General features: G+C 47.3%; 2 protein-coding genes across 2 annotated transcripts; both read left to right on the top strand.

Annotated features, from left to right (window-relative positions):
- Nucleotides 1–2,135: 2,135 nt before the first annotated feature.
- Nucleotides 2,136–7,544, top strand: LOC115126897 (L-selectin-like). Its single transcript, XM_029656529.2, has 7 exons — nucleotides 2,136–2,219; nucleotides 2,354–2,816; nucleotides 2,933–3,040; nucleotides 3,240–3,449; nucleotides 3,921–4,007; nucleotides 6,130–6,151; nucleotides 7,311–7,544. The coding sequence occupies exons 1-7, from the start codon at nucleotides 2,217–2,219 to the stop codon at nucleotides 7,357–7,359; spliced, it is 942 nt and encodes a 313-aa protein (XP_029512389.1). The 5' UTR covers nucleotides 2,136–2,216; the 3' UTR covers nucleotides 7,360–7,544.
- A 533-nt stretch (nucleotides 7,545–8,077) lies between these two features.
- Nucleotides 8,078–34,010, top strand: selp (selectin P). The gene is made up of 20 exons (XM_065014980.1): nucleotides 8,078–8,183; nucleotides 8,313–8,391; nucleotides 8,680–8,879; nucleotides 9,105–9,297; nucleotides 9,460–9,567; nucleotides 9,755–9,940; nucleotides 10,388–10,576; nucleotides 16,442–16,627; nucleotides 17,367–17,552; nucleotides 18,651–18,836; nucleotides 19,579–19,764; nucleotides 20,905–21,090; nucleotides 21,827–22,012; nucleotides 23,235–23,420; nucleotides 24,159–24,344; nucleotides 24,812–24,997; nucleotides 26,589–26,774; nucleotides 27,502–27,753; nucleotides 29,181–29,288; nucleotides 29,578–34,010. The coding sequence occupies exons 2-20, from the start codon at nucleotides 8,313–8,315 to the stop codon at nucleotides 29,640–29,642; spliced, it is 3,240 nt and encodes a 1,079-aa protein (XP_064871052.1). The 5' UTR covers nucleotides 8,078–8,183; the 3' UTR covers nucleotides 29,643–34,010.
- Nucleotides 34,011–62,144: the final 28,134 nt, after the last annotated feature.

Raw genomic sequence — 62,144 nt, 5'->3', positions numbered from 1 at the left:
TGCCCATCCAAGAAGGCTCAAGGTCATTGGCGACAGATAAAATTAGGTCAAATCACATTATATGTACAGTAGCTTTGATTGGACTGATCATGTCAAGATCATACTTTCAAAATCTTAGCTAGCAGTCATCATGAATCAAGTTGACAATCAACTCGCAAATAATTTTTAACCTTTGTCATATGAAGAGAAATAATGAAGAGACATTATAGATCAAACGTATCGGTGCTCATCGGCCATTGGACATTGGACATTGCACAACAAGTTGGAAATCGCAAATTTAACAATGAATGGTTTGAACGGAATGACTGACAGTGGCTAACTGCAAGCATGGCAAAGCCATCACTAGCCTGCTATTCATTGGAGTCTAGGATGAAGAGGCTCTTTTCCATGTTTAAAATCATAAACATTCAACATTGTCCATGCTGTCAAGGAAGCATGATTTGTGCTGCGCTCAAAACAACTGTTAACTCGGAACTGCGAAAACTTTGACTTCAGTGAGTTCAAGACAACTGGGAAGTCGGGAATAAACGAGCTCCAACTGGGAAAATACGACTCGGAATTGTAAATCCGGCCTCTTTCTCGAGCTACGACTTGAAGATCAATGACGTTATCATATCTCGACCTTGTTTTTTTCCCCCGAGTTCCCAGTTGTTTTGAAAGCAACATAAATCCAGAGAATGCCAGACATTGATGACAAAATTTGCCCATAAAGGACCGCTGCGTCACCTTCCTGTTCAAGTGAGCACAGCACAACAAGGTGAGTCCAACAATGTATTGTATGCTGCTGCATGAATGATGTAATATGCCAGGGAGATATGTATACGGTAGCTAAGAAAGTAGCCCATGTGTAGCCCATGTGTCTCACCCTAATAATTTATTTACCCCTATATTTGCTGTTCTGACTTGGTGGTGACCATGCAGCCTATAACCTGTTTTAGAGAAATGAAAACATTGAATATTGTAAGAGCTTTCATTGTCTGTGTCACGTTCTGACCTTAGTTCCTTTCGTTTGTCTTTGTTTATATGGTCAGGGCATGAGTTGGGGTGGGCAGTCTATGTTTGTTTTTCTATGTTTGGTTTCTGTGTTCGGCCTAGTATGGTTCTCAATCAGAGGCAGGTGTCGTTAGTTGTCTCTGATTGAGAATCATACTTAGGTAGCCTTTTTCCACCTGTGTTTTCGTGGGTGTTTGTCTTCCGTGTCAGTGTTTGTCGCCACACGGGACTGTTTCTTTGATGCACGTTTATTATTTTGTTCCGGTGTTCAGTTGTGTTTTTTAATAAATCAATATGGACAGTTACCACGCTGAGTTTTGGTCCGATCCTTGCTACTCCTCCTCAGACGAAGAGGAGTCTGCTTATATACCCCTTATATACCCCTTTATTTATCCTACGGTTCTGACTTGGTGTGCATGGAGAATACTTTAAGAACGGTCCATGTTCTGAATTCTGTCGTTGTACATTTCAAAAGTGCTAAACAAATAGCTATAATGACTACTTACTTCCTAACTCGCTCATTAATGTCTTAAAGAGATTGCCTCTTATCCGCTTGTCGTCCCCTTATGCCATAGTTTGTACATCTCAATTGTCATTAGAAACCACATTTGTTTAAGCAAGTCAGCCATAAAAGCTGTTTCTTTAAAAAGCAGTAAATGAGGCTGAATGAACTGTTTCGCTGCCAGACAAGGCTCACTGGTAGCCAGGTGTAGCAGGTGTAAGATTTTGGGACTGCAGTTGGGACAGTTTTATATAGGCCCTAACAGTTTGTGGGCACCATTTGTCACCGTTATAGTGCAAGAAATGTTTTGTTTTGAAACAGATCTCATCTTTAGCTAACCTCTCTGTCAGCATCGTGAGGGGACAGAAACAGATCTCATCTTTCATTTCCTGAAACTGGGGCAAGTAAAACAAAACTCTACCTGGAATGCCTTGCACTTCCCAGAACTTTTTACTGTTACTAACAGTCATTATTCAGTCAGTCATGAATCATACCCCATTCACTGTAACGTAGAATAAACATTTAGTGAATGATCAAGCATCCGGGTATTCTATGTTAATTTGGGAATCAATGGTAAAAGGACTCCATGTGATACATTGAATGCAGATAGGAATCCATATAGGAGGCTTTGCCAAATTGTTCTGAAAGCCAAACTGAGCTCCATTCCAAACCCAGGTTAGCCCAACACCACAGTCTGAGTGCCAGAGAAGGAGACCGACACATGGTAAGTATGAGATGGGAGCTCTCCTTTGGTCTCTCTTATAATTGGCCGTCCTTACCATTCACTGTTGTATTGTAGATAGAATTATGTCTCGATAACCACAGTGTGGGATTTTTACTGTTTATGGACAAACACAGGCAGTCCATGGACCCTTCTTCAGACAGCCACAGGTAGTAACAATGATGTGGATGCTTATCATAGTCCTGGGTATGTGTGGAGGACATGCCACGGGCTGGACATATCATGCCTCCACAAATACCATGAACTGGACCATGGCAAGAGAGTGGTGTTGGATTAACAACCACACAGACATGGTAGTCATCCAAAACCAGGAAGAGAATAATTACCTCCTCAACATCTTGCCTGATAGAAATGGGTCTCCGTATTACTGGATCGGAATCAAGAAGATCAATGGAAACTGGACATGGGTCGGAACCAACGGAACGTGGGTTGGGAATTCTTCCTGGGCACCCAACGAACCCAATAACAAACTGGGTGAGGAGTGTGTTGAGATGTACGTCAACAAAGGGAACAGCGAGAATAATGGGAAGTGGAACGATGATATGTGCTCAAATCTCAAATACTCGCTATGCTACAGAGGTGAGGGACTCAACCATTGTTTTAGTTGTTTTTTTTAAAAGGCCACCAGTAAATCATTTGATGAAAGCTGTGTTGAGATTGTGACATATATTACATGATGTATATTTATATCACAGACCAATGCAACCAAACATCATGCATGGGACAAGGGAGATGCTTGGAGACCATCAACAATTTTACCTGTGTGTGTGAACCTGGGTTTGAGGGACACTTTTGCCAAACAGGTGAGGGGGGATCTGGAAGCTGCTGTTCACACCATGTCACACCTCTCCTTTAACCTATGACCTTTTCTAATGAGGGTCACTATGGCTACAACATCTGCTTCCTAAATTTCCTGAGTGGTACTTCATTTACACATCAGGCATTATGACAGGTCCCTACTGTACCCCACTGTGGTGCTGAAACCTTTCTTTGCCCCTAAAGCTAAGGGATGTGACCCCTTATGTCTACCTGATGGGTTTGTGAACTGCTCTGCTGTCAACTCTACATGCCGGTTGAGCTGTGAGAAGGGGAACCTACTGCTGGGATCCCCAGAAGTCAGCTGTGGCACGGACAGGGTCTGGACTGCAGTCTGGGGCGATGACATCTGGAGCAGGATCTGGGTCTGGAGCGGACAACGGCCAGTTTGTGCAAGTAATTAAATCCCCTGATACCATCTCTCATCCTGTACTAAGGGTTACAGAACAACGTTATGGGGCTAGGCTAGGCTAGGCTAGGCTAGCTAGCTACACCCCTGGTGTCTCAGAGGAAGTGAGGCTGCTGATGGAAATGAGCTAAATCTTGTGCAACTCATCACTTCTCAGAATACTGAGACTTTTTTTTTGCTGTACATTGGACCCTGTCTAAATAACTCAATAACTCAATAATACAAGTCAAGGCAGGCTGTTTGGAGTTTGATATTACTGTATATACTGCATATATACTGTAGCAAAAGGTGGGAGGGGGGGGCATCTATCAACACTGCAACACAATGGTACGCTCCATGCTGTCAGCACAGACGCTTGTTCCTGTCGGGTGGGAGACTGACTCATGTCTTTAGAGGGGTTGTGTCTGGGTCATTTCCATGTTGGACTGTAGCTGCTGGTTGACTGTGTGTTTCCTCAGGTTATCAGCATGTCCTAATGGCTGTAGCTGCTGGTTGGATGCTCTCAATGTCCTGCTGCATCTGCTGTTGTTTCAATCACAGAAAAAGTAAGTTCCAGTTGTTTATAAAAAAAATGTTTTTTTAGAAGATAACAAGTTTTTTTTTTTACCCGCTTTTTCTCCCCAATTGTTAGTCTTGTCTCATCGCTACAACTCCCGTACGGGCTCGGGAGAGACAAAGGTCAAAGGCCATGCGTCCTCCAAAACACAACCCAACCCAAGCTCTGCTTCTTAACACAGCGTGCATACCACCCGGAAGCCAGCCACACCAATGTGTCAGAGGAAACACTGTGCACCTGGAAGCCAGCCACACCAATGTGTCAGAGGAAACACCGTGCACCTGGAAGCCAGCCACACCAATGTGTCAGAGGAAACACCGTGCACCCGGAAGCCAGCCACACCAATGTGTCAGAGGAAACACCGTGCACCCGGAAGCCAGCCACACCAATGTGTCAGAGGAAACACCGTGCACCTGGAAGCCAGCCACACCAATGTGTCAGAGGAAACACCGTGCACCCGGAAGCCAGCCACACCAATGTGTCAGAGGAAACACTGTGCACCTGGAAGCCAGCCACACCAATGTGTCAGAGGAAACACCGTGCACCTGGAAGCCAGCCACACCAATGTGTCAGAGGAAACACCGTGCACCCGGAAGCCAGCCACACCAATGTGTCAGAGGAAACACCGTGCACCGGAAGCCAGCCACACCAATGTGTCAGAGGAAACACCGTGCACCTGGAAGCCAGCCACACCAATGTGTCAGAGGAAACACCGTGCACCTGGAAGCCAGCCACACCAATGTGTCAGAGGAAACACCGTGCACCTGGAAGCCAGCCACACCAATGTGTCAGAGGAAACACCGTGCACCTGGAAGCCAGCCACACCAATGTGTCAGAGGAAACACTGTGCACCTGGAAGCCAGCCACACCAATGTGTCAGAGGAAACACTGTGCACCTGGAAGCCAGCCACACCAATGTGTCAGAGGAAACACCGTGCACCTAGCGACCTGGTCAGCGTGCATCGCAACACAACGCCACAGGGGTCGCTAGTGCACAATGAGACAAGGATATCCCTACAGGCTAAACCCTCCTTATCCCGGACTTAATGACTATATATATTTAGGAGTAGTAACACCAATGATGATAACACCAATGAGACATTTTTAGATAAATGAGGATTTTCTGAGATGGCCATCAATTATTTTCTTTATTCTTTACAATTCTTTACTAAAGTGATATCATTAATCACAATGCTATTTCCCTTCATCTAAGTTGACTAACACCTTTAGTTTAGACACACCTAATTGTCATCTTACATTTGGTTTGTCCTTTAACAGACACTCACAGTAGTGCATATATTTGCATATAATGCATATATTTTCATACGGGTCCCTCTTGGGAATCAAACCCACAACCCTGGTGTTGTAAGCACCCTACTCTACCAACTGTGTCACACAGAATCAACGGAACTTTCAAATCGATGACATACTTAAAAGGGTGTGATTAGATAATAATGTTGCTTAATATAGACCCCCCTCTCCCCACAGTTTGCCACTGGAGAGAAAGCTCAGTGTCCTTGTATATCTTTGTAAATCAGTGATTTTTCAAGGTGGACACACCAGTGACACAAACCAGAGGAACACACATTATAATAGTTTTAAAAATATATAATATTTAAATAGCCTTTTTTGTTTTTATTGATCTATGAAATATATTAGATAGACATAGATATATATTAGATAGACATAGATATATATTAGATGGACATAGATCTAAACCCCCAGAACAGGTTTCGTTGTCTCATCGCGCTGTAGCAACTCCTTGTGGTGGGCCGGGCGCCTGCAAGTTGACTTCGGCCACCAGCTGGACTGTGTTTCCTCCGACACATTGGTGTAGCTAGATTCTGGGTTAAGTGAGCAGTGTGTCAAGAAGCAGTGCGGCTTGGGTTGTGTTTCGGAGGAGGCGTGGCCCCTGACCTTTGCCTCTCCCGAGTTCGTAGGGGAGTTGCAGCGATGGGACAAGACTGTAATTAGCAATTGGATATCATGAAATTGGGTAGAAAAAGGGTAAGAGTATTTTTTTTAAACTGTTTTTACATGGTGCTAAAGCCAAGGGACAAAATTTCAAGCAATTCAAGATGTTTTTTCTTCTCTTTTGATCTTTTTGTTAGAAAAGAAGCATGCTCAACTAAGGTAAGAGATGCTGGCTTCTCACCCAGGCCATGTGCTAGCTTCTCACCCAGGTCATGTGCTGGCTTCTCACCCAGGCCATGTGCTATCTTCTCACCCAGGCCATGTGCTGGCTTCTCACCCAGACCATGTGCTGGCTTCTCACCCAGGTCATGTGCTGGCTTCTCACCCAGGCCATGTGCTATCTTCTCACCCAGGCCATGTGCTGGCTTCTCACCCAGGTCATGTGCTGGCTTCTCACCCAGGTCATGTGCTGGCTTCTCACCCAGGCCATGTGCTGGCTTCTCACCCAGGTCATGTGCTGGCTTCTCACCCAGGTCATGTGCTGGCTTCTCACCCAAGCCATGTGCTGGCTTCTCACGCAGACCATGTGCTGGCTTCTCACCCAGGCCATGTGCTGGCTTCTCACCCAGGCCATGTGCTGGCTTCTCACCCAGACCATGTGCTGGCTTCTCACCCAGGCCATGTGCTGGCTTCTCACCCATGCCATGTGCTGGCTTCTCACCCAGACCATGTGCTGGTTTCTCACTCAGACTATGTGCTGGTTTCTCACTCAGACCATGTGCTGGCTTCTCACTCAGACCATGTGCTGGCTTCTCACTTAGACCATGTGCTGGCTTCTCACTTAGACCATGTGCTGGCTTCTCACTCAGACCATGTGCTGGCTTCTCACTCAGACAATGTGCTGGCTTCTCACTCAGACCATGTGCTGGTTTCTCACTCAGACTATGTGCTGGCTTCTCACTCAGACCATGTGCTGGCTTCTCACTCAGACCATGTGATGGCTTCTCACTCAGACCATGTGCTGGTTTCTCACTCAGACCATGTGCTGGCTTCTCACTCAGACCATGTGCTGGCTTCTCACTTAGACCATGTGCTGGCTTCTCACTCAGACCATGTGCTGGCTTCTCACTCAGACCATGTGCTGGCTTCTCACTTAGACCATGTGCTGGCTTCTCACTCAGACCATGTGCTGGCGTCTCACTCAGACCATGTGCTGGCTTCTCACTTAGACCATGTGCTGGCTTCTCACTCAGACCATGTGCTGGCTTCTCACTCAGACCATGTGTTGGCTTCTCACTCAGACCATGTGCTGGCTAAGTGCAGTAATAGTATGTTGTTGTTTTTGATTGATATCTTGACTTTTACTCTTATCCTGAAGGGAACCAGATGAGGGTGTGACGTCATCCAACGAGACAGGGGACAACTGATGGACCTCTGAGACTTCATACATTATGTCAATCTACCTATTATTTCAACATACTGTGTGGATTAGTCCACATCAAACATAGGATGTTGTAAATTATTAGAATTATGTTACTGTATGTTATGTGAATTCTACAAGTTCAACAGCTTTGTGTAAGAAAAGTAAATAAAACTATTTTAGCTCACTTGATTTTGGGATTCAGAGTATATATATGGGGTAAATCAGTGTGCGTGGGGACAACAGCTTTTTCTTCACGCTTCGAGCACCCAGGCGAACAGTGAGTGTGTATGCGTTCCTATAAATTGCAAAGGAAGTCACAATTAAAAAATATATTTTCTTCACCTTTCACTGCAGTGGGCTAAATCAGGGTCACACAGAGTGTTTCTTGGTAGTCATAAACAAATCTACTTTGAAATTAAAGTATACACCTCACACACAGGTATGTTATGGACTTAACCAAAATAAGACACCTGTACCATGTTTAAATGTATTCAATGTTGAGTTTGCATCCCAATATTACACTTTATATACATTACAGAATACTGAAATATAACAAAAACTTTTGTTTTGTTTATTAATGATGAAATAATGAAGAATATGTTCCACCTATGAGGCCACTAGAGGGCGCTTTGGTCATTCGACTGCAGGAAAGGGCTACTTTTTCACAGTAGACAGTTTGATGATCAGATTAGTAAATGCAGCATATTGCAAAGTCTGGTGTTGACTCATTCTGAAAGGAAATTGCACCTCTTACACAGTTCATTTGGATGGGTGTGATGACATGGAAAACAGCACATTTTATTAGTCTCCCCAAATCTTGAGGAAGAGGTCGGTTATTTTATGATTATTCCTGTACAATTGCAAATTACTATGCATTATTGTATCGTAACATTCAGTCAAATTGTACAATCCCGTTTGATTATTGTTTAGTGTTGATATATTGGTTACGTTTTCCAGATGCTTCCGTGGTCCAACTATCTCAGACAGAGCCTATATAATAGGTTGCTGGTGATTCTATTGATGACAATCTACCAAGGTAAGACAGAGCAACCTGATGTTTACAACTACCTGACTATCAGACAGAAATGTTCTCTTACTTTTAATAACCAAAACCATTCAAATCAAATCAAGGAATTACTAAATAGCAAATGTTACTAATTAGAAGAGCAACATAAACAGTGAACTAAAGCTCATGAGGTGTTCATGGATTATATTCTTCAGGAATCAATGAGTACATATCAGTAATTTAAAAGTACCGAAATAAATATAGCAACTGTAGATTGCCCTTTCAAAAAGGAAAGTATTGCCTCTGTTTTCACCTCAGACTTAACAGGTGAGACAGGAGGTGTCCAGGCCTGGACATATAACTACAGCGTCAACCAGAATCTGGACTGGGATTCGGCCCGCCAGTGGTGCAGGCAGGACTACACGGACATGGTGGCCATCCAGAACCAGGAGGAGATTGTCTATCTCAACACCATGCTCCCTAAGAACTCACAATACTACTGGATCGGCCTCCGCAAGGTTGGTCTCCGTCCTCTGTTACTTTATCAACAGGAGTGTACTGTGGACTGACAGATGAGTCTGTCTTACTACAAGAGGTTCGTCTAGCAGAAAATGTGTCGCTGGTTTATTAAATGTACCAATCTCAATTGTTTTTAAATGCATTGCTATTTCATTTATATTGTGGCTGCATATCTTTTCTATTTCTATTTTGTATTATTGAAATAAATTATGTCAATCAATCAGGTGAATGAGATGTGGACCTGGACGGGGACTAACAAGACACTGACCAAAGAGGCGGAGAACTGGGCCATCGGGGAGCCCAACAACATAGGGGACGGACAGGACTGTGTGGAGATCTACATCAAAAGAGGAAAGGACGAAGCCAAGTGGAACGATGAGAGATGCACAAAAAAGAAGGGAGCCCTCTGCTACACAGGTAGAAGAGTGTGTGTGTGTGTGTGTGTGTGTGTGTGTGTGTGTGTGTGTGTGTGTGTGTGTGTGTATTTTCTTTAAGTCCTCTATTTGTCCACTCCCCTGTGTGTGTGTGTGTGTGTGTGTGTGTGTGTGTGTGTGTGTGTGTGTGTGTGTGTGTGTGTAGCTTCTTGCTCAGAGCATTGCTGCAGCGCCCATGCAGAGTGTTTAGAGAACATAGGGAACTACACCTGTCAGTGTGACCCTGGCTTCAAGGGCCCCCGGTGCCAAGAAGGTGAGTTAACCTGTACAATACATTCAAAAGGTCTTAACCATTCTTATCCATCTATAACGCCATGGTTTTCTGTATAGAGGTGAACCAAAATAGGTACCTGAGTTCAACTTCAATGACATGTTAGTATTCAGTATGTTTGTTTGTTGTCATTGATAATCTAGTCTCTCTGCCTCTCTCTCTCTGTCAGCCGTAGAGTGTGACACTGTGTCGGACCCAGAGCAGGGTTCAGTGAACTGTGACCATCCTCATGGGCTGTTTGCCTTCAACTCCTCTTGCCAGTTCCACTGTGCCCGGGGATACCAGCTGCAGGGGGCATCACAACTGCTCTGCCAGGCCACAGGGTTCTGGGACCACCCTGCCGCTCAGTGCCAAGGTATGGGAGAGCAGGAGGGTATAGCACAATGTACTGGGGCGGCATGTAGCCTAGTGGTTAGAGTGACTGAAAGGTTTCTGGATCAAATCCCAGAGCTGACAAGGTAAAAATCTGTCGTTCTGCCCCTGAACAAGGCAGTTAATCCACTGTTCCTAGGCCGTCATTGTAAATAAGAATTTGCTCTTAACTGACTTGCCTAGTTAAATAAAGGATAAAATACAACAGTACCCATAATGCTCTGCAACAATAAACAGTTTAATCAAACTAAAGACATTCCTAAAGCTGACATTATTGGGGCATGCATCTTTATTTAAGAGGGCTACCTGACTAATCCAAATTCACATAACATTGTGTAACGAGGCTCATAAACCAGCATTTTTTAGGCTTGAAACATAGATGTCCTGCCCTATTGATTTTAAACAACCTTTCTCTTATTGCCCCCTTCAGTCAAACAGTGTCCAGCGCTGGACAGTGGTCCTCATAGAGGGACTATGAACTGCAGTAACCCCATCGCCCTGCACAGTTATAACTCCACCTGTGAATTCAGCTGTGATTTGGGGTTTGACCTAATAGGACCAGACAGGATTCAGTGTGACCACACAGGACAGTGGACAGGCAACGTCTCCACCTGCACAGGTATTTATCACTGTCACCATGGGATAGTAGCTACTATCACACCTGTTGAATCTCAGGTCGAAGATGTAGAAAATAAAATGTCAAGAATTGCAACAGAAGTACTATGTCTCCTCCCAGTCCTTCACTTGACCGCACCCACTGTTAATCTCCACTATTTAAAATGTTCAACTGTTGTGAAATAGTTGTGTTCTTTGGGAAATATGACCTGATGAAATACTTTCAAACTGTCACTTTTTCTGTGACATCCTGTTCTGCCACTGAACACAACACCCTGGCTGTTAATGTGTTGTCCAAAATCCTTTTTTCTGATTGAGCCTCACTCTATCTGAACCATGTTGTCAGCCATGTTGTCAACCATACCGTATGTAACCCATGCTATTTATGACAGTCCCTAACTTCTTTACATTACATTGTATGGATTGTGAGTTGGTTGGCGACTCCTAGAGTCTGAATGTTTTTTTGCTGTCGCTCCAATCTCACTCTTTACCCTAATCTCACTCTTTACCCTAATCTCACTCTTTACCCTAATCTCACTCTTTACCCTAATCTCGCTCTTTACCCTAATCTCACTCTTTACCCAAATCTCACTCTTTACCCCAATCTCACTCTTTACACCAATCTCACTCTTTACCCTAATCTCGCTCTTTACCCTAATCTCACTCTTTACCCCAATCTCACTCTTTACCCCAATCTCACTCTTTACCCTAATCTCATTCTTTACCCCAATCTCACTCTTTACCCGAATCTCACTCTTTACCCTAATCTCACTCTTTACCCTAATCTCGCTCTTTACCCTAATCTCACTCTTTACCCTAATCTCACTCTTTACCCTAATCTCACCCTTTACCCTAATCTCGCTCTTTACCCTAATCTCACTCTTTACCCTAATCTCACTCTTTACCCTAATCTCACTCTTTACCCTAATCTCACTCTTTACCCTAATCTCACTCTTTACCCTAATCTCGCTCTTTACCCTAATCTCGCTCTTTACCCTAATCTCACTCTTTACCCTAATCTCGCTCTTTACCCCAATCTCACTCTTTACCCTAATCTCACCCTTTACCCTAATCTCGCTCTTTACCCTAATCTCGCTCTTTACCCTAATCTCACTCTTTACCCTAATCTCACTCTTTACCCTAATCTCACTCTTTACCCTATTGCCTTTGGAGAGTGCCAACGAACTGTGAAGTACAGGTCTTCATGGGTCCAAAACGTTCCGAAATTGATCCGTGGCTTTCCCACCCGACCAGATATGCATAAATAAAACAATTAAAAACAGAGACCCGTTCCAAAAAGAACCGTGGAAAAACAGGCCCAAACAGACCAGTACCGGTTTGGAAACCCGAGAGACCCATTCAGATCCGAGAATAGAAAGAGAGAGAGAACGAAACAACCAACTGGGCACTGCCAGCGATATTGGAGAAATTATCCACAGTTATCCTTAAAATTATCCTTAAAAACTGCCTATAGCAAATTACAAACAAAAACACTATTTGTTCTGTTTCGATGTGTAGACTAGCATATGCAAAACTTTATAGTCTATTGTTTTATTGTCTACCTCGCGGTTCAGCTGTCAGAGAGTTGAGCACGAAGTTGCATCAAGTTGCATCCACATGACATTCGTACAAAAACCTATATATTAAAGGCAGACAAGCATAGTGCTAGCCCTAGAGAGACCGGAAGAAAGATAGAGACATGCTAACAGCAACAACACAGATTTATTTTCAAATCAAATTTTATTTGTCACATACACATGGTTAGCAGATGTTAATGCGAGTGTAGCGAAATGCTTGTGCTTCTAGTTCCGACAATGCAGTAATAACCAACAAGTAATCTAGCTAACAATTCCAAAACTACTACCTTATAGACACAAGTGTAAGGGGATAAAGAATATGTACATAAAGATATATGAATGAGTGATGGTACAGAGCTGCATAGGCAAGATACAGTAGATGGTATTGAGTGCAGTATATACATATGAGATGAGTATGTAAACAAAGTGGCATAGTTAAAGTGGCTAGTGATACATGTATTACATAAGGATGCAGTAGATGATATAGAGTACAGTATATACATATACATATGAGATGAATAATGTAGGGCATGTAAACATTATATTAGATAGCATTGCTTGGCTATCAGAATATAACTCTAGTAGGCCTAAAACATTCCTCCTCACCTCAAGTTCAACTGCCTTCATTGGCCTGCAGTAGCTAAACCTAATAATTAACATACTAGTAGCATCCCGTGTTATCGGCATATTCATCGGCGTTTCAGAAATATATTACCTTCAACAGTGTCATCAAACCCATCAAAGTTTTGTGATTAATGGTGTCATAAAAAAAACAGTTTTTGCATAGGCTTTTTAAAGAACTGGTTTAGATGATTAAATAGGCCTACAATAATATTAATTTACAATAATTGCTAATAAATATGAAAATTAAATTAAATTAAAGGTAGAAAATTGCATCAAACCTGCATAGCAAGGTGCACACTGTCCAGTTGGCCATGCTAATGTTCTGCTCATCTTTGTCCACTACAATATTAAAACTTGTCCTTCGAGGACATTCCCCTTGTCACCTTCTTTTCACTATACTCTTTCTCCTCTAACTTTTGTTTTACTTAATAAAGTGTGTGCTATGTAGAAATCTCTCTGCCATTTCCTGGTTGCTAAAATTGTAATAGTTTGCCTCATTTCAGTTTATGTGAAAAAACAAACAAGAACAAACTCCCTCACGACGCCAGGACAGCGGAGTCAATCACCACCTTCCGGAGACACCTGAAACCCCACCTCTTTAAGGAATACCTAGGATAGGATAAAGTAATCCTTCTCACCCCCCTTAAAAGATTTAGATGCACTATTGTAAAGTGGCTGCTCCACTGGATGTCATAAGGTGAATGCACCAATTTGTAAGTCGCTCTGGATAAGAGCGTCTGCTAAATGACTTAAATGATAATCATTGAAATATATTTATATATTAATATATATAAGAAATATATTTATATATTATTATATATAAGAAATATATTTATATATTAATATATATAAGAAATATATTTATATATTAATATATATAAGAAATATATTTTCTTTAACCACATATTTTTTTTTACATTTTAATCCGTTTGAAGTCGGTGTACAAAACGAAAGTAGACCAGGTGTGTCGAGCGTAAGCAATCACTGAACTGACGAATGAACTAAGTAGCTCATTGTGGTGCAGTATCAGCGGCACTCCAGGAACCAACCCTCATCTACAGCTTCTACAATCATCATCGTTGCCTCATCTCTATAGAGCAGGGATGGGCAACTAGGGGGGCACAAAAAAACGGAACTCATTAAGAGGGGCCGCAGTGGCTTGTGAGTCTACGGTTTTTCCTCGCCCTTATTAGATGACATTGCTTTAGATATCAGTCTCCTTTTGAACATAAATAGACTGTACGCACAGCGTACATATTAACTCTAAAGTAGTTCCCCGCAGTGTGTAACTCATACTGTAAACTGAGTGCACAAAACATTAGGCACAAGAAGGATTGATTGAGACATGGCCAAATGAGACATGGCTTGTGTATGAGTGCCATTCAGAGGGTGAATGGGGCAAGACAAAAGATTGAAGTGCTTTTCAACGGGTTATGGTAGTAGGTGCCAGGCGCACAGGTTTGTGTCAAGAACTGCAAAGCTGCTGGGCTTTTCATGCTCAGCAGTTTCCCGTGTGTATCAAGAATGGTCCACCCCCCAAAGGACATCCAGCCAACGGCAAGACAGTGGTCGAAAGCAGGTCATTGATGAAAGGGGACAAAGGAGGCTGACACGAATCTAGAGTATGTAATACCCCATTACGACACAGTACCTCATTATGACACAATACCCCATAACGACACAGTACCTCATTATGACACAATACCCCATAACGACACAGTACCTCATTATGACACAATACCCCATTACGACACAGTACCTCATTATGACACAATACCCCATAACGACACAGTACCTCATTATGACACAATACCCCATTACGAGACAGTACCTCATTATGACACAATACCCCATAACGACACAGTACCTCACTCCACCAATCAGGCCTTTATGGTAGAGTGGCCAGACGGAAGCCACTCCTCAGTAAAAGGCACATGACAGCCCACTTGGAGTTTGCCAAAAGGCACCTAAAGACTCTCAAACCAATAGAAAAATATTCTCTGGTCTGATAAAACCAAGATTGAACTATTTTGCCTGAATGCCAAGCGTAACGTCTGGAAGAAACTTGGCACCATCCCTACGGTGAAGCATGGTGGTGGCAGCATCATGCTGTGGGGATGTTTCTCAGCGGCAAGGACTTGGAGACAAGTCAGGATCGAAGGAAAGATTAATGAAGCAAAGTACAGAGAGATCCTTGATGAAAACCTGCTCCAGATTGCTCAGGACCTCAGACTGGGGTGAAGGTTCACCTTCCAACAGGACAACGACCCTAAGCACACAGCCAAGACAAAGCAGGAGTGGCTTCAGGACAAGTCTCTGAATGTCCTTGAGTGGCCCAGCCAGAGCCCGGACTTGAGCCCGATCGAACATCTCTGGAGAGACCTGAAAATAGCTGTGCAGCAATACTCCCCATCCAACCGGACAGAGCTTGAGAGGATCTGCAAAGAATGAGAGAAACTCCCCAAATACAGGTGTGCCAAGCTTGTAGCGTCATACCCAAGAAGCCTCAATGCTGTAATCGCTGCCAAAGGTGCTTCAACAAAGTATTGAGTAAAGGGTCTGAATACTTTTGTAAATGTGATATTTCAGTTTTTCAATTTTTTATAAATCAGCAAAAATGTCTAAACCTGTTTTTTCTTTGTCATGATGGGGTATTGTGTGTAGATTGGGGCGGCAGGGTAGCCTAGTGGTTAGAGCGTTGGACTAGTAACCGAAAGTTCGAATCCCCGAGCTGACAAGGTACAAATCTGTCGTTCTGCCCCTGAACAGGCAGTTAACCCACTGTTCCTAGACCGTCATTGAAAATAAGAATTTGTTCTTAACTGACTTGCCTGGTTAAATAAAGGTTAAATAAAAAAATAAAGATTGACGAATGAAAAAAACAAAAAACATTTAGAATAAGACTGTAACGTAACAAAATGTGGAAAAGTCAAGGGGTCTGAATCATTTCTGAAGGCACTGTATATCTATGGTTATGAATACTTATGACATACTTTGATCAATGCTTGTATCAACCTATGGTACATTGTCAGCTTATGGAAGACTGCTGGCCTTGATAAGCTCAGTGACTTCTGTGGATGTTCTGTGAATGTTCTGTGGAAACAGACCATAAATCTTATCTTACCTTGGTCGTGTGCCCCTGCTCAGACATGCATCAACCAATGGTTGTGTGCCCCTGCTCAGACATGCATCAACCAATGGTTGTGTGCCCCTGCTCAGACATGCATCAACCAATGGTTGTGTGCCCCTGCTCAGACATGCATCAACCAATGGTTGTGTGCCACGTCATCGACTGTGCCGTCAGGTACCAGATTGCTATAACATATGTGATTAGCTAAGTGGTTCCTTGTTGTCCCGTGGATCAACAAGCCCATGGCAGCTTAAGGCTTTTAGCTAGGTATTTTAATCGTGTTTATATTTTGCTGTAACGTTTGATACATAAGACATGGCATAATGTGTAGAACTGAAGGGAATCACCTTTAAAACGTAAAAATCTTTCTCTCTACCACATGGTGCGTTATGTTCCCCAATGATGAAAAGGGGACATGAATGAAAAAGGTTTGGGAAGCACTGGGTTAGCTGTTACGTTGTAAGATCTGGCGTCAACAACGTCTGAATAGGGGAACACAATCATAATCTTTTATTATCTTACCTGTATCCTACTACAGTGGTGAGGTGTGGTCCCCTGTCCCCTCCTGCCATGGGGAACATGTCCTGTGTGGACCCCCTGGGGGCTTCCTCCTTCACCTCCTCCTGTGGGTTCTCCTGTGAGGAGGGCTACCTGCTGAGAGGAGACACCAACCTCACCTGTTTATCTACTGGACAATGGACCAACCACACACCTGCATGTGAACGTGAGCTATACCAAGACAACTAGAGGGAGTTTCAATGTGATAAGAACCATTATTTATTCAAAAAGAATACATTATGAATGAGTTCAGCTATGAGCTTCACCTGTACCCTGGAGTGTGAGAAGGGTTTTGTTCTGGTAGGAACTAACTCCACCCATTGCTCCTCACTGGGTTACTGGAGCCACGCCCTTCCTGTCTGTCAGGGTAAGACCAGGGGTGTTTAGGTAGAAATGTGTGGTGTAGAACAGATGTGATTGTCATGTATGATTTGGAACTATGTCAGATCTATTCACTTCATTTCTATCTAGAACATTCTGAATTGTTTCACCTCACTGAATAAATCCAGGGTTGGAACGGAGAACCTAAACTATTGTGGTGAGCTGAAGGATTAGAAACAGTTTATCTGGCATGAGGGGCTCCCGAGTGGTGCAGCGGTCTAAGGCACTGCATCTCAGTGCTAGAGGCATCACTACAGACCCTGGTTTGATTCCAGGCTGTATCACAACCAGCTGTAATTTGGAGTCGCATAATTGGCCCAGCATCGTTAGGGTTGGACTGGGTTTGACCGGGGTAGACCGTCATTGTAAATTAAATGAAACTACTTTTAACTGACTTTCCTAGTTAAATAAAGGTAAATAAAATATCATATTATAATAGGAATAGATCAATATAAATGGGCAATTACAATAGGATTATCTTGGGCCTGTGTGTCACAACCTGTGTCCTCTTTATATCCCTCCAGCTCTGCAGTGCGACACCTTAACCTCTCCCCCGCATGGCTCCCTGAACTGCTCTGGCCTCCATGGTCAGTTCCACTACGGGTCCCAGTGTCTGTTCTCCTGTGAGGAGGGGTTCCTGCTGAACGGGTTGGCTGATACAGAGTGCACCTCCCTGGGCACATGGAGCAGGAGAGCCCCCCTCTGTCTGGGTAACTCACCACATCTTCAAACCATGCTGGATACATACCCCCATCTACTGGGCCGAGAATTAAGCTTTTTAAATAAGTAATAGGGGCAGATTATTCTCATAATGCACATTTAGTCAAAATATATATTGTTGCAGAGGTACGTTACTTACAGCATTACTATTCATTTAGCTTTCTATGGATCAGGATGTGAATGTAGTGTGTTTCTCTGCATCTTCTCTTATCTGTATCCTGTTACCAGGGTTTTGTAGGTTACTTTGTAAATGCAATCTGTTAGTTACTAGTTACCTGGACAAAATTGTAATCAGTAACGTATTGATTACCCAACCTCAGTAACATAATCAGATTTATTTCGGTTACATTTGGATGACTTTCCCCTTAAGAGGCATTAGAAGAGGTCAAAAAGTATCCATCAAACACATTAGGTGTGTCATCATAGAGGTCTCTGATTGGTGGTCATCGTTTGGTGTGTCATCATAGAGGTCTCTGATTGGTGGTCATCGTTTGGTGTGTCATCATAGAGGTCTCTGATTGGTGGTCATCATTTGGTGTGTCATCATAGAGGTCTCTGATTGGTGGTCATCGTTTGGTGTGTCATCATAGAGGTCTCTGATTGGTGGTCATCATTTGGTGTGTCATCATAGAGGTCTCTGATTGGTGGTCATCGTTTGGTGTGTCATCATAGAGGTCTCTGATTGGTGGTCATCATTTGGTGTGTCATCATAGAGATCTCTGATGGTGCTCATCGTTTGGTGTGTCATCATAGAGGTCTCTGATTGGTTGTCATCATTTGGTGTGTCATCATAGAGGTCTCTGATTGGTTGTCAGACTCCCTCAGGAAGAACAAACAAACTTAAACTTGCGCCTTTTTTCAATGCTGAATTGAATGTCACTGAGAAAACAGAAAGGTGTTTTAATGTATTTTTTGGCAAATATTCTTTATGACTTTTAAAGTTTTCCAAGAAGTAATCATCTAGTTTTTCAAAAGTACAGTGTCTGTAATCTGATTATAATATTTTTGCTGGTAACGTAACTGAGTAGTTAGTGTTTTTCTAATCCGATTTCATGTCATTTCTTATTCCCCCATCCTGCCTACTACAGTGGTGAGGTGTGGTCCCCTGTCCCCTCCTGCCATGGGGAACATGTCCTGTGTGGATCCCCTGGGGGCTTCCTCCTTCACCTCCTCCTGTGGGTTCTCCTGTGAGGAGGGCTACCTGCTGAGAGGAGACACCAACCTCACCTGTTTATCTACTGGACAATGGACCAACCACACACCTGCATGTGAACGTGAGCTATACCAAGACAACTAGAGGGAGTTTCAATGTGATAAGAACCATTATTTATTCAAAAAGAATACATTATGAATGAGTTCAGCTATGAGCTCCACCTGTACCCTGGAGTGTGAGAAGGGTTTTGTTCTGGTAGGAACTTACTCCACCCATTGCTCCTCACTGGGTTACTGGAGCCACGCCCTTCCTGTCTGTCAGGGTAATACCAGGGGTGTTTAGGTAGAAATGTGTGGTGTAGAACAGATGTGATTGTCATGTATGATTTGGAACTGTGTCAGATCTATTCACTTCATTTCTATCTAGAACATTCTGAATTGTTTCACCTCACTGAATAAATCCAGGGTTGGAACGGAGAACCTAAACTATTGTGGTGAGCTGAAGGATTAGAAACAGTTTATCTGGCATGAGGGGCTCCCGAGTGGTGCAGCGGTCTAAGGCACTGCATCTCAGTGCTAGAGGCATCACTACAGACCCTGGTTCGATTCCAGGCTGTATCACAACTAGCCGTAGTTTGGAGTCCCATTGGGCGGCGCATAATTGGCCCAGCATCGTTAGGGTTTGACCGGGGTAGACCGTCATTGTAAATCAAATAAAACTGATTTTTAACTGACTTTCCTAGTTAAATAAAGGTAAATAAAATATCATTTTATAATAGGAATAGATCAATATAAATGGGTAATTACAATAGGATTATCTTGGGCCTGTGTGTCACAACCTGTGTCCTCTTTATATCCCTCCAGCTCTGCAGTGCGACATCTTAACCTCTCCCCCGCATGGCTCCCTGAACTGCTCTGGCCTCCATGGTCAGTTCCACTACGGGTCCCAGTGTCTGTTCTCCTGTGAGGAGGGGTTCCTGCTGAACGGGTTGGCTGATACAGAGTGCACCTCCCTGGGCACATGGAGCAGGAGAGCCCCCCTCTGTCTGGGTAACTCACCACATCTTCAAACCATGCTGGATACATACCCCCATCTACTGGGCTGAGAATGAAGCTTTTTAAATAAGTAATAGGGGCAGATTATTCTCATAATGCACATTTAGTCTAAATATATATTGTTACAGAGGTACGTTTCTTACAGCATTACTATTCATTTAGCTTTCTATGGATCAGGATGTGAATGTGGTGAGTTTCTCTGCATCTTCTCTTATCTGTATCCTGTTACCAGGGTTTTGTAGGTTACTTTGTAAATGCAATCTGTTAGTTACTAGTTACCTGGACAAAATTGTAATCAGTAACGTGTTGATTATCCAACCTCAGTAACATAATCAGATTTATTTCGGTTACTTTTGGATGACTTTCCCCTTAAGAGGCATTAGAAGAGGTCAAAAAATATCCATCAAACACATTAGGTGTGTCATCATAGAGGTCTCTGATTGGTGGTCATCGTTTGGTGTGTCATCATAGAGGTCTCTGATTGGTGGTCATCGTTTGGTGTGTCATCATAGAGGTCTCTGATTGGTTGCCATCGTTTGGTGTGTCATCATAGAGGTCTCTGATTGGTGGTCATCGTTTGGTGTGTCATCATAGAGGTCTCTGATTGGTTGCCATCATTTGGTGTGTCATCATAGAGGTCTCTGATTGGTGGTCATCATTTGGTGTGTCATCATAGAGGTCTCTGATTGGTGGTCATCATTTGGTGTGTCATCATAGAGGTCTCTGATTGGTGGTCATCATTTGGTGTGTCATCATAGAGGTCTCTGATTGGTGGTCATCATTTGGTGTGTCATCATAGAGGTCTCTGAATGGTGGTCATCGTTTGGTGTGCTATCATAGAGGTCTCTGACTTGTGGTCAGACTCGCTCAGGAAGAACAAACAAACTTAAACTTGCGCCTTTTTTCAATGCTGAATTGAATGTGACTGAGAAAATAGAAAGGTGTTTAAATGTATTTTTTGGCAAATATTCTTTATGATTTTTAAAGTTTTCCAAGAAGTAATCATCTAGTTTTTCAAAAGTACAGTGTCTGTAATCTGATTATAATATTTTTGCTGGTAACGTAACTGAGTAGTTAGTGTTTTTCTAATCCGATTTCATGTCATTTCTTATTCCCCCATCCTGCCTACTACAGTGGTGAGGTGTGGTCCCCTGTCCCCTCCTGCCATGGGGAACATGTCCTGTGTGGACCCCCTGGGGGCTTCCTCCTTCACCTCCTCCTGTGGGTTCTCCTGTGAGGAGGGCTACCTGCTGAGAGGAGACACCAACCTCACCTGTTTATCTACTGGACAATGGACCAACCACACACCTGCATGTGAACGTGAGCTAAACCAAGACAACTAGAGGGAGTTTCAATGTGATAAGAACCATTATTTATTAAAAAAGAATACATTATGAATGTGTTCAGCTATGAGCTCCACCTGTACCCTGGAGTGTGAGAAGGGTTTTGTTCTGGTAGGAACTAACTCCACCCATTGCTCCTCACTGGGTTACTGGAGCCACGCCCTTCCTGTCTGTCAGGGTAAGACCAGGGGTGTTCAGGTAGAAATGTGTGGTGTAGAACAGATGTGATTGTCATGTATGATTTGGAACTGTGTCAGATCTATTCACTTCATTTCTATCTAGAACATTCTGAATTGTTTCACCTCACTGAATAAATCCAGGGTTGGAACGGAGAACCTAAACTATTGTGGTGAGCTGAAGGATTAGAAACAGTTTATCTGGCATGAGGGGCTCCCGAGTGGCGCAGCGGTCTAAGGCACTGCATCTCAGTGCTAGAGGTGTCACTACAGGCCCTGGTTCGATTCCAGGCTGTATCACAACCAGCCGTAGTTTGGAGTCCCATTGGGCGGCGTATAATTGGCCCAGCATCATTAGGGTTTGGCCGGGGTAGACCGTCATTGAAAATAAAACTGCTTTTAACTGACTTTCCTAGTTAAATAAAGGTAAATAAAATATCATATTATAATAGGAATAGATCAATATAAATGGGTAATTACAATAGGATTATCTTGGGCCTGTGTGTCACAACCTGTGTCCTCTTTATATCCCTCCAGCTCTGCAGTGCGACACCTTAACCTCTCCCCCGCATGGCTCCCTGAACTGCTCTGGCCTCCATGGTCAGTTCCACTACGGGTCCCAGTGTCTGTTCTCCTGTGAGGAGGGGTTCCTGCTGAACGGGTTGGCTGATACAGAGTGCACCTCCCTGGGCACATGGAGCAGGAGAGCCCCCCTCTGTCTGGGTAACTCACCACATCTTCAAACCATGCTGGATACATACCCCCATCTACTGGGCCGAGAATTAAGCTTTTTAAATAAGTAATAGGGACAGATTATTCTCATAATGCACATTTAGTCAAAATATATATTGTTACAGAGGTACGTTACTTACAGCATTACTATTCATTTAGCTTTCTATGGATCAGGATGTGAATGTGGTGAGTTTCTCTGCATCTTCTCTTATCTGTATCCTGTTACCAGGGTTTTGTAGGTTACTTTGTAAATGCAATCTGTTAGTTACTAGTTACCTGGACAAAATTGTAATCAGTAACGTGTTGATTATCCAACCTCAGTAACATAATCAGATTTATTTCGGTTACATTTGGATGACTTTCCCCTTAAGAGGCATTAGAAGAGGTCAAAAAGTATACATCAAACACATTAGGTGTGTCATCATAGAGGTCTCTGATTGGTGGTCATCGTTTGGTGTGTCATCATAGAGGTCTCTGATTGGTGGTCATCGTTTGGTGTGTCATCATAGAGGTCTCTGATTGGTTGCCATCGTTTGGTGTGTCATCATAGAGGTCTCTGATTGGTGGTCATCGTTTGGTGTGTCATCATAGAGGTCTCTGATTGGTGGTCATCGTTTGGTGTGTCATCATAGAGGTCTATGATTGGTGGTCATCGTTTGGTGTGTCATCATAGAGGTCTCTGATTGGTGGTCATCGTTTGGTGTGTCATCATAGAGGTCTCTGATTGGTGGTCATTGTTTGGTGTGTCATCATAGAGGTCTCTGATTGGTGTTCATCGTTTGGTGTGTCATCATAGAGGTCTCTGATTGGTGGTCATCATTTGGTGTGTCATCATAGAGGTCTCTGATTGGTTGTCATCATTTGGTGTGTCATCATAGAGGTCTCTGATTGGTGGTCATCATTTGGTGTGCTATCATAGAGGTCTCTGACTTGTGGTCAGACTCGCTCAGGAAGAACAAACAAACTTAAACTTGCGCCTTTTTTCAATGCTGAATTGAATGTGACTGAGAAAATAGAAAGGTGTTTAAATGTATTTTTTGGCAAATATTCTTTATGACTTTTAAAGTTTTCCAAGAAGTAATCATCTAGTTTTTCAAAAGTACAGTGTCTGTAATCTGATTATAATATTTTTGCTGGTAACGTAACTGAGTAGTTAGTGTTTTTCTAATCCGATTTCATGTCATTTCTTATTCCCCCATCCTGCCTACTACAGTGGTGAGGTGTGTTCGCCTGTCCCCTCCTGCCATGGGGAACATGTCCTGTGTGGACCCCCTGGGGGATTCCTCCTTCACCTCCTCCTGTGGGTTCTCCTGTGAGGAGGGCTACCTGCTGAGAGGAGACACCAACCTCACCTGTTTATCTACTGGACAATGGACCAACCACACACCTGCATGTGAACGTGAGCTAAACCAAGACAACTAGAGGGAGTTTCAATGTGATAAGAACAATTATTTATTCAAAAAGAATACATTATGAATGAGTTCAGCTATGACTCCACCTGTACCCTGGAGTGTGAGAAGGGTTTTGTTCTGGTAGGAACTAACTCCATCCATTGCTCCTCACTGGGTTACTGGAGCCACGCCCTTCCTGTCTGTCAGGGTAAGACCAGGGGTGTTTAGGTAGAAATGTGTGGTGTAGAACAGATGTGATTGTCATGTATGATTTGGAACTGTGTCAGATCTATTCACTTCATTTCTATCTAGAACATTCTGAATTGTTTCACCTCACTGAATAAATCCAGGGTTGGAACGGAGAACCTAAACTATTGTGGTGAGCTGAAGGATTAGAAACAGTTTATCTGGCATGAGGGGCTCCCGAGTGGTGCAGCGGTCTAAGGCACTGCATCTCAGTGCTAGAGGCGTCACTACAGACCCTGGTTCGATTCCAGGCTGTATCACAACCAGCTGTAATTTGGAGTCGCATAGTTGGCCCAGCATCGTTAGGGTTGGACTGGGTTTGACCGGGGTAGACCGTCATTGTAAATAAAATGAAACTACTTTTAACTGACTTTCCTAGTTAAATAAAGGTAAATAAAATATCATTTTATAATAGGAATAGATCAATATAAATGGGTAATTACAATAGGATTATCTTGGGCCTGTGTGTCACAACCTGTGTCCTCTTTATATCCCTCCAGCTCTGCAGTGCGACATCTTAACCTCTCCCCCGCACGGCTCCATGAACTGCTCTGGCCTCCATGGTCAGTTCCACTACGGGTCCCAGTGTCTGTTCTCCTGTGAGGAGGGGTTCCTGCTGAACGGGTTGGCTGATACAGAGTGCACCTCCCGGGGCACATGGAGCAGGAGAGCCCCCCTCTGTCTGGGTAACTCACCACATCCTAGTTCAAACCATAGCTAGGTTGAAGATAACCAGGTTAGGAATATGTAATGATTCCATGTGGAAGCTTTAGAAAATGAACAGATTCATGGAACCAGTGCTGAGCAGCATCGCTCATCCCATAGTTTAGAGTTCTTCCTCGTTTATGCAAAGAGTTCTGGGATATTAGAATCCTTGTCTTAACCATTTATCTTCAACCTAGAACCATTTTCTCTCTGTCATTTAGTAAAACCTTTGTTATTTTCCAACCTAGAACCATAGTCTGTCTGTCATCTATTGTTGGAAATTGTGTCAGATCAAACATATTCATATAGATTTCTCTCTGAACCCCCAGGGTTCCAATGTAGAAGCCTAAAATGACTTGTGTTTAGTCAATGTGCTATTAGTTAAGTAAAGGATTCACAGAATGTGTCTGGTGTCACTCATAACCGACTTCTCTCTGTGCCCCTCCAGCTCAGCAGTGCGACACCTTAACCTCTCCCCCGCATGGCTCCCTGAACTGCTCTGGCCTCCATGGTCAGTTCCACTACGGGTCCCAGTGTCTGTTCTCCTGTGAGGAGGGGTTCCTGCTGAACGGGTTGGCTGATACAGAGTGCACCTCCCGGGGCACATGGAGCAGGAGAGCCCCCCTCTGTCTGGGTAACTCACCACATCTTCAAACCATGCTGGATACATACCCCCATCTACTGGGCTGAGAATGAAGCTTTTTAAATAAGTAATAGGGACAGATTATTCTCATAATGCACATTTAGTCAAAATATATATTGTTACAGAGGTACGTTACTTACAGCATTACTATTCATTTAGCTTTCTATGGATCAGGATGTGAATGTGGTGAGTTTCTCTGCATCTTCTCTTATCTGTATCCTGTTACCAGGGTTTTGTAGGTTACTTTGTAAATGCAATCTGTTAGTTACTAGTTACCTGGACAAAATTGTCATCAGTAACGTGTTGATTATCCAACCTCAGTAACATAATCAGATTTATTTCGGTTACTTTTGGATAACTTTTCCCTTAAGAGGCATTAGAAGAGGTCAAAAAGTATCCATCAAACACATTAGGTGTGTCATCATAGAGGTCTCTGATTGGTGGTCATCGTTTGGTGTGTCATCATAGAGGTCTCTGATTGGTGGTCATCGTTTGGTGTGTCATCATAGAGGTCTCTGATTGGTGGTCATCGTTTGGTGTGTCATCATAGAGGTCTCTGATTGGTGGTCATCGTTTGGGGTGTCATCATAGAGATCTCTGATTGGTGGTCATTGTTTGGTGTGTCATCATAGAGGTCTCTGATTGGTTGTGATCGTTTGGTGTGTCATCATAGAGGTCTCTGATTGGTGGTCATCGTTTGGTGTGTCATCATAGAGGTCTCTGATTGGTGGTCATCGTTTGGTGTGTCATCATAGAGGTCTCTGATTGGTGGTCATCGTTTGGTGTGTCATCATAGAGGTCTCTGATTGGTGGTCATTGTTTGGTGTGTCATCATAGAGGTCTCTGATTGGTTGTCATCGTTTGGTGTGTCATCATAGAGGTCTCTGATTGGTTGTCATCGTTTGGTGTGTCATCATAGAGGTCTCTGATTGGTGGTCATCGTTTGGTGTGTCATCATAGAGGTCTCTGATTGGTGGTCATTGTTTGGTGTGTCATCTTAGAGGTCTCTGATTGGTTGTCATCGTTTGGTGTGTCATCATAGAGGTCTCTTATTGGTTGTCATCATTTGGTGTGTCAACATAGAGGTCTCTGATTGGTGGTCATCATTTGGTGTGTCACCATAGAGGTCTCTGATTGGTGTTCATCGTTTGGTGTGTCATCATAGAGGTCTCTGATTGGTGGTCATCATTTGGTGTGTCATCATAGAGGTCTCTGATTGGTTGTCATCATTTGGTGTGTCATCATAGAGGTCTCTGATTGGTGGTCATCATTTGGTGTGCTATCATAGAGGTCTCTGACTTGTGGTCAGACTCGCTCAGGAAGAACAAACAAACTTAAACTTGTGCCTTTTTTCAATGCTGAATTGAATGTGACTGAGAAAATAGAAAGGTGTTTAAATGTATTTTTTGGCAAATATTCTTTATGACTTTTAAAGTTTTCCAAGAAGTAATCATCTAGTTTTTCAAAAGTACAGTGTCTGTAATCTGATTATAATATTTTTGCTGGTAACGTAACTGAGTAGTTAGTGTTTTTCTAATCCGATTTCATGTCATTTCTTATTCCCCCATCCTGCCTACTACAGTGGTGAGGTGTGTTCGCCTGTCCCCTCCTGCCATGGGGAACATGTCCTGTGTGGACCCCCTGGGGGCTTCCTCCTTCACCTCCTCCTGTGGGTTCTCCTGTGAGGAGGGCTACCTGCTGAGAGGAGACACCAACCTCACCTGTTTATCTACTGGACAATGGACCAACCACACACCTGCATGTGAACGTGAGCTAAACTAGAGGGAGTTTCAATGTGATAATAACCATTATTTATTCAAAAAGAATACATTATGAATGACTTCAGCTGTGGCTCCACCTGTACCCTGGAGTGTGAGAAGGGTTTTGTTCTGGTAGGAACTAACTCCACCCATTGCTCCTCACTGGGTTACTGGAGCCACGCCCTTCCTGTCTGTCAGGGTAAAACCACGGTTGTTCAGGTAGAAATGTGTGGTGTAGAACAGATGTGATTGTCATGTATGATTTGGAACTGTGTCAGATCTATTCACTTAATTTCTATCTAGAACATTCTGAATTGTTCCACCTCACTGAATAAATCCAGGGTTGGAACGGAGAACCTAAACTATTGTGGTGAGCTGAAGGATTAGAAACAGTTTATCTGGCATGAGGGGCTCCCGAATGGCGCAGCGGTCTAAGGCACTGCATCTCAGTGCTAGAGGTGTCACTACAGACCCTGGTTTGATTCCAGGCTGTATCACAACCAGCCGGGATTGGGAGTCCCATAGGGCTAGCATCGTCCGGGTTAGGATTTGACCGGGGTAGACCGTCATTGTTAATAAGAATTTGTTTTTAACTGACTAGCCTAGTTAAATAAAGGTAAATCAAATAAAATACTTGACAGACTCACCTTGACAGACCTTGCCGTCCTGTCAAAGTGAGTAAGGGATATATAAAAATATTCTTAATTAATTGATTGATTGATTTAACCCCTACAGTGGTCCAGTGTGAGAACCTATTGCCCAGACAGACATCTCCAGCACCCACTCCATCCTCAACCCCACCACCAGCCCAGGGACCCTTCATGAACTGCTCACACTACCTAGGGGAGTTTAGCTTCAGCTCTCTGTGCCTCTTCACCTGCAGCAAAGGTTACTATCTGAACGGAACAGAAGAGCTGTCCTGCACCTCAGAGGGACAATGGAGTGACCTTGTGCCCTCTTGCCAAAGAAACATCAACTCTGTCCAAGGTTGTACTGACTATTTGTTTACATCAAATATTATATACACTGAATTCAATTGAATAGTAGTACATTAGGTCAAATCATCATTTCCCCTGATTTTTGTTCATTTCATGCGACTACAGCATAGCATCCGTCCTTACAGGGTGACCTCTTGGTTTATCTGCTCTGTTCTGACCCTGTGGTGACTGTGGTTGTTCTACAGAGTCGGAGATAGTGACTGGTTGTTCTACAGAGTCAGAGATAGTGATTGGTTGTTCTATAGAGTCAGAGATTGTGACTGGTGTTCTATAGAGTCAGGGATAGTGACTGGTTGTTCTATAGAGTCAGAGATAGCAACTGGTTGTTCTATAGAGTCAGAGATAGCAACTGGTTGTTCTATAGAGTCAGGGATAGTGACTGGTTGTTCTATAGAGTCAGAGATAGTGACTGGTTGTTCTATAGAGTCAGAGATAGTGACTGGTAGTTCTATAGAGTCAGGGAGAGTGACTGGTTGTTCTATAGAGTCAGAGATAGTGACTGGTAGTTCTATAGAGTCAGGGATAGTGACTGGTTGTTCTATAGAGTCAGAGATAGTGACTGGTTGTTCTATAGAGTCAGGGATAGTGACTGGTTGTTCTATAGAGTCCGAGATAGCGACTGGTTGTTCTATAGAGTCAGGGATAGTGACTGGTTGTTCGTAGAGTCAGGGATAGGGACTGGTTGTTCTATAGAGTCAGGGATAGTGACTGGTTGTTCTATAGAGTCAGGGATAGTGAATGGTTGTTCTATAGAGTCAGGGATAGTGACTGGTTGTTCTATAGAGTCAGAGATAGTGACTGGTTGTTCTATAGAGTCAGAGATAGTGACTGGTAGTTCTATAGAGTCAGGGAGAGTGACTGGTTGTTCTATAGAGTCAGAGATAGTGACTGGTAGTTCTATAGAGTCAGGGATAGTGACTGGTTGTTCTATAGAGTCAGAGATAGTGACTGGTTGTTCTATAGAGTCAGAGATAGTGACTGGTTGTTCTATAGAGTCAGGGATAGTGACTGGTTGTTCTATAGAGTCCGAGATAGTGACTGGTTGTTCGTAGAGTCAGGGATAGGGACTGGTTGTTCTATAGAGTCAGGGATAGTGACTGGTTGTTCTATAGAGTCAGGGATAGTGAATGGTTGTTCTATAGAGTCAGGGATAGTGACTGGTTGTTCTATAGAGTCAGAGATAGTGACTGGTTGTTCTATAGAGTCAGAGATAGTGACTGGTTGTTCGTAGAGTCAGGGATAGTGACTGGTTGTTCTATAGAGTCAGAGATAGTGACTGGTTGTTCTATAGAGTCAGGGATAGTGACTGGTTGTTCTAAAGAGTCAGAGATAGTGACTGGTTGTTCTAAAGAGTCAGAGATAGTGACTGGTTGTTCTATAGAGTCAGGGATAATGACTGTGGTTGTTGCGTTAAAGAGTCCTCTAGGATGCTGGTCTATGCAGTGGTGGGAGCTGCCTCTGCTGCTGGGCTGTTACTACTGCTGGGTCTGGGCATGCTGGCCGCAAAGAAGCTCCGCAAGAAAGGTAAGAGAAATGAATTAAAGACATGTATTTAATATTGTATGTGTAACCTCGTCACCAAGCTATTGCACCAGAGCTTGGGGAGGAAATTTATTGCGTGTGATACTATTCCAAACGGGTCATCTTTCTTTCATCTATAATGTCTTACTGTGTTAGGCCTTCCTGTGTTAGAAGCAGTGGTACTATAGTACTATAGTAGTATTAGTATATAAGTGTAGTACTGTTGTAGTAGTATGTAAGTATAGTTAAAGCCCGTTCCATAATAATAATCCCTGTTTCTGGTCCGTCACAGGTGACTTCCACTTTGATAACTCGTTATGGGAGGAAAGAGAGAACCCTGCTTTTGAAAATTCTTAAACAAGAATGTGCTTAATGACATTGTACTGTAAAACAAGGTTTTGTCTAACAAATTAATTGCTTTCAATGTATTTAAAGGCATCACTGTTCCTTCTATACCTATTTTTGTGTATGGGCTGTTAAAGCTAAAATATATCACTTTTGGGCGACCCGACCAGATTCACGTAGAAATGTGAGTTATAGATATGTAATTATTGAAAATAAGTCTAAGAAGCTGTTATATCTGTTCTATGTATACTATTTCTATGCTTCCCATTCTTAAGTTTCGATGGGGAGTCAGTAGAGGTTAAAGCTAAAAATATATAACTTTTGGGCAACCCGACCAGATTCACGTAGAAATGTGAGTTATAGATATGTAATTATTGAAAATAAGTCTAAGAAGCTGTTATATCTGTTCTATGTATACTATTTCTATGCTTCCCATTCTTAAGTTTTGTTTTTGGCATCTTTTACTTTCTGGTTTTTGTACACCAGCTTCAAACAGTTGAAAATTCTATATTTCTGGGCGATTGAAAATATATTTCACAGCGATTTAGATGGTACAATGATTCTCTACACTCTGTTTTGTGTAAATTAGGAAAACTATTAGAATTTTAGCAACTAGGAAATGGCGGAGTGATTTCTGCATATTTCACCTTTTTAATGGATGTTAGATGTGTAGGATTTTAATTTGACCCGTATTGTCACAGCAAAATAATCTTGCATCAACAGGATTTGAACATTTAGTCCATTCACACTTTTCCGTGATGTAATGTTGCTTGATCGGTGGTTAGGCTATTAGCTGTCCGAAATTGGGCTACATTACAGTGCAATAATGTTAATATTATGGTGTGTTAGTGGTTTTCAGTGAATTTATGTCCATAGGACTCTGGTTATTAGAACTATTTATCTGACAGTTTTTAGATGTTCTGTTTGTACACTCACTGCTCGCAGGGTAGCATTTTCATCTCTTTGTAGTCAATTACATCATCTCAGTAAATTGTCCCTCTAATACGGAGTTACAGTCATGCTTAAAGGGACACAAATGCCACTGAATTACGAGCAAAAGAATCCTGGTTGTGTTCAATAGGGAAATAAACACTGAACAAAAATATGAACGCAACATGTAAAGGACATAAATTCGCAGGAAAATTCTCAGCGACAACAGGTTGATCAAATGAAGATCCCATATCTGAATGTAGCTTGTAGTCAAACTCATGGCTTTCTATGTTTCTCATCATGTTCACTTGGACAAATGTTGAATTCAATATATTGAGATCAATAGAATGCAGAATGTGCTGTAAAAAAAGTATTTTATTTTTAACGAATAACAAAACAAAACAATATATATATATATATACTTATTTTATTTATTTAATTAACAAAATTATACCACACCCAATTCCCCTGTGTGAAAAGTAATTCCCCTTTACACTCAATAACTGGTTGTGCCCCCTTTTAGCTGTAATGACTCCAACCAAACACTTCCTGTAGTTGTTGATCTGTCTCTCATGTCGCTGTGGAGGAATTTAGCAAGTATTGTGTTATTTGTTCACTCAGGTTCCCTTTATCTGATATTAGGTTTTGGTTGAAGATCTGATAACATTCTGTATAACATTTTTGCAAAAGTAGAGAAAATATGCCCACCTCATCCCCTCTTACACTGCCTCACTGTCCACCTCACCCCCCTCTCACCCTGCCTCACTGTCCACCTCACCCCCCTCTCACCCTGCCTCACTGTCCACCTCACCCCCTCTCACTGCCCACCTCCCCCTCTCTCACTGCCCACCTCCTCCCTCTCCCTCTGCCTCACTGCCCACCTCCCCCTCTCTCACTGCCCACCTCCTCCCTCTCTCCCTCTGCCTCACTGCCCACCTCCCCCTCTCTCACTGCCCACCTCCTCCCCTCTCTCCCTCTGCCTCACTGCCCACCTCCCCCTCTCTCACTGTCCACCTCCTCCCTCTCTCACCCTGCCTCACTGCCCACCTCCCCCTCTCTCACTGCCCACCTCCTCCCTCTCTCCCTCTGCCTCACTGCTCACCTCCCTCCCCCACCTCAATGCCCACCCCACCCCTTCGCTCCCCCTGCCCATCTCACCCCTTTCTAACCCCGCTCTCTCTGGAGGCTGGAGGGTTGCTAGGTGACCACAAGGTGTCAACCTGGCATGTAGTGTCCTGCCTGTCTGACAGGTGATCCATCATCTAAACATTGATAGTAGTGTCAGGGTTGGAGTCAACTCCATCTATTTCATAATGTGGACTGAAACGGAATGCTCTCATGAACAAGCCAACATAACCCTTAATTATGACACTGTTAGGTCATTTGGGGATATTAGCAAGCTAGGAGCAATACAACCATTATTTGTAGTATTTATAAAGAATTGTTTGGGCCTTTGGATAGCCTTGACATGAGGCACTTAACTGATCACAATATGAGTTTTAATCCGTGTTGGGGGGTAGTAAATTACATGTAGTTCAACTAGTAATTTAACTACATTAGCTTGTTGGCAGTTGAACTAAATTTAAATCTTGGTAGTGTTTTCAGTAGTTGATTACTTTGTAGTGATGTAGCTAACTGCTGGAACAACACACTACATTTTTGCACCAAACAAAAATAAAATATGTTTGAAGTAGGCCATATATATATATTTTTTTGCATCAGACCTGCCTAATTCTCAATGGAAACACAGCTTTTGTGATTAATAGGCTAAATGACACATTCTGACACCAGAGTGATCTATCCTGCCAATTTGTAGTCTATGACATTCCCAGCCTGGTCTCATAGATTAAACGTAAACAAGTAACGTAAATCCGGGACACTCAAATGAGTTTGATATGTTACATTTGGTATGGTTACATGAGACAGATGGTTACTAAAGGTAAAAAACAAAAGGAAGGCGATTGGTCGGGGTGGATGGATGGGTGTATAACGCAAACGTCTGGCAACCCAAAGGCGTGTTCGATTCTCATCACGGATAACTTTAGCTAATTCGCAACTTTTCAACTACTTTTTAGCTACTTAGCATGGTAGGTAACCCTAACATTAACCCTAACCTTACATCTTTAACCTAACTCCTAACCTTAACCTTAACCCGAACATTAACCCTAACCGTTAGCCAAGCTAACATTAGCCAGCTAGCTATTGTTAGCGTTAGCCACTTAGCTTAAATTAACCACAACAAATTGGAATTCGTAACATATCATACGTTTTGCTCATTCGTAACGTAAAGTACAGATTGTAATTCGTAACATATCATGCGAAATGTGTGATGGACATCCCCCAAATTAATACATACCATACAAAAACGTAACATATCATACAAAATGGAGTGTATTTAACAAGTTATACGAAATGCTCTGAGACCAGGTTAACATTTCAGATCAAGATATGATCATAATTTTTCAAAGTAAGTAACGTTCAGTAATCTATATTTTCCATAAAGGTAGCTTTAGCGTAGCTTAAATTCTTCCAATGTGAAGCATTTGGTAGCTTGGTAACAGTGGAGGCTGCTGAGAATGGCTCATGATAATGGCTGGAACGGAGCCAATTAAAACCATGTGTTTGATGTGTTTTATACCATTCCACTGATTCCGGTTCAGTTATTATCATAAACCATGTGTTTGATGTGTTTTATACCGTTCCACTGATTCCGGTTCAGTTATTATCATAAACCATGTGTTTGATGTGTTTTATACCGTTCCACTGATTCCGGTTCAGTTATTATCATAAACCACGTGTTTGATGTGTTTTATACCGTTCCACTGATTCCGGTTCAGTTATTATCATAAACCATGTGTTTGATGTGTTTTATACCATTCCACTGATTCCGGTTCAGTTATTATCATAAACCATGTGTTTGATGTGTTTTATACCATTCCACTGATTCCGGTTCAGTTATTATCATAAACCATGTGTTTGATGTGTTTTATACCGTTCCACTGATTCCGGTTCAGTTATTATCATAAACCATGTGTTTGATGTGTTTTATACCATTCCACTGATTCCGGTTCAGTTATTATCATAAACCATGTGTTTGATGTGTTTTATACCATTCCACTGATTCCGGTTCAGTTATTATCATAAACCATGTGTTTGATGTGTTTTATACCATTCCACTGATTCCGGTTCAGTTATTATCATAAACCATGTGTTTGATGTGTTTTATACCGTTCCACTGATTCCGGTTCAGTTATTATCATAAACCATGTGTTTGATGTGTTTTATACCATTCCACTGATTCCGGTTCAGTTATTATCATAAACCATGTGTTTTATACCATTCCACTGATTCCGGTTCAGTTATTATCATAAACCATGTGTTTGATGTGTTTTATACCATTCCACTGATTCCGGTTCAGTTATTATCATAAACCATGTGTTTTATACCATTCCACTGATTCCGGTTCAGTTATTATCATAAACCATGTGTTTGATGTGTTTTATACCATTCCACTGATTCCGGTTCAGTTATTATCATAAACCACGTGTTTTATACCATTCCACTGAATCCGGTTCAGTTATTATCATAAACCACGTGTTTGATGTGTTTTATACCGTTCCACTGATTCCGGTTCAGTTATTATCATAAACCACGTGTTTTATACCATTCCACTGATTCCGGTTCAGTTGTTACCACAAGCCCGTTCTCCCCAATTAAGGTGTCACCAACCTCCTGTGCTTGGTAAACTTTAGTATATTTTCCCCAACACTGGTTCCAATGTTGCGTCTCCAGACATGTATTGCTGGACATCACGTTGTATACTTGGCCGTATCATATGGTCTGCCTCTAACTGAAGGTGAACTAAGAAATGGTTAGTTCCAGATTCTTCTACAAAGCCAGCGCATCTGTCTCCGCGCTGAAACAGCTTGAAGCCAATTATAGTGGTTAAAAGACAGAGGGTTTGTGCCCCACGGTTGGCACGCAAGGTGCAATAAATAACCGGTTCGCTGACAGGAAGCCGTTTGGCTACGGTCAGAATAATAATGAGGTTGTTGCTACCCGCTGTGAGCGTATGATCCATTTGATTATTATTCCTCATCTCACGGGATGCTGCTGGCAACCGGGCCAGTGTGCAGCGGAGAAACGCGTGTACGTGCACACGCACGCACGCACGCACGCACACACACGGTCATATGTTCTACTCTAGTGTTCTCCAACTCTATTTCCTGAAGAGGTACCAGGAGGTTTTCACTCCTGTTCTACTCTGTGGTCTGGACCACTCCTGTTCTACTCTGTGGTCTGGACCACTCCTGTTCTACTCCTGTGGTCTGGACCACTCCTGTTCTACTCTGTGGTCTGGACCACTCCTGTTCTACTCTGTGGTCCGGACCACTCCTGTTCTACTCTGTGGTCTGGACCACTCCTGTTCTACTCTTGTGGTCTGGACCACTCCTGTTCTACTCTGTGGTCTGGACCACTCCTGTTCTACTCTGTGGTCCGGACCACTCCTGTTCTACTCTGTGGTCTGGACCACTCCTGTTCTACTCTATGGTCTGGACCACTCCTGTTCTACTCTGTGGTCTGGACCACTCCTGTTCTACTCTATGGTCTGGACCACTCCTGTTCTACTCTGTGGTCTGGACTGGTTGTCAGTTGAATACAACTGGTGACAGACCGTTAGATTGTTCCTGATCATTGACTTGCACCAGGGCCGGTTCTCCGTACTTTTTGAGGACCAAACCACACAATTCTCTTTTTTTTTAGTGGATGTACATTCTAAAGTTAATTTCTTGCAATTCTACACATTTTGTCATGGGACGTAGAGAAAATGTTGCAGTTTTAAAGCAAGCTTTCTACAATTCACATTTTGCCATTAATTTGGTAGAATTTTATAACAAATTTGATGCAATTCTACTTATGTTGTCATGGAGCACATAGTTTTTCTTTGCAGTTTTAAAGCTAATTTCCTGCAATTTTACACATTTTGCCATGACTTATGCCATATTAATGATATTGTCACACCCTGACCTGAGATATCTCTGTTTTCTTTATGTTTTGGTTAGGTCAGAGTGTGACTAGGGTGGATACGGTAGTTTTTGTATTGTCTAGGGTTTTATATTGTCTAGGGTTTTTGTATGTCTAGGGTTTTGTAGGTCTAGGTATTTGTATGTTTATGGTGGCCTGATATGGTTCCCAATCAGAGGCAGCTGTTTATCGTTGTCTCTGATTGGGGATCATATTTAGGTAGCCATTTCCCCTTTGGTGTTTGTGGGATCTTGTTCTATGTTTAGTTGCCTGTCTGCACTATTCATATTAGCGTCACGGTTCATTTTGTTGTTTTGCTAGTTTGTTCAGTGTTCAATAAATAAAGAAGAAGATCGTACGTATCCCACGCTGCACCTTGGTCTCCTTCGTACGAAGAACGTGACAGATATCTGAGTGAGAGTGACTAATAAAATCAACGAGGGCCCTCTGGAGGACAGGCCCCCCGGGGCATGTGCCCTGTGTGCCTGGTCGGTATTCCGCCTTGATTACTACATGTTAAGATAACTAGCTAGACTAACTTACCAGTCTAAAAGTTGTTAGCTGACATGGCTAATTGAGTGATTGTCAGTGACTGACAAAACAAAATAACAACTGCTGATGATCAACCAAAAGTTGAACTTACACCTGTATTCTACTATTCTAACTCTCAACAGTAAGTTACTGAGTTGTTTTTTTTGGGGGGGCCCTAGCGACCTCTTATGCCTGGAACCGGCCCTGACTTGCACGCTCTGCTCCCTGAGGTCTGATTTCAGGGGAACAGGAGACTGGATGGTGTGTAGAGAGGGTTCACGGCGGGGTCAAGGAGACACAACATGCATCATATCTGTGTGGCACACCACACATTCTCCCCTCACACAGCTTTCAACACCTCTGTCGTCTCCCCGGTACATAGCCTCCCCTCCCTTACCCAGGAACGGTGCATTCCAGCTGGGCACAGAACCTGGGTGGTCTACTGGAGGAAGGAAGGCAGAAAAATGCAGGTAGGGCCATTTGACAGAGGGGAGCCCAATGTGAGACAGGCAGTGGAGGATGTGATTCTTTACCTGCATCTGACTCATTCTGCTGTCATAACCCAGTCTGATTATCCATCCCCCTTCATCTTCCACCTGACAGGGAGGCAGAGGGAGGGAGATGGGAGACAGAGGGAGGGAGATGGGAGACAGAGGGAGAGAGATGGTAGACAGAGGGAGAGAGATGGTAGACAGAGGGAGAGAGATGGGAGACAGAGGTAGAAAGAGGGAGAGAGATGGGAGACCGAGGGAGAGAGATTGGAGACAGAGGTAGAAAGAGGGAGAGAGATGGGAGACAGAGGGAGAGAGATTGGAGACAGAGGTAGAAAGAGGGAGAGAGATGGGAGACCGAGGGAGAGAGATTGGAGACAGAGGTAGAAAGAGGGAGAGAGATGGGAGACCGAGGGAGAGAGATTGGAGACAGAGGTAGAAAGAGGGAGAGAGATGGGAGACCGAGGGAGAGAGATTGTAGACAGAGGTAGAAAGAGAGGGAGAGACCGAGATGGGAGACAGAGGTAGAAAGAGGGAGAGAGATGGGAGACAGAGGGAGAAGAGGGAGGGAGATGGGAGACCGAGGGAGAGAGAGGGAGAGAGATGGGAGACAGAGGGAGGAGATTGGAGACAGAGGTAGAGGGAGAGAGATGGGAGACCGAGGGAGAGAGGAGAGAGGTAGAAAGAGGGAGAGAGATGGGAGACAGAGGGAGAGAGATTGGAGACAGAGGTAGAAAGAGGGAGAGAGATGGGAGACCGAGGGAGAGAGATGGGAGACAGAGGAGAAAGAGGGAGACAGATGGGAGAAAAAGGGAGAGAGATGGGAGACAGAGGAGAAAGAGGGAGAGAGATGGGAGACCGAGGGAGAGAGAGGGAGAGAGATGGGAGACGAGGGAGAGAGATTGAGACAAGGTAAGGGAGAGAGATGGGAGACCGAGGGAGAGAGAGGGAGAGAGGTAGAAAGAGGGAGAGAGATGGGAGACCGAGGGAGAGAGAGGGAGAGAGATGGGAGAAAGAGGGAGAGAGATTGGAGACAGAGGTAGAAAGAGGGAGAGAGATGGGAGACGAGGAAAGGGAGAAAGAGAGGAGAGAGATGGGAGACAGAGGTAGAAAGAGGGAGAGAGATGGAGACCGAGGGAGGAGATGGGAGAGATTGGAGACAGAGGTAGAAAGAGGGAGAGAGATGGGAGACCGAGGAGAGAGAGGGAGAGAGATGGGAGACAAAGGTAGAAAGAGGGAGAGAGATGGGAGACCGAGGGAGAGAGATTGGAGACAGAGGTAGAAAGAGGGAGAGAGATGGGAGACCGAGGAGAGAGATTGAGACAGAGGTAGAAAGAGGGAGAGAGATGGGAGACAGAGGGAGGAAAAGGGAGAGAGATGGGAGACAGAGGGAGAAAGAGGGAGAGAGATGGGAGACCGAGGGAGAGGGAGAGAGATGGGAGACCGAGGGAGAGAGATTGAGACAGAGGTAGAAAGAGGAGAGAGATGGGAGACCGAGGGAGAGAGATTGGAGACAGAGGTAGAAAGAGGGAGAGAGATGGGAGACAGAGGTAGAAAGAGGGAGGAGATGGGAGAGAGGGAGAGAGATTGGAGACAGAGGTAGAAAGAGGGAGAGAGATGGGAGACCGAGAGAGAGGGAGAGAGATGGGAGACAGAGGTAGAAAGAGGGAGAGAGATGGGAGACCGAGGGAGAGAGATTGGAGACAGAGGTAGAAAGAGGGAGAGAGATGGGAGACCGAGAGGGAGAGAGATTGAGACAGAGGTAGAAAGAGGGAGAGAGATGGGAGACCGAGGTAGGGAGAGAGATTGGAGACAGAGGTAGAAAGAGGGAGAGAGATGGGAGACCGAGGGAGAGAGATTGAGACAGAGGTAGAAAGAGGGAGAGAGATGGGAGACCGAGGGAGAGAGATTGGAGACAGAGGTAGAAAGAGGGAGGGAGATGGGAGACCGAGGGAGAGAGATTGGAGACAGAAAGAGAGAGATGGGAGACCGAGGGAGAGAGATTGGAGACAGAGGTAGAAAGAGGGAGAGAGATGGGAGACCGAGGGAGAGAGATTGGAGACAGAGGTAGAAAGAGGGAGAGAGATGGGAGACCGAGGGAGAGAGATTGGAGACAGAGGTAGAAAGAGGGAGAGAGATGGGAGACCGAGGGAGAGAGAGGGAGAGAGATGGGAGACAGAGGTAGAAAGAGGGAGAGAGATGGGAGACCGAGGGAGAGAGAGGGAGAGAGATGGGAGACCGAGGGAGAGAGAGGGAGAGAGATGGGAGACCGAGGGAGAGAGATTGGAGACAGAGGTAGAAAGAGGGAGAGAGATGGGAGACCGAGGGAGAGAGATTGTAGACAGAGGTAGAAAGAGGGAGAGAGATGGGAGACCGAGGGAGAGAGATTGGAGACAGAGGTAGAAAGAGGGAGAGAGATGGGAGACCGAGGGAGAGAGATTGGAGACAGAGGTAGAAAGAGGGAGAGAGATGGGAGACCGAGGGAGAGAGAGGGAGAGAGATGGGAGACAGAGGTAGAAAGAGGGAGAGAGATGGGAGACCGAGGGAGAGAGATTGTAGACAGAGGTAGAAAGAGGGAGAGAGATGGGAGACCGAGGCAGAGAGAGGGAGAGAGATGGGAGACAGAGGTAGAAAGAGGGAGAGAGATGGGAGACCGAGGGAGAGAGATTGTAGACAGAGGTAGAAAGAGGGAGAGAGATGGGAGACCGAGGGAGAGAGATTGGAGACAGAGGTAGAAAGAGGGAGAGAGATGGGAGACCAAGGGAGAGAGATGGGAGACAGAGGTAGAAAGAGGGAGAGAGATGGGAGACCGAGGTAGAAAGAGGGAGGGAGATGGGAGACAGAGGGAAGGAGATTGGAGACAGAAAGAGAGAGATGGGAGACCGAGGGAGAGAGATGGTAGACAGAGGTAGAAAGAGGGAAAGAGATGGGAGACAGAGGTAGAAAGAGGGAGAGAGATGGGAGACCGAGGGAGAGAGATTGGAGACAGAGGTAGAAAGAGGGAGAGAGATGGGAGACCGAGGGAGAGAGATTGTAGACAGAGGTAGAAAGAGGGAGAGAGATGGGAGACCGAGGGAGAGAGATTGGAGACAGAGGTAGAAAGAGGGAGAGAGATGGGAGACCGAGGGAGAGAGATTGGAGACAGAGGTAGAAAGAGGGAGAGAGATGGGAGACCGAGGTAGAGAAAGAGGGAGAGAGAGAGAGAGGGAGAGAGATTGGAGACAGAGGTAGAAAGAGGGAGAGAGATGGGAGACCGAGGGAGAGAGATTGGAGACAGAGGTAGAAAGAGGGAGAGAGAGGGAGAGAGATGGGAGACCGAGGGAGAGAGATTGTAGACAGAGGTAGAAAGAGGGAGAGAGATGGGAGACCGAGGCAGAGAGAGGACAGGAGAGAGGGAGAGAGATGGGAGACCGAGGGAGAGAGGGAGACAGAGGTAGAAAGAGGGAGAGAGATGGGAGACCGAGGGAGAGATTGAGACAGATAGAAAGAGGGAGAGAGATGATTAGACAGAGGTAGAAAGAGGGAGAGAGATGGGAGACCGAGGGAGAGAGATTGGAGACAGAGGTAGAAAGAGGGAGAGAGATGGGAGACCAAGGGAGAGAGATGGGAGACAGAGGTAGAAAGAGGGAGAGAGATGGGAGACCGAGGTAGAAAGAGGGAGGGAGATGGGAGACCGAGGAGAGAGATTGGAGACAGAAAGAGAGAGATGGGAGACCGAGGGAGAGAGATGGTAGACAGAGGTAGAAAGAGGGAAAGAGATGGGAGACAGAGGTAGAAAGAGGGAGAGAGATGGGAGACCGAGGGAGAGAGATTGGAGACAGAGGTAGAAAGAGGGAGAGAGATGGGAGACCGAGGGAGAGAGATTGGAGACAGAGGTAGAAAGAGGGAGAGAGATGGGAGACCGAGGGAGAGAGATTGGAGACAGAGGTAGAAAGAGGGAGAGAGATGGGAGACCGAGGGAGAGAGATTGTAGACAGAGGTAGAAAGAGGGAGAGAGATGGGAGACCGAGGGAGAGAGATTGGAGACAGAGGTAGAAAGAGGGAGAGAGATGGGAGACCGAGGGAGAGAGATTGGAGACAGAGGTAGAAAGAGGGAGAGAGATGGGAGACCGAGGGAGAGAGATTGTAGACAGAGGTAGAAAGAGGGAGAGAGATGGGAGACCGAGGGAGAGAGATTGGAGACAGAGGTAGAAAGAGGGAGAGAGATGGGAGACCGAGGAGAGAGAGGAGAGAGATTGAGACAGAGGTAGAGAGAGGGAGAGAGATGGGAGACCGAGGGAGAGAGATTGGAGACAGAGGTAGAAAGAGGGAGAGAGATGGGAGACCGAGGGAGAGAGATTGGAGACAGAGGTAGAAAGAGGGAGAGAGATGGGAGACCGAGGGAGAGAGATTGGAGACAGAGGTAGAAAGAGGGAGAGAGATGGGAGACCGAGGGAGAGACCGAGGGAGAGAGAGGGAGACAGAGGTAGAAAGAGGGAGAGAGATGGGAGACCGAGGAGAGAGAGAGGGAGAGAGATGGGGAGAAGAGGGAGAGAGATGGAGACAGACAGAAAGAGGGAGAGAGATGGGAGACCGAGGAGAGAGAGATGGGAGACAGAGGTAGAAAGAGGGAGAGAGATGGGAGACCGAGGAGAGAGATGGAGACAGAGGTAGAAAGAGGGAGAGAGATGGGAGACCGAGGGAGAGAGATGGAGACAGAGGTAGAAAGAGGGAGAGAGATGGGAGACCGAGGGAGAGAGATTGAGACAGAGGTAGAAAGAGGAGAGAGAGATGGGAGAAGAGAGACAGAGGTAGAAAGAGGGAGAGAGATGGGAGAGAGGGGAGAGAGATTGGAGACAGAGGTAGAAAGAGGGAGAGAGATGGGAGACCGAGGGAGAGAGATTGGAGACAGAGGTAGAAAGAGGGAGAGAGATGGGAGACAGAGATTAGAGAGAGGGAGAGAGATTGAGACAGAGGTAGAAAGAGGGAGAGAGATGGAGACCGAGGGAGAGAGATTGGAGACAGAGGTAGAAAGAGGGAGAGAGATGGGAGACCGAGGAGAGAGATTGGAGACAGAGGTAGAAAGAGGGAGAGAGATGGGAGAGAAGGGAGAGATTGGAGACAGAGGTAGAAAGAGGAGAGAGATGGGAGACCGAGGTAGAGAGAGGGAGAGAGATGGGAGACAGAGGTAGAAAGAGGGAGAGAGATGGGAGACCGAGGGAGAGAGATTGGAGACAGAGGTAGAAGAGAGAGAGATGGGAGAAAGAGGGAGAGAGATGGAGACAGAGGAAAGAGGGAGAGAGATGGGAGAGAGGGAGAGAGATTGGAGACAGAGGTAGAAAGAGGGAGAGAGATGGGAGACCGAGGAGAGAGATTGGAGACAGAGGTAGAAAGAGGGAGAGAGATGGGAGACCGAGGGAGAGAGATTGAGACAGAGGTAGAAAGAGGGAGAGAGATGGGAGACCGAGGGAGAGAGATTGAGACAGAGGTAGAAAGAGGGAGAGAGATGGGAGAGAGGGAGAGAGATGGGAGACAGAGGTAGAAAGAGGGAGAGAGATGGGAGAGGGAGAGAGAGGGAGAGAGATTGGAGACAGAGGTAGAAAGAGGGAGAGAGATGGGAGACCGAGGGAGAGAGATTGGAGACAGAGGTAGAAAGAGGGAGGAGAGAGAGAGGGAGACCGAGGGAGAGAGATTGAGACAGAGGTAGAAAGAGGGAGAGAGATGGGAGACCGAGGGAGAGAGATTGGAGACAGAGGTAGAAAGAGGGAGAGAGATGGGAGACCGAGGGAGAGAGATTGGAGACAGAGGTAGAAAGAGGGAGAGAGATGGGAGACCGAGGGGGAGAGAGATTGGAGACAGAGGTAGAAAGAGGGAGAGAGATGGGAGACCGAGGGAGAGAGATGGGAGACAGAGGTAGAAAGAGGGAGAGAGATGGGAGACCGAGGTAGAAAGAGGGAGAGAGATGGGAGACAGAGGTAGAAAGAGGGAGAGAGATGGGAGACCGAGGGAGAGAGATTGTAGACAGAGGTAGAAAGAGGGAGAGAGATGGGAGACCGAGGGAGAGAGATTGGAGACAGAGGTAGAAAGAGGGAGAGAGATGGGAGACCGAGGGAGAGAGATGGAGACAGAGGTAGAAAGAGGGAGAGAGATGGGAGACCGAGGGAGAAAGAGGGAGGAGATGGGAGACAGAGGGAGAGAGATTGGAGACAGAAAGAGAGAGATGGGAGACCGAGGGAGAGAGATGGAGACAGAGGTAGAAAGAGGGGAGAGATGGGAGACAGAGGTAGAAAGAGGGAGAGAGATGGGAGACCGAGGGGAGAGAGATTGGAGACAGAGGTAGAAAGAGGGAGAGAGATGGGAGACCGAGGGAGAGAGATTGGAGACAGAGGTAGAAAGAGGGAGAGAGATGGGAGACCGAGGGAGAGAGATTGGAGACAGAGGTAGAAAGAGGGAGAGAGATGGGAGACGAGGGAGAGAGATTGAGACAGAGGTAGAAAGAGGGAGAGAGATGGGAGACCGAGGGAGAGAGAGGGAGAGAGATTGGAGAAAGAGGGAGAGAGATGGGAGAGAGATGGGAGACAGAGGGAGAGAGATTGAGACAGAGGTAGAAAGATGGGAAAGAGGGAGAGAGATGGGAGACCGAGGGAGAGAGATTGAGACAGAGGTAGAAAGAGGGAGAGAGATGGGAGACGAGGCAGAGAGGGAGAGAGAGGGAGACAGAGGTAGAAAGAGGGAGAGAGATGGGAGACTGAGGGAGAGAGATTGGAGACAGAGGTAGAAAGAGGGAGAGAGATGGGAGACCGAGGGAGAGAGATTGGAGACAGAGGTAGAAAGAGGGAGAGAGATGGGAGACAGAGGGAGAGAGATGGGAGACAGAGGTAGAAAGAGGGAGAGAGATGGGAGACCGAGGTAGAAAGAGGGAGAGAGATGGGAGACCGAGGGAGAGAGATTGAGACAGAGGGAGAGAGATGGGAGACCGAGGGAGAGAGATGGTAGAGAGTAGAAAGAGGGAGAGATGGGAGACAGAGGTAGAAAGAGGGAGAGAGATGGGAGACCGAGGGAGAGAGATTGGAGACAGAGGTAGAAAGAGGGAGAGAGATGGGAGACCGAGGGAGAGAGATGGGAGACAGAGGTAGAAAGAGGGAGAGAGATGGGAGACGAGAGGGAGAGAGATGGGAGACAGAGGTAGAAAGAGGGAGAGAGATGGGAGAGACAGAGGGAGAGAGATTGGAGACAGAGGTAGAAAGAGGGAGAGAGATGGGAGACCGAGGGAGAGAGATTGGAGACAGAGGTAGAAAGAGGGAGAGAGATGGGAGACCGAGGGAGAGATGGGAGACATTGGAGACAGAGGTAGAAAGAGGGAGAGAGATGGGAGACCGAGGGAGAGAGATTGGAGACAGAGGTAGAAAGAGGGAGAGAGATGGGAGACCGAGGTAGGGAGAGAGATTGTAGACAGAGGTAGAAAGAGGGAGAGAGATGGGAGACCGAGGGAGAGAGATTGGAGACAGAGGTAGAAAGAGGGAGAGAGATGGGAGACCGAGGGAGAGAGGAGAGAGATGGGAGACAGAGGTAGAAAGAGGGAGAGAGATGGGAGACGAGGGAGAGAGATTGGAGACAGAGGTAGAAAGAGGGAGAGAGATGGGAGACAGAGGAGAGAGATGGGAGACAGAGGTAGAAAGAGGGAGAGAGATGGGAGACCGAGGGAGAGAGATTGGAGACAGAGGTAGAAAGAGGGGAGAGAGATGGGAGACCGAGGGAGAGAGAGGGAGAGAGATGGGAGAGAGGGAGAGAGATGGGAGACAGAGGTAGAAAGAGGGAGAGAGATGGGAGACCGAGGGAGAGAGATTGGAGACAGAGGTAGAAAGAGGGAGAGAGATGGGAGACCGAGGGAGAGAGATTGGAGACAGAGGTAGAAAGAGGGAGAGAGATGGGAGACCGAGGGAGAGAGATGGGAGACAGAGGTAGAAAGAGGGAGAGAGATGGGAGAGAGGGAAGAGAGAGATTGGAGAGAGGTAGAAAGAGGGAGAGAGATGGGAGACCGAGGGAGAGAGAGGGAGAGAGATGGGAGACAGAGGTAGAAAGAGGGAGAGAGATGGGAGACCGAGGGAGAGAGAGGGAGAGAGATGGGAGACAGAGGTAGAAAGAGGGAGAGAGATGGGAGACCGAGGGAGAGAGATTGTAGACAGAGGTAGAAAGAGGGAGAGAGATGGGAGACCGAGGGAGAGAGAGAGATGGGAGACAGAGGTAGAAAGAGGGAGAGAGATGGGAGACCGAGGGAGAGAGATTGGAGACAGAGGTAGAAAGAGGAGAGAGATGGGAGACCGAGGGAGAGAGATTGGAGACAGAGGTAGAAAGAGGGAGAGAGATGGGAGACGAGGGGAGAGAGATTGGAGACAGAGGTAGAACAGAGGAGAAAGAGGGAGAGAGATTGGAGACAGAGGTAGAAAGAGGGAGAGAGATGGGAGGAGGGAGAGAGATGGGAGACAGAGGTAGAAAGAGGGAGAGAGATGGGAGACCGAGGGAGAGAGATTGGAGACAGAGGTAGAAAGAGGGAGAGAGATGGGAGACCGAGGGAGAGAGATTGGAGACAGAGGTAGAAAGAGGGAGAGAGATGGGAGACCGAGGGAGAGAGAGGGAGAGAGATGGAGACAGAGGTAGAAAGAGGGAGAGAGATGGGAGACCGAGGGAGAGAGATTGAGACAGAGGTAGAAAGAGGGAGAGAGATGGGAGACCGAGGGAGAGAGATTGGAGACAGAGGTAGAAAGAGGGAGAGAGATGGGAGACCGAGGGAGAGAGATTGGAGACAGAGGTAGAAAGAGGGAGAGAGATGGGAGACAGAGGTAGAAAGAGGGAGAGAGATGGGAGACCGAGGGAGAGAGATTGGAGACAGAAAGAGAGAGATGGGAGACAGAGGGAGAGAGATGGGAGACAGAGGTAGAAAGAGGGAGAGAGATGGGAGACAGAGGTAGAAAGAGGGAGAGAGATGGGAGACAGAGGTAGAAAGAGGGAGAGAGATGGGAGACCGAGGGAGAGAGAGGGAGAGAGATTGGAGACAGAGGTAGAAAGAGGGAGAGAGATGGGAGACCGAGGGAGAGAGATTGGAGACAGAGGTAGAAAGAGGGAGAGAGATGGGAGACCGAGGGAGAGAGATTGGAGACAGAGGTAGAAAGAGGGAGAGAGATGGGAGACCGAGGGAGAGAGATTGGAGACAGAGGTAGAAAGAGGAGAGAGATGGGAGACCGAGGGAGAGAGATTGGGAGAGAGGGAGAAGAGGAGACAGATAGAAAGAGGGAGAGAGATGGGAGACAGAGGTAGAAAGAGAGAGAGGAGAGAGATGGGAGATTGGAGACAGAGGTAGAAAGAGGAGAGAGATGGGAGACCGAGGGAGAGAGATGGGAGACAGAGGTAGAAAGAGGGAGAGAGATGGGAGACCGAGGGAGAGAGATGGGAGACAGAGGTAGAAAGAGGGAGAGAGATGGGAGACCGAGGGAGAGAGATTGGAGACAGAGGTAGAAAGAGGGAGAGAGATGGGAGACGAGGGAGAGAGATTGGAGACAGAGGTAGAAAGAGGGAGAGAGATGGGAGACCGAGGGAGAGAGATTGGAGACAGAGGTAGAAAGAGGGAGAGAGATGGGAGACCAGAGGAGAGAGATTGGAGACAGAGGTAGAAAGAGGGAGAGAGATGGGAGACCGAGGGAGGAGAGAGAGATTGGAGACAGAGGTAGAAAGAGGGAGAGAGATGGGAGACCGAGGGAGAGAGATTGGAGACAGAGGTAGAAAGAGGGAGAGAGATGGGAGACCGAGGGAGAGAGATTGTAGACAGAGGTAGAAAGAGGGAGAGAGATGGGAGACCGAGGGAGAGAGATTGGAGACAGAGGTAGAAAGTGGGAGAGAGATGGGAGACCGAGGGAGAGAGATGGGAGACAGAGGTAGAAAGAGGGAGAGAGATGGGAGACCGAGGGAGAGAGATTGGAGACAGAGGTAGAAAGAGGGAGAGAGATGGGAGACCGAGGGAGAGAGATTGGAGACAGAGGTAGAAAGAGGAGAGAGATGGGAGACCAGAGGTAGAAGAGGGAGAGAGAGGGAGAGAGATGGGAGACAGAGGTAGAAAGAGGGAGAGAGATGGGAGACCGAGGGAGAGAGAGGGAGAGAGATGGGAGACAGAGGTAGAAAGAGGGAGAGAGATGGGAGACCGAGGGAGAGAGATTGTAGACAGAGGTAGAAAGAGGGAGAGAGATGGGAGAGATGAGGAGACAGAGGAAAGAGAGAGATGGGAGACGAGAGAGAGAAAGAGGGAGAGAGATGGGAGACCGAGGGAGAGAGGAGACAGAGGTAGAAAGAGGGAGAGAGATGGGAGACCGAGGGAGAGAGATTGGAGACAGAGGTAGAAAGAGGGAGAGAGATGGGAGACCGAGGGGAGAGAGATTGGAGACAGAGACAGATGGGAGACCGAGGAGAGAGGGAGAAGAGGGAGAGAGATGGGAGACCGAGGGAGAGATTGAGACAGAGGTAGAAAGAGGGAGAGAGATGGGAGACCGAGGGGAGAGAGATGGGAGACAGAGGTAGAAAGAGGGAGAGAGATGGGAGACCGAGGGAGAGAGATTGGAGACAGAGGTAGAAAGAGGGAGAGAGATGGGAGACAGAGGTAGAAAGAGGGAGAGAGATGGGAGAGAGAGGGAGAGAGGGAGAGAGATGGGAGACAGAGGTAGAAAGAGGGAGAGAGATGGGAGACCGAGGGAGAGAGATTGTAGACAGAGGTAGAAAGAGGGAGAGAGATGGGAGACCGAGGGAGAGAGATTGAGACAGAGGTAGAAAGAGGGAGAGAGATGGGAGACCGAGGGAGAGAGATGGGAGACAGAGGCAGAAAGAGGGGAGAGAGATGGGAGACCGAGGTAGAAAGAGGGAGAGAGATGGAGACAGAGTAGGAGGGAGAGAGATGGGAGACATTTTAGGAAGATGGGAGAGAGATGGGAGAGAGAGGGAGAAAGAGTAGACAGAGGTAGAAAGAGGGAGAGAGATGGGAGACAGAGGTAGAAAGAGGGAGAGAGATGGGAGACCGAGGGAGAGAGATTGGAGACAGAGGTAGAAAGAGGGAGAGAGATGGGAGACCGAGGAGAGAGATTGAGACAGAGGTAGAAAGAGGGAGAGAGATGGGAGACCGAGGGAGAGAGATTGGAGACAGAGGTAGAAAGAGGGAGAGAGATGGGAGACCGAGGAGAGAGATTGGAGACAGAGGTAGAAAGAGGGAGAGAGATGGGAGACCAGAGGTAGAGGAGGGAGAGAGATTGGAGACAGAGGTAGAAAGAGGAGAGAGATGGGAGACCGAGGGAGAGAGATTGGAGACAGAGGTAGAAAGAGAAAGAGGAGAGAGATGGGAGACCGAGGGAGAGAGATTGTAGACAGAGGTAGAAAGAGGGAGAGAGATGGGAGACCGAGGGAGAGAGATTGGAGAGAGAGGAGACAGAGGGAGAAGAGGGAGAGAGATGGGAGACCGAGGGAGAGAGATTGGAGACAGAGGTAGAAAGAGGGAGAGAGATGGGAGACCGAGGGAGAGAGATTGGAGACAGAGGTAGAAAGAGGGAGAGAGATGGGAGACCGAGGGAGAGAGATGGGAGACAGAGGTAGAAAGAGGGAGAGAGATGGGAGACCGAGGAGAAAGAGGGAGGAGATGGGAGAAAGAGGGAGAGAGATTGGAGACAGAGAGAGAGATGGGAGACCGAGGGAGAGAGATGGGAGACAGAGTAGAAAGAGGGAGAGAGATGGGAGACAGAGGGAGAAAGAGGGAGAGAGATGGGAGACCGAGGGAGAGAGATTGAGACAGAGGTAGAAAGAGGGAGAGAGATGGGAGACCGAGGAGAGAGATTGTAGACAGAGGTAGAAAGAGGGAGAGAGATGGGAGACCGAGGGAGAGAGATTGAGACAGAGGTAGAAAGAGGGAGAGAGATGGGAGACCGAGGGAGAGAGATTGAGACAGAGGTAGAAAGAGGGAGAGAGATGGGAGACCGAGGGAGAGAGAGGGAGAGAGATTGGAGACAGAGGTAGAAAGAGGGAGAGAGATGGGAGACCGAGGGAGAGAGATTGGAGACAGAGGTAGAAAGAGGGAGAGAGATGGGAGACCGAGGGAGAGAGAGACAGAGGTAGAAAGAGGGAGAGAGATGGGAGACCGAGGAGAGAGAGGGAGAGAGATTGGAGACAGAGGTAGAAAGAGGGAGAGAGATGGGAGACCGAGGGAGAGAGATTGAGACAGAGGTAGAAAGAGGGAGAGATGGGAGACCGAGGGAGAGAGATTGGAGACAGAGAGAAAGAGGGAGAGAGATGGGAGACCGAGGGAGAGATGGGAGACAGAGGTAGAAAGAGGGAGAGAGATGGGAGACAGAGGTAGAAAGAGGGAGGGAGATGGGAGACCGAGGGAGAGAGATTGGAGACAGAAAGAGAGAGATGGGAGACCGAGGGAGAGAGATGGTAGACAGAGGTAGAAAGAGGGAAAGAGATGGGAGACAGAGGTAGAAAGAGGGAGAGAGATGGGAGACCGAGGGAGAGAGATTGGAGACAGAGGTAGAAAGAGGGAGAGAGATGGGAGACCGAGGGAGAGAGAGGGAGAGAGATGGGAGACAGAGGTAGAAAGAGGGAGAGAGATGGGAGACCGAGGGAGAGAGATTGGAGACAGAGGTAGAAAGAGGGAGAGAGATGGGAGACCGAGGGAGAGAGATTGGAGACAGAGGTAGAAAGAGGGAGAGAGATGGGAGACCGAGGGAGAGAGATTGGAGACAGAGGTAGAAAGAGGGAGAGAGATGGGAGACCGAGGGAGAGAGATTGGAGACAGAGGTAGAAAGAGGGAGAGAGATGGGAGACCGAGGGAGAGAGATTGGAGACAGAGGTAGAAAGAGGGAGAGAGATGGGAGACGAGGGAGAGATTGGAGACAGAGGTAGAAAGAGGGAGAGAGATGGGAGACCGAGGGAGAGAGATTGTAGACAGAGGTAGAAAGAGGGAGAGAGATGGGAGACCGAGGGAGAGAGATTGAGACAGAGGTAGAAAGAGGGAGAGAGATGGGAGACAGAGGGAGAGAGAGAGGAGAGATTGGAGACAGAGTAGAAAGAGGGAGAGAGATGGGAGACCGAGGGAGAGAGATTGAGACAGAGGTAGAAAGAGGGAGAGAGATGGGAGACCGAGGGAGAGAGGAGACAGAGTAGAGGGAGAGAGATGGGAGAGAGAAAGAGGGAGAGAGATGGAGACAGAGGTAGAAAGAGGGAGAGAGATGGGAGACCGAGGGAGAGAGATTGAGACAGAGGTAGAAAGAGGGAGAGAGATGGGAGACCGAGGGAGAGAGATTGGAGACAGAGGTAGAAAGAGGGAGAGAGATGGGAGACCGAGGAGAGAGATTGGAGACAGAGGTAGAAAGAGGGAGAGAGATGGGAGACCGAGGGAGAGAGATTGGAGACAGAGGTAGAAAGAGGGAGAGAGATGGGAGACCGAGGGAGAGAGATGGGAGACAGAGGTAGAAAGAGGGAGAGAGATGGGAGACCGAGGGAGAGAGAGGGAGAGAGATGGGAGACAGAGGTAGAAAGAGGGAGAGAGATGGGAGACCGAGGGAGAGAGATTGGAGACAGAGGTAGAAAGAGGGAGAGAGATGGGAGACCGAGGGAGAGAGATTGGAGACAGAGGTAGAAAGAGGGAGAGAGATGGGAGAGAGGAGAGAGATTGGAGACAGAGGTAGAGAGGAGAGAGATAGAGGAGGGAGAGAGACAGAGGTAGAAAGAGGGAGAGAGATGGGAGAGAGATTGGAGACAGAGGTAGAAAGAGGGAGAGAGATGGGAGACCAGAGGGAGAGAGATGGGAGACAGAGGTAGAAAGAGGGAGAGAGATGGGAGACCGAGGGAGAGAGAGGGAGAGAGATGGGAGACAGAGGTAGAAAGAGGGAGAGAGATGGGAGACCGAGGGAGAGAGATTGTAGACAGAGGTAGAAAGAGGGAGAGATGGGAGACCGAGGGAGAGAGATTGGAGACAGAGGTAGAAAGAGGGAGAGAGATGGGAGACCGAGGGAGAGAGATGGGAGACAGAGGTAGAAAGAGGGAGAGAGATGGGAGACCGAGGTAGAAAGAGGGAGGGAGATGGGAGACCGAGGGAGAGAGATTGGAGACAGAAAGAGAGAGATGGGAGACCGAGGGAGAGAGATGGTAGACAGAGGTAGAAAGAGGGAAAGAGATGGGAGACAGAGGTAGAAAGAGGGAGAGAGATGGGAGACCGAGGGAGAGAGATTGGAGACAGAGGTAGAAAGAGGGAGAGAGATGGGAGACCGAGGGAGAGAGATTGAGACAGAGGTAGAAAGAGGGAGAGAGATGGGAGACAGAGGGAGAGAGATTGGAGACAGAGGTAGAAAGAGGGAGAGAGATGGGAGACCGAGGGAGAGAGATTGGAGACAGAGGTAGAAAGAGGGAGAGAGATGGGAGACCGAGGTAGAGAGAGGGAGAGAGATTGGAGACAGAGGTAGAAAGAGGGAGAGAGATGGGAGACCGAGGGAGAGAGATTGGAGACAGAGGTAGAAAGAGGGAGAGAGATGGGAGACCGAGGGAGAGAGATTGGAGACAGAGGTAGAAAGAGGGAGAGAGATGGGAGACCGAGGGAGAGAGATGGGAGACAGAGGTAGAAAGAGGAGAGAGATGGGAGACCGAGGGAGAGAGATTGAGACAGAGGTAGAGAAAGAGGGAGAGAGATGGGAGACCGAGGAGAGAGAGGGAGAGAGATGGAGACAGAGGTAGAAAGAGGGAGAGAGATGGGAGACAGAGGTAGGGAGAGAGAGATGGAGACAGAGGTAGGGAGAGAGATTGGAGACCGAGGGAGAGAGAGGGAGAGAGGAGAGAGATTGGAGACAGAGGTAGAAAGAGGGAGAGAGATGGGAGACCGAGGGAGAGAGATTGGAGACAGAGGTAGAAAGAGGGAGAGAGATGGGAGACCGAGGGAGAGAGATTGGAGACAGAGGTAGAAAGAGGGAGAGGGGAGAGATGGGAGACCGAGGGAGAGAGATTGGAGACAGAGGTAGAAAGAGGGAGAGAGATGGGAGACCGAGGGAGAGAGATTGGAGACAGAGGTAGAAAGAGGGAGAGAGATGGGAGACCGAGGGAGAGAGATTGGAGACAGAGGTAGAAAGAGGGAGAGAGATGGGAGACCGAGGGAGAGAGATTGGAGACAGAGGTAGAAAGAGGGAGAGAGATGGGAGACCGAGGGAGAGAGATTGGAGACAGAGGTAGAAAGAGGGAGAGAGATGGGAGACCGAGGGAGAGAGATGGGAGACAGAGGTAGAGAGAGAGGAGACAGAGGAAAGAGATTGGAGAGAGATGGGAGACCGAGGGAGAGAGATTGGAGACAGAGGTAGAAAGAGGGAGAGAGATGGGAGACCGAGGGAGAGAGATTGGAGACAGAGGTAGAAAGAGGGGAGAGAGATGGGAGACCGAGGGAGAGAGATTGGAGACAGAGGTAGAAAGAGGGAGAGAGATGGGAGACCGAGGGAGAGAGATGGAGACAGAGGTAGAAAGAGGGAGAGAGATGGGAGACCGAGGGAGAGAGATTGAGACAGAGGTAGAAAGAGGGAGAGAGATGGGAGACCGAGGGAGAGAGAGGGAGAGATTGGAGACAGAGGTAGAAAGAGGGAGAGAGATGGGAGACCGAGGGAGAGAGATTGGAGACAGAGGTAGAAAGAGGGAGAGAGATGGGAGACGAGGGAGAGAGGGAGAGAGATGGAGACAGAGGTAGAAAGAGGAGAGAGATGGAGACAGAGGGAAAGAGGGAGAGAGATGGGAGACAGAGGTAGAAAGAGACAGGAGAGAGATGGGAGACCGAGGGAGAGAGATGGAGACAGAGGTAGAAAGAGAGGGAGAGATGGGAGACAGAGGGAGAGAGATTGGAGACAGATGGGAGACCGAGGGAGAGAGATGGAGACAGAGGTAGAAAGAGGGAGAGAGATGGGAGAGAGGGAGACAGATTGGAGAGAGAGGAGAAAGAGGAGAGAGATGGGAGACAGAGAGGGAGAGAGATTGGAGACAGAGGTAGAAAGAGGGAGAGAGATGGGAGACCGAGGGAGAGAGATTGAGACAGAGGTAGAAAGAGGGGAGAGATGGGAGACCGAGGAGAGAGAGGGAGAGAGATTGGAGACAGAGGTAGAAAGAGGGAGAGAGATGGGAGACCGAGGGAGAGAGATTGGAGACAGAGGTAGAAAGAGGGAGAGAGATGGGAGACCGAGGGAGAGAGATTGAGACAGAGGTAGAAAGAGGGAGAGAGATGGGAGACCAGAGGAGAGGAGAGAGATGGGAGACAGAGGTAGAAAGAGGGAGAGAGATGGGGAGAGAGGAGAAAGAGGGAGACAGAGATGGGAGAAAGAGGGAGAGAGATGGAGACAGAAAGAGAGAGATGGGAGACCGAGGGAGAGAGATGGGAGACAGAGGTAGAAAGAGGGAGAGATTGGAGACAGAGGTAGAAAGAGGGAGAGAGATGGGAGACCGAGGAGAGAGATTGGAGACAGAGGTAGAAAGAGGGAGAGAGATGGGAGACCGAGGGAGAGAGATTGGAGACAGAGGTAGAAAGAGGGAGAGAGATGGGAGACCGAGGGAGAGAGATTGGAGACAGAGGTAGAAAGAGGGAGAGAGATGGGAGACCGAGGGAGAGAGATTGGAGACAGAGGTAGAAAGAGGAGAGAGAGAGATGGGAGACCGAGGGAGAGAGATTGGAGACAGAGGTAGAAAGAGGGAGAGAGATGGGAGAGAGAGGGAGAGAGATGGGAGACAGAGGTAGAAAGAGGAGAGAGATGGGAGACGAGGGAGAGAGATTGGAGACAGAGGTAGAAAGAGGGAGAGAGATGGGAGACCGAGGGAGAGAGATTGGAGACAGAGGTAGAAAGAGGGAGAGAGATGGGAGACCGAGGGAGAGAGAGGGAGACAGAGGTAGAAAGAGGGAGAGATGGGAGACCGAGGGAGAGAGATGGAGACAGAGGTAGAAAGAGGGAGAGAGATGGGAGACCGAGGGAGAGAGATGGAGGAGAGAGGGAGACCGAGGGAGAGAGATTGGGAGACAGAGGTAGAAAGAGGGAGAGAGATGGGAGACCGAGGGAGAGAGATTGTAGACAGAGGTAGAAAGAGGGAGAGAGATGGGAGAGATTGTGAGACAGAGGGAGAGGGAGATGGGAGACAGAGGTAGAAAGAGGGAGAGAGATGGGAGACCGAGGGAGAGAGATTGGAGACAGAGGTAGAAAGAGGGAGAGAGATGGGAGACCGAGTAGAAAGAGGGAGGAGAGATGGGAGACAGAGGGAGAGATTGGAGACAGAAAGAGAGAGATGGGAGAGAGGAGGAGAGAGATGGGAGACAGAGGTAGAAAGAGGGAGAGAGATGGGAGACAGAGGTAGAAAGAGGGAGAGAGATGGGAGACCGAGGTAGGAGAGAGAGATGGGAGACAGAGGTAGAAAGAGGGAGAGAGATGGGAGACCGAGGGAGAGAGATTGGAGACAGAGGTAGAAAGAGGAGAGAGATGGGAGACCGAGGGAGAGAGATTGGAGACAGAGGTAGAAAGAGGGAGAGAGATGGGAGACCGAGGGAGAGAGATTGAGACAGAGGTAGAAAGAGGGAGAGAGATGGGAGACCGAGGGAGAGAGATTGGAGACAGAGGTAGAAAGAGGGAGAGAGATGGGAGACCGAGGGAGAGAGATTGAGAGAGGTAGAAAGAGACAGAGGATGGGAGAAGAGGGAGAGAGATGGGAGACAGAGGTAGAAAGAGGGAGAGAGATGGGAGACCGAGGGAGAGAGATTGGAGACAGAGGTAGAAAGAGGGAGAGAGATGGGAGACCGAGGGAGAGAGATGGAGAGACAGAGGTAGAAAGAGGGAGAGAGATGGGAGACCGAGGGGAGAGAGATTGGAGACAGAGGTAGAAAGAGGAGAGAGATGGGAGACCGAGGAGAGAGATTGGAGACAGAGGTAGAAAGAGGGAGAGAGATGGGAGACCGAGGGAGAGAGATTGGAGACAGAGGTAGAAAGAGGGAGAGAGATGGGAGACCGAGGAGAGAGATTGGAGACAGAGGTAGAAAGAGGGAGAGAGATGGGAGACGAGGGAGAGAGATTGGAGACAGAGGTAGAAAGAGGGAGAGAGATGGGAGACCGAGGGAGAGAGATTGGAGACAGAGGTAGAAAGAGGGAGAGAGATGGGAGACAGAGGTAGAAAGAGGGAGAGAGATGGGAGAGAGGGAGAGAGATTGGAGACAGAGGTAGAAAGAGGGAGAGAGATGGGAGACCGAGGAGAGAGATGGGAGACAGAGGTAGAAAAAGAGATGGGAGGAGGAGAGAGATGGGAGACAGAGGTAGAAAGAGGGAGAGAGATGGAGACCGAGGGAGAGAGATGGGAGACAGAGGTAGAAAGAGGGAGAGAGATGGGAGACGAGGGAGAGAGATTGTAGACAGAGGTAGAAAGAGGAGAGAGATGGGAGACCGAGGGAGAGAGATTGGAGACAGAGGTAGAAAGAGGGAGAGAGATGGGAGACTGAGGGAGAGAGATTGGAGACAGAGGTAGAAAGAGGGGAGAGATGGGAGACCGAGGGAGAGAGATTGAGACAGAGGTAGAAAGAGGGAGAGAGATGGGAGACCGAGGAGAGAGAGGACAGAGAAAGAGGGAGAGAGATGGGAGACCGAGGGAGAGAGAGATTGGAGACAGAGGTAGAAAGAGGGAGAGAGATGGGAGACAGAGGGAGAGAGATGGGAGACAGAGGTAGAAAGAGGGAGAGAGATGGGAGACCGAGGGAGAAAGAGGGAGAGAGAGGGAGAGGGAGAGAGATTGGAGACGAGGGAGAGAGATGGGAGACAGAGGGAGAAAGAGGTAGACAGATGGGAGACCGAGGGAGAGAGATTGGAGACAGAGGTAGAAAGAGGGAGAGAGATGGGAGACCGAGGGAGAGAGATTGGAGACAGAGGTAGAAAGAGGGAGAGAGATGGGAGACCGAGGGAGAGAGATTGGAGACAGAGGTAGAAAGAGGGAGAGAGATGGAGACAGAGGGAGAGACAGAGGTAGAAAGAGGGGAGAGATGGGAGACCGAGGGAGAGAGATTGGAGACAGAGGTAGAAAGAGGGAGAGAGATGGGAGACGAGGGAGAGAGAGATGGGAGAGAGATGGGAGACAGAGGTAGAAAGAGGGAGAGAGATGGGAGACCGAGGGAGAGAGATTGGAGACAGAGGTAGAAAGAGGGAGAGAGATGGGAGACCGAGGGAGAGAGATTGGAGACAGAGGTAGAAAGAGGGAGAGAGATGGGAGACCGAGGGAGAGAGATTGGAGACAGAGGTAGAAAGAGGGAGAGAGATGGGAGACCGAGGAGAGAGAGATGGGAGACAGAGGTAGAAAGAGGGAGAGAGATGGGAGACCGAGGGAGAGAGATGGGAGACAGAGGTAGAAAGAGGGAGAGAGATGGGAGACCGAGGGAGAGAGATTGGAGACAGAGGTAGAAAGAGGGAGAGAGATGGGAGACCGAGGGAGAGAGATTGGAGACAGAGGTAGAAAGAGGGAGAGAGATGGGAGACCGAGGGAGAGAGATTGGAGACAGAGGTAGAAAGAGGGAGAGAGATGGGAGACCGAGGGAGAGAGATGGGAGACAGAGGTAGAAAAGAGGAGAGAGATGGGAGACCGAGGGGAGAGAGATTGGAGACAGAGGTAGAAAGAGGGAGAGAGATGGGAGACCGAGGGAGAGAGATTGGAGACAGAGGTAGAAAGAGGGAGAGAGATGGGAGACCGAGGGAGAGAGATTGGAGACAGAGGTAGAAAGAGGGAGAGAGATGGGAGACCGAGGGAGAGAGATTGGAGACAGAGGTAGAAAGAGGGAGAGAGATGGGAGACCGAGGTAGAAAGAGGGAGGGAGATGGGAGACCGAGGTAGAAAGAGGGAGAGAGATTGGAGACAGAAAGAGAGAGATGGTAGACAGAGGTAGAAAGAGGGAAAGAGATGGGAGACAGAGGTAGAAAGAGGGAGAGAGATGGGAGACCGAGGGAGAGAGATTGGAGACAGAGGTAGAAAGAGGGAGAGAGATGGGAGACCGAGGGAGAGAGATTGGAGACAGAGGTAGAAAGAGGGAGAGAGATGGGAGAAGAGAGAGTTGGGAGAGAGATTGGAGACAGAGGTAGAAAGAGGGGAGAGATGGGAGAGAGGGAGAGAGATTGGAGACAGAGGTAGAAAGAGGGAGAGAGATGGGAGACCGAGGGAGAGAGATTGGAGACAGAGGTAGAAAGAGGGAGAGAGATGGGAGACCGAGGGAGAGAGATTGGAGACAGAGGTAGAAAGAGGGAGAGAGATGGGAGAGAGGGAGAGAGATTGGAGACAGAGGTAGAAAGAGGGAGAGAGATGGGAGACCGAGGGAGAGAGATTGGAGACAGAGGTAGAAAGAGGGAGAGAGATGGGAGACCGAGGGAGAGAGATGGGAGACAGAGGTAGAAAGAGGGAGAGAGATGGGAGACCGAGGTAGAAAGAGGGAGGGAGATGGGAGACCGAGGGAGAGAGATTGGAGACAGAAAGAGAGAGATGGGAGACCGAGGGAGAGAGATGGTAGACAGAGGGAGAAAGAGGGAAAGAGATGGGAGACAGAGGTAGAAAGAGGGAGAGAGATGGGAGACCGAGGGAGAGAGATTGGAGACAGAGGTAGAAAGAGGGAGAGAGATGGGAGACCGAGGGAGAGAGATTGGAGACAGAGGTAGAAAGAGGGAGAGAGATTGGAGACAGAAAGAGAGAGATGGTAGACAGAGGTAGAAAGAGGGAAAGAGATGGGAGACCGAGGGAGAGAGATTGGAGACAGAGGTAGAAAGAGGGAGAGAGATGGGAGACCGAGGTAGAGAGAGGGAGAGAGATTGGAGACAGAGGTAGAAAGAGGGAGAGAGATGGGAGACCGAGGGAGAGAGATTGTAGACAGAGGTAGAAAGAGGGAGAGATATGGGAGACCGAGGGAGAGAGATTGGAGACAGAGGTAGAAAGTGGGAGAGAGATGGGAGACCGAGGGAGAGAGATGGGAGACAGAGGTAGAAAGAGGGAGAGAGATGGGAGACCGAGGGAGAGAGATTGGAGACAGAGGTAGAAAGAGGGAGAGAGATGGGGAGAGAGAGAGGGAGAGAGAGGGAGACAGAGGTAGAAAGAGGGAGAGAGAGGGAGAAAGAGGGAGAGAGATTGGAGACAGAGGTAGAAAGAGGGAGAGAGATGGGAGACCGAGGGAGAGAGATTGAGACAGAGGTAGAAAGAGAGAGATGGGAGACCGGGAGAGAGATGGGAGACAGAGGTAGAAAGAGGGAGAGAGATGGGAGAGAGGGAGAGAGATTGGAGACAGAGGTAGAAAGAGGGAGAGAGATGGGAGACCGAGGGAGAGAGATTGGAGACAGAGGTAGAAAGAGGGAGAGAGATGGGAGACCGAGGGAGAGAGATTGGAGACAGAGGTAGAAAGAGGGAGAGAGATGGGAGACCGAGGGAGAGAGAGGGAGAGAGATGGGAGACAGAGGGAGAAAGAGGGAGAGAGATGGGAGACCGAGGGAGAGAGATTGGAGACAGAGGTAGAAAGAGGGAGAGAGATGGGAGACCGAGGGAGAGAGATTGTAGACAGAGGTAGAAAGAGGGAGAGAGATGGGAGACCGAGGGAGAGAGATTGGAGACAGAGGTAGAAAGAGGGAGAGAGATGGGAGACCGAGGGAGAGAGATGGGAGACAGAGGTAGAAAGAGGGAGAGAGATGGGAGACGAGGTAGAAAGAGGGAGGGAGATGGGAGACAGAGGAGAGAGATTGGACAGAAAGAGAGATGGGAGACCGAGGGAGAGAGATGGTAGACAGAGGTAGAAAGAGGGAAAGAGATGGGAGACAGAGGTAGAAAGAGGGAGAGAGATGGGAGACCGAGGGAGAGAGATTGGAGACAGAGGTAGAAAGAGGGAGAGAGATGGGAGACCGAGGGAGAGGGAGAGAGATTGGAGACAGAGGTAGAAAGAGGGAGAGAGATGGGAGACCGAGGGAGAGAGATTGGAGACAGAGGTAGAAAGAGGGAGAGAGATGGGAGACCGAGGGAGAGAGATGGGAGACAGAGGTAGAAAGAGGGAGAGAGATGGGAGACCGAGGGAGAGAGATTGGAGACAGAAAGAGGGAGAGAGAAGAGAGGGAGAGAGATGGAGACCAGAGGGAGAGAGAGGGAGACAGAGGGAGAAAGAGGGAGAGAGATGGGAGACAGAGGTAGAAAGAGGGAGAGAGATGGGAGACAGAGGGAGAAAGATTGGAGAGAGAGGGAGACCGAGGGAGAGAGATTGGAGACAGAGGAGAAAGGAGGAGGGAGAGAGATGGGAGACCGAGAAAGAGAGAGATTGGAGACAGAGGTAGAAAGAGGGAGAGAGATGGGAGACCGAGGGAGAGAGATTGGAGACAGAGGAGAAAGAGGGAGAGAGATGGGAGACCGAGGGAGAGAGATTGGAGAGAAAGAGGGAGAGAGATGGGAGACCGAGGAGAGAGATTGGAGACAGAGGTAGAAAGAGGGAGAGAGATGGGAGACCGAGGGAGAGAGATTGGAGACAGAGGTAGAAAGAGGGAGAGAGATGGGAGACCGAGGGAGAGAGAGGGAGACAGAGGTAGAAAGAGGGAGAGAGATGGGAGACCGAGGGAGAGAGATGGTAGACAGAGGTAGAAAGAGGGAGAGAGATGGGAGACCGAGGGAGAGAGATTGAGACAGAAGAAAGAGGGAGAGAGATGGGAGACCGAGGGAGAGAGATTGAGACAGACAGAAAGAGGGAGAGAGATGGGAGACCGAGGGAGAGAGATGGGAGACAGAGGTAGAAAGAGGAGAGAGATGGGAGACCGAGGGAGAGAGATTGGAGACAGAGGTAGAAAGAGGGAGAGAGATGGGAGACCGAGGGAGAGAGATTGGAGACAGAGGTAGAAAGAGGGAGAGAGATGGGAGACCGAGGAGAGAGATTGGAGACAGAGGTAGAAAGAGGGAGAGAGATGGGAGACCGAGGGAGAGAGATTGGAGACAGAGGTAGAAAGAGGAGAGAGATGGGAGAGGTAGAAGGGAGAGAGAGGGAGACAGAGGAGAGAGGGAGAGAGATGGAGACAGAGGTAGAAAGAGGGAGAGAGATGGGAGACAGAGGGAGAGAGATTGGAGACAGAGGAGAAAGAGGGAGAGAGATGGGAGACCGAGGTAGAGAGGGAGAGAGATGGGAGACAGAGGTAGAAAGAGGGAGAGAGATGGGAGACCGAGGGAGAGAGATTGGAGACAGAGGTAGAAAGAGGGAGAGAGATGGGAGACCGAGGGAGAGAGATGGAGACAGAGGTAGAAAGAGGGAGAGAGATGGGAGACCGAGGAGAGAGATTGGAGACAGAGGTAGAAAGAGGGAGAGAGATGGGAGACCGAGGGAGAGAGATTGGAGACAGAGGTAGAAAGAGGGAGAGAGATGGGAGACCGAGGGAGAGAGAGGGAGACAGAGGTAGAAAGAGGGAGAGAGATGGGAGACCGAGGGAGAGAGATTGGAGACAGAGGGAAAGAGGGAGAGAGAGGGAGACGAGGGAGAGAGATGGGAGACAGAGGTAGAAAGAGGGAGAGATGGGAGACCGAGGGAGAGAGATTGGAGACAGAGGTAGAAAGAGGGAGAGAGATGGGAGACCGAGGGAGAGAGATTGGAGACAGAGGTAGAAAGAGGGAGAGAGATGGGAGACCGAGGAGAGAGATGGGAGACAGAGGTAGAAAGAGGGAGAGAGATGGGAGACCGAGGGAGAGAGATGGAGACAGAGGTAGAAAGAGGGAGAGAGATGGGAGACCGAGGAGAGAGAGGGAGAGAGATGGGAGACAGAGGTAGAAAGAGGGAGAGAGATGGGAGACCGAGGGAGAGAGATTGGAGACAGAGGAGAAAGAGGGAGAGAGATGGGAGAGAGGGAGAGAGATTGGAGACAGAGGTAGAAAGAGGGAGAGAGATGGGAGACCGAGGGAGAGAGATGGGAGACAGAGGTAGAAAGAGGGAGAGAGATGGGAGACCGAGGGAGAGAGAGGGAGAGAGATTGGAGACAGAGGTAGAAAGAGGGAGAGAGATGGGAGACCGAGGGAGAGAGAGAGGGAGACAGAGGAGAGAAAGAGGGAGAGAGATGGGAGACCGAGGGAGAGAGATTGGAGACAGAGGTAGAAAGAGGGAGAGAGATGGGAGACCGAGGGAGAGAGATTGGAGACAGAGGTAGAAAGATTGGAGAGAGATGGGAGAAGAGGGAGAGAGATGGGAGACAGAGGTAGAAAGAGGGAGAGAGATGGGAGACAGAGGTAGAAAGAGGGAGAGAGATGGGAGACCGAGGGAGAGAGATTGGAGACAGAGGTAGAAAGAGGGAGAGAGATGGGAGACCGAGGGAGAGAGATTGGAGACAGAGGTAGAAAGAGGGAGAGAGATGGGAGACCTGAGGGAGAGAGATTGGAGACAGAGGTAGAAAGAGGGAGAGAGATGGGAGAGAGGGAGAGAGATTGGAGACAGAGGTAGAAAGAGGGAGAGAGATGGGAGACCGAGGGAGAGAGATTGGAGACAGAGGTAGAAAGAGGGAGAGAGATGGGAGACCGAGGGAGAGAGATTGGAGACAGAGGTAGAAAGAGGGAGAGATGGGAGACCGAGGGAGAGAGATGGGAGAGAGGTAGAAAGAGGGAGAGAGATGGGAGAGGTAGAAAGAGGGAGAGAGATGGGAGACCGAGGGAGAGAGATTGGAGACAGAGAGAGATGGGAGACCGAAGAGAGATGGTAGACAGAGGAGAAGAGGGAGAGAGATGGGAGACAGAGGTAGAAAGAGGGAGAGAGATGGGAGACCGAGGGAGAGAGATTGGAGACAGAGGTAGAAAGAGGGAGAGAGATGGGAGACCGAGGGAGAGAGATTGGAGACAGAGGTAGAAAGAGGGAGAGAGATGGGAGACCGAGGGAGAGAGATGGGAGACAGAGGTAGAAAGAGGGAGAGAGATGGGAGACCGAGGGAGATTGAGAGAGGTAGAAAGAGGGAGAGAGATGGGAGAGAGGAGAGAGATTGGAGACAGAGGAGAAAGAGGAGAGAAAGAGGAGAGAGATGGGAGACAGAGGGAGAGAGATTGGAGACAGAGGTAGAAAGAGGGAGAGAGATGGGAGACCGAGGGAGAGAGATTGGAGACAGAGGTAGAAAGAGAGAGATGGGAGACTGAGGGAGAGAGATTGAGACAGAGGTAGAAAGAGGGAGAGAGATGGGAGGAGGGAGAGAGATTGGAGACAGAGGTAGAAAGAGGGAGAGAGATGGGAGACCGAGGGAGGGAGAGAGATGGGAGACAGAGGTAGAAAGAGGGAGAGAGATGGGAGACCGAGGGAGAGAGAGGGAGAGAGATGGGAGACAGAGGTAGAAAGAGGGAGAGAGATGGGAGACCGAGGGAGAGAGATTGTAGACAGAGGTAGAAAGAGGGAGAGAGATGGGAGACCGAGGGAGAGAGATTGGAGACAGAGGTAGAAAGAGGGAGAGAGATGGGAGACCGAGGGAGAGAGATGGGAGACAGAGGTAGAAAGAGGGAGAGAGATGGGAGACCGAGGTAGAAAGAGGGAGGG

This window comes from Oncorhynchus nerka, unplaced genomic scaffold (genome assembly GCF_034236695.1).
Source record: "Oncorhynchus nerka isolate Pitt River unplaced genomic scaffold, Oner_Uvic_2.0 unplaced_scaffold_1829, whole genome shotgun sequence".
Classification (NCBI taxonomy): domain Eukaryota; kingdom Metazoa; phylum Chordata; class Actinopteri; order Salmoniformes; family Salmonidae; genus Oncorhynchus; species Oncorhynchus nerka.
Note: the sequence above shows the minus strand (reverse complement) of the source record. Positions and strands in the feature narration are given on the sequence as shown.

What these genes read in the sequence shown, in the direction of transcription:
- selp (XM_065014980.1), top strand. Translation starts at nt 8,313, where the DNA reads ATGCTTCCGTGGTCCAACTATCTCAGACAGAGCCTATATAATAGGTTG. An exon ending in GGGCCCCCGGTGCCAAGAAG is followed by an intron (nt 9,568 to 9,754) that starts GTGAGTTAACCT and finishes TCTCTCTGTCAG; the next exon opens with CCGTAGAGTGTGACACTGTG. An exon ending in CCACACACCTGCATGTGAAC is followed by an intron (nt 23,421 to 24,158) that starts GTGAGCTAAACC and finishes ATATCCCTCCAG; the next exon opens with CTCTGCAGTGCGACATCTTA.
- LOC115126897 (XM_029656529.2), top strand. An exon ending in ACAACGGCCAGTTTGTGCAA is followed by an intron (nt 3,450 to 3,920) that starts GTAATTAAATCC and finishes GTGTTTCCTCAG; the next exon opens with GTTATCAGCATGTCCTAATG. An exon ending in TTGTTTCAATCACAGAAAAA is followed by an intron (nt 4,008 to 6,129) that starts GTAAGTTCCAGT and finishes TCTTTTTGTTAG; the next exon opens with AAAAGAAGCATGCTCAACTA.